The sequence below is a fragment of the Urocitellus parryii genome, chromosome X, assembly GCF_045843805.1.
Source record: "Urocitellus parryii isolate mUroPar1 chromosome X, mUroPar1.hap1, whole genome shotgun sequence".
Taxonomy (NCBI): domain Eukaryota; kingdom Metazoa; phylum Chordata; class Mammalia; order Rodentia; family Sciuridae; genus Urocitellus; species Urocitellus parryii.
The window spans coordinates 101,808,204-101,880,292 of NC_135547.1; the positions used below are offsets into that span (position 1 = coordinate 101,808,204).

Here is a 72,089-nt window from a genome sequence, read left to right on the forward strand (position 1 = left end):
GAGAGAAGAGAGGTCAGAATGAATATTTGAAGAAATAATGGACAAAAACTTTGCAAATTTGATGGAACACATGAATTTATACATCCAAGAAACAACTAAGTGAGATAAAGATAAAGAATTTCATACTAAAGCAATATAAACAAACTGGAAAAGTCAAAGGCAAAGAGAGAAACATTGAAAATGGCCAAGAAGCAACTAATTATGCATAAGTGATCCTCAACAAGATTAACAACCAGTTTTTCAGCAGAAAACATGGAGGCCAGACAGCAAAGGAACAACATATTTAAAATGCTGAAAAACAAAAATTAACTCCAAAACCCATCAACTAAGAATTCTATATCTGGCAAAATTATCCTTCAGAAATGAAGAGGAAATCAAGACATTCCCAGGTCATGGTTCTTTGGATATTCTTTTTTTGGAGGGGGAGGGGAGGGTATCAGGAATTGAACTCACTGAGCCACATCCCCAGCACTATTTTGTATTTCATTTAGAGACAGAGTCTCACTAAGTTGCTTATCACCTCACTTTTTCCTGAGGCTGACTTTGAACTAAAGATTCTCCTGCCTCTGCCTCCAGAGCCGCTCGGATTATAGGCATGCACCACTGCACTGGGCTTCTTTGAACTATCTTGATGCTTGATGGTGTGTGATATTGTCTGTACATTGAAGGATTAGGTATTTATTGTAATTTGGCTTTGTTTGTGCCTGTCTTTACAGAAAAATCTAAGCAGGCTGCTTATTTTTTTCTGAGTTTGTGGTCACTTTTGCTATTTCAGCACTAGATGACATTCTATTTCCAGGTTTGCTGTGAGTCTTCTATTTTTTTTTAGTGTGTTCTCAGTGTTTCAACACCAGAGTACAATGCAAGCCCATGTTTGTTCCCAGTCTGTATTTGAATTGTTCAACATGAACCAATAAAATACCTAACAAAGTGTAGTACATTCCCCCAAACCTCTCCCTTGGGTCAGGACATGTTGATAAATAAAAACACTTGTAGGATTGTTATGAGGTTCTCATTGCAGGACTTTTCTGTTTCTATAGATGGGACATGAACAGTTTTCTCTTATTTCTTTTCAACCCCCTGAAACTTTTGCTTTCAACCATGATTCCTAGGAAAGGAGACTAACTTGGTGTTGTCTGATTGTAAGATATTTGCTAGGAAAGCATGCATAGAAGATAAAGAGGGAGTTCCCTGCTGTGGAGCTACAATCATTAGAAATCAAATTTCCCGAGGTTTATTTGTTGTTAGTGAATTGCATTATAATTTACAGTGCCCTAGGCACTCTGCTGTACCCTAGATATCACAACATTTGAAAATTTCATCTTCTAGGGTAATTTTACATGATTTTAGAGAACTGAGTTAATTCAGATGAATTGAATATTATTAAATAATGCAAATAGTATCACAAACAAAAACAGTTGTCTATCATCAGTTGTCTACCAGGCATTGTGCTAAGCACTCAACATGCATTAGATAATTTAAACTTCACACAGTGTTGTGAAACTTAAATTATGACCACTCACTCCAAAATGACAGATGTACAACCAAAGGTCAAAGATGTTATAGAACTTGTCCAAGGTAACTCAGCTGGTGAGTTTGCAAACAACACACACCCAAGGGACATGACTTCAGAGACTATGCATGAGCATTCAGTCTCCAGTGCACAATGACCACATGTGTTCATCTGACAAACTGTCATAGAACCTATCATAGGTTTCTACAATAAGATGAACTGAAGAATTTGGTGAATGAAGCGATTCTTTCTTTCAGTAGATATTTATTCTGATCACTCTGTGCCATTCACTGCTCTGGGTACAGGAGAGAGAGGCACAAACAAAACAGAAAAAGAAACTGCATCCATGGAGAGTATATTCCTGCAGATAGATGAGAAAATAATGGTGAGTGTCCTAGTTCACCTGGTGCATTCACTGGCACAGTAGTGAATATTTTTCATGACTCCAAGAGTGATCTGAACACTGCAAAGTCAGTATAAAAGAATCAGTGCTTTAATCATTAATTGTCATCATTGTGACAACAGCCATGTATTATTCATTTGAGTGTACTTAGCTCTGAACACAGTGCCTTGAATTCCAGCCACTGGTCACTACTCAAAAATTGTTTGTTGAATTGTAAATTTATTGTAATGGACTTAAAAAATTATATGATGGCTTCTGATTTTAAAGAGAAGAGGGTAAATGTTCTTGTGAGTAATTTATACTGAGTCTCATTTTTAATAATAAACCAATGGGGTTTTGAATAATTTTATTGCCAGCCTTGATTAGGAATGCAATGCAATGTATAAACAAATGTTGCATTAATAGAGATATTCTAATACTCTTTGTTTAGTAAAAACACATTAGTTTTAATTTTTCAGTGAAAAAATAACAGCAAACCTTCATGCTCTGCTTTGTGCTTTTTGGTTTTACTACTTGTAAGTAGAGATTTGTTGTCCAGAATTCCATTCTAAATTTCTCTGAAACACTTATTTATTGGAAGATATCATTCTTTATTGAGTAAACAACACTCCTTCCCCAAGGGGGAAATAATTTTCCTTTGTTTATTTCCATTTTGTATTTTAGATGCTAAGAAAGGCAATATTGTACTGTTACCTGTTCTCATTGAATAAACAAGACTGTAGGCAAACGTTTGACAAATTGCATGCCCGCCAATGTCAGCAGGAGACAGGATGTCAGAACTAAGTTGTCAAGGCAGGCTGATAGGAAAACACAGGCCTGGGAAAGGTGGGCTTGTGCCATGTTTTCATAGCAGGTGTCAGCAGGCGGGCAGGAAAGTGGACCTGAGAACACAGTCTCAGTTCTCAGGGATGGAGACATTTAGGGCTAAGGAAATGGAGACGTGCATTCCTCTAACTCTACAGAGCGATTATCATGGGGACCAGCACTAAGGATGTAGGACACTTTTTCCTATCTTCTTACAAATGTGGAGATCACACCTAAGGCAGGACTAGAATCCAGAGAGCCTGCAGCTAGCTGGGTATTATTTGAGTGAATTAGTTCATTCTTATTTCATTCAATGCACTAACCCGGGTGCATATGCATGGGCAGTCCCACTCCTTGTTCTGAGCAGCAGACCATCCAGATAAGATGGCTCATGTATGCCGGGGTAAGGAAACCTTGGTGCAAATATTGCAGAGTGCAATGAAGTGCGGAGGATGCAGCAACTAGCTACCTGTGCAGGGAGGAGGAGGGAGGCCTGGAAAGGTTGTCACATAGGCACCGAAGAAAAAAAGATCCTAACCAGATCCAGCAAGCGTGCGCGCGAGCACACACACACACACACACACACACACACACACACACACACACTCACCCACGGCAAAATATTGTACTTAGAACTAAATGAACATTGTAATTTGAATTACCAAGAATTACTATAATTTGGAATATGTAGAGGAAAAGCAAAAACAGAAACAAGTGTGCCCTCATAGAATCAAATCTGCAGGGTCCCTTGGATCCCTAGGGATGTACTGTCTGGAAAGGCAAAAATATTTTTTAGTAATGAAACAGGGAAATTCAACAAAACGTTTCCCACTTCCTGGAAATCTCGCACCATCAGAGCTCTGAACCTGACATGATAATGATATGAGGCTCAGGTACAAGGGTTTAAAACCTATAAAAGCAGATCAGAAGCTAACACTGTCTTCTCCCAGGACTGACTCTCTGTAATATCAGCTCAGTTTATCCCTCCAAAAGCAATGCAGTACCAGGAAAAGTAACCAGAAGGATTTGAGTAAAACTAGGAAGGCTATCAGAATTCTCAGACAATGTGTTAGCTAAGACCTTAGCTCAATTTTCTTCTCCCTCCTCATTTAAGCTTATAGTAGAAGGTATTTCAAGTGCCAGTGATTGACTATTTAAAGCTATGTCATTATTTGCTGACCATCTTATCACCTTCTAGGCCCAAGGTTTTCTAAGTCTCTTCTAAAATTTAACATAAATCAAAATGTATAAACTGTTGCAAGTAGCTAATTAAATACATTTTAAACTATTTATTTTTGTTCTCCTGACCATTGCAAATTTTCATTTTAAATGATAATTGGTTAATATGAATACATTTTTGTTTAATAACATAAGCCCTGTAGTAATTTAAGACTTTTCTTTCCTTATGCTGAAGCCATTAATAGAGAAAGGAAATCTGATAGAAAAATACACAGTGATGCACTGATGTCAGGAATCAGGCACTGGTAAGCAGATCTTTTGGACTACTCAACACAAAGGCTAATGAAGGAGAATCAGTAAAAGGGATGGGAGGAGGTTCTCGGATGAGCATAGAGAAATTGATCCTCACCTCTAAGCTTGGTCTTTTGTCTATACCTATGCAAGTTTCCTTTATACCAAGATCTTCCTAAAATTCAGTGTCTCTTTTTATTTGATTACAAATTGGAGTATCGTGTTCCTTAGAAATACAAATGAACTATTGTTGTGTTAAGTCATTCAGATGTGGGGATTGTTTCTTTCTGAAGCACAAATTTTCCAGACTCATTCAATCACCTTCCATGGGCAAGAAATTTATTAATAATAATAAAACTACCATTCAAGATAAGAGAGTTTGTATGGAGACCTCATAGAGGCTATGAATTTCTTGAGCTGATTTCTTCCAATAATGATTATTGTTTCTTTACCTGTCTTAAAGTACAGTAAAGTCAAAAATCACACACATTTATTTGGCCAATCCATAATAGGATGTAGGCAGATTCTAATCTCCCTTCTTCAGATAGTTGCCTTGGTTATTGGACCCCAAGTGTGGGCGAGGACTCCAAGAGTGTTGTTTCTCCCATAGCTTCTCAGTAGTCCGCGAGAATGTGACCACTGCACTCATCCTAGGCATTCATGTCACAACATTTCCTGGCAAATCTGACACTGACTGGCAGGCTTGTTTGCAGCTGGAAACGGGTCAGCACTAGAAGCACCTGAGCTCAATGATTTTGCTACTGCTTTACCCTGTGAGTGGAAAGGTGTGACAGATGCACTCACCCGCTGGAGAGAGACAGATTTCGGCTCCACTCCTTTCCCACGTGAATTTTTTTTTCCTGAAACTTGAAAGGAGTAGAAAGGTTCTTCCTTTGAGGAAATGTTAGAGTCCTTGTTCCAGCGACTTTCTGGAAGTCAGCAGAGCAAGATGCAAGGCTTTTTTTAGTGAGGATCGTCTCAGTCCAAAATCCTAATGTAGATTCACTCTGAGCAGTCGCATAGATATTTGTTTGTCAATGTCTGGTCTAAATTGCTTTCTGGTCCTGTGTGAATAATGTTAGCTATGCACACTGTCCTCTCCATGGTTACTTTATGTCTTTTTCTCCACCTAAATATATCCTCCTGGTATCCCCAAATGAAGGCGAGGCGGCCTGCCTACCAGCTTAATTTTAGTAATTTCTTATGCTGAAGAATGGGGCAATTGTAGGAAATAAGTTGGGAGAGTCACAAGACATAATTTATTCAATAATTTTGTGCTGTTATTTCTGCCTGGGGTCCCAAAGAAGCGATCGTCTTAATATGTTTAAACCATCATATTTCCTCCTAAACCAATCCCTCCTTTTGCATTTTCTGATTTGGTTAGTGGACCTTTATCTCCTCCAGATAAATGGCAGACTCTAACCATAGCTAACTTCAAAAGTTCTTTTTTGTGTACTCAAAACCCCCTTTATTGGACCTCTTTAATGTCTTTCAGGATCATTATTGTTATAGTTTTGACATTAGGTGTCCCCAAAAAGCTCATGTGTGAGACAATGCAAGGTTTAAAGGTAAAATGATTGGGTTATAAGGACCTTAACCCAATCAGTGAATTAATCCTCTGATAGGATTTAACTTGGTGCTAACTGTAGGCAGGTAGAGAGTGTGGTTGGATAAGGTGGGTCCCTGGAGGCATGCCTTTGAGGTATATATTTTGTCCTTGATAAGCAGAGCTTGCTTGCTTTCTCTCTCTCTCTCTCTCTCTCTCTCTCTCTCTCTCTCTCTCTCTCTCTCTCTGCTTCCGTGTGCCATGTTCCCAGCTGCTTTCTTCCACCATACTCTTCCACTAGAATATTCTGCCTCACCTCAAGCCCCAAAGAATGGAGTTAGCTATCTATGGACTGAGTCCTTTGAAACCGTGAGCCCTAAAATAAACCCTTCCTCCTCTAATAGTTCTGGCCAGGTCTTTTGGTCACAGCAGAAAAAAAAAAAAAAAAAAGCCTAAAGCATCCTCTTATTCCATTCCCATTGTTACTTCCCTCAACTTCAAGTCTTTATTTATGGCATCTAATGGATCTCTTCTCTATGCTTATGTTGTCCTTGGAACACATTTTCCCATAACCACTGATGACATTATACTGTAGCTATTTCTTTAAATGTCAGTCTGCCCAGCTGGACTGAGAGATTTTAAAGACAGAGCCATAGCTTAGGATCAGTGCCTCCAGATCCTAGGGCAAGACCTGTTAACTAATAAGTTCTCAATAAATGACTATTCAATGAAGAATTTCTTAATCCATCTGCATCCTCTAGTTCCCCTTCCTACACATCTTTAGCCAAACCACGATGTTCAAATTCTTAAAGTAGAGCTTTGTTCCCAAACTATAATTGTCAAACAATATAGTGTTCATTGGTACTGCATTGCATAACAATAAAGTGCAGGCTCCTTAAGCATGATATTCAAAAGCCTTCTCAATCTGCATGACTCTCCAAATTGTCCTCAAATCACTGCTCCAGAAAACCTACAACAAAGTTCAACTGTACTTAAACTTGCTTTCCTCCTTTTATCAGTGTCTCACCTGTGCTTTCCTTACATTTTCCCCATCTCAAGGGTTTTTTTATGTTTTTTCATCTTTGAGTTCCTCTTTATCTATGTCACAGTAAAGTTGTAATACTCTTCCAATACTCAGCCATTCATGTTCTTCGTGACATATCCCAGACATTGTGGTAACAGAGGAAAAAATAAATGTACTTTGCATTTTTTCCATAAAAAAGCAGAAGATGTCATTGTGTCCTAAAGTAACCTAACTCTGGTGGAGAGACAACTGAGGCAAGTGCATATAATTCCTACAATAATTTGTCTGCCTTGGAACTCCATATAATCACATCTGAACCTCTCATGGACATATTATTTGTTGCCCTAGATTATAAACATTAACATACTTATTTTCATTATTAGAAAAGAAAAATATTATTATGCTTTATTCATCATTTTTTCAATCCTTAGAAGATCATAAATATGTATTCCATGTACATAATATGCAATTTATATGTGTTTGTTGAATGCATAATTTTATATTGAATTATCTTGTCAGGAATACTGAGAGATCTCACTCTTAGTATTTGGTTCATTACTTTGAATAAGGGCTTCCCAGTGTACTATCTTACTTTTAGCATATGCACTAGAGAAAAGCTAGGAAGCTAATTAAATCTCAAGTGAATTAATCAAGGTTCCGATAACTATGATGACATATTCTTCTGGCATTATCATACCATATTTAATATATTATTGGCATATGTTAGCAAAGCAAATATGAATTATATATCTAAAAATACCATTTTTGGGGCCACATATAACATTTGTGGAGTTAGTAATAAGAAAATGAAATAAAGTTCCACATGCCATTCTATCACCCAGAGGGGCAGGTTTAAATTATGAAGTCAGACTCTTTGCACCTCGAAGTTAAAAGAAAGCAACACAGAAAAAGCATAGGCTTAGTCAGGTGCTAGAGGTCCTCTCTCTTTTTTCTCCTACCTTTGTATCCTCCTAAACTGGAGGGCCTTGAACTTATGTAAACACTGCCATATACAGGGCAAAATTTTATTCACACTCCCCACTGACAACTGTTGCTTCGTTACCCCTGGGGCCTAGGGGTGTATACACCTGAGGCATACCTGCATTCTGCATGATGATTCTAGATGGAAGCCCCACTACCCTGGAAGTGGATTAAGGACAATTCAAAAAGAGAATCCTTGGGACACGAGAGCCCAGGATGTGGGCTAGAGGCAGGGTGTTAATTTTCCTACTGGGAGCCCTGTCAGAGAATTTAGGCCAAGGGCCTGTGTTTTCTGGGCCTAAAGGCTTCCTGAGCATTCCTTTCTCAACAAACTCTCTGAGCCTCTTGACAATATAATTGCCATAGTGTATATTTAGTAGTGCCATGTACATTTTTAGGGAAATTAACATTTCCTCCTCCGAGGAAGCTATAGTTGATGAAATACATGTAATGAACACATGGAATGGATTATGCATATTTAAAATATGTATCAGAATGTTTTTTGAGTAGTTCAAAATCAAAATAAAGACTGCAATCTTATGTGAAACTGGCTCACTTAGGACATAATAAAACAGAGGACCCCATGTGAATCGTTAGGAAACTATGAGTATATGGAAAATTACAACAAAAATGGCTGTAGAAAGGTTACAAGACAGCTGACAAGTAGAATCAGTCTGTCGAGAACATCTCCAGTTTCCTGATTCATTAAAGAACCACGGTGTCTCCATTTGATAAGGTAAAATTCTTTGGCAGAAAGACATACTAAACCTTTTAAAATTTGATTCAGAATGTCATAAAATGCAGTTTGGGAGACCTCACTGAAATTGCCAATGAGGTAGAATTTTGTTATAAACCATTATTAATTTATAATGCCAGAAAACTGGTCATCCTAATGACTATGAAACCATGATTTAGGGTTTTGAAATACAAATTACTTTAATGAGTTCATTTTAGGGATAATATAATTTTGGAAAAGTTATGATTTAATATCTATGGATAGCAAAAGAGGAACAGTGGGAAAACCACTGAATTCAGATCTTAGCTTGAGTATATATGATTTTGGGTAAGTCTTTTAAGCTGAATTACTTGAGAAACAATTTATCAGCATAGAATAAGGATAACAATATTAAATCAGTAAGGAAAAATAATACTTCACGTGCAAGTACTTTGTAAATATCATTGTGTAGAACTGATATATAGTAATAGTAACGTTATTTGTCTTGACTATCTCCCACTGTGAGTTCTGGCATAAATCATATATAAAGGGTATTTATCACTTAATAGCTGATTTACTTCTTTTCAACTCAGTAGCAGTTCATTATTCCAATTTGAAACCTACAGAAGTCTGCTTCAGTCATTAAAATGACTGATCTGAATCAAGGTGTCATCTTGTTAGTTGATGCTTTCATCTTAACAAGCAATTAGGATCAATTATGTTATCATCTTTTTGATTGTTTGACAACTGAGAATTTCTGTAACTAAAATACCTATGTCAACTGTGTTTTTAGTCAATTCTGGCATACCATATAAACCTCAACATCATTTAATATTTTTTTATTCTGAAGAGAGTTAAAGTGTACATGCCAGGTGGGTGCTGCACACCTGTAATCCCAGCGGTTTGGGAGGCTGAGTCAGGAAGATCAAGAGTTCAAAGCTAGCCTCAGCAACTTTGTGAGGAACTAAGCAACTCAATGAGACCTGCCTCTAAATAAAATACAAAAAAGGGCTGAGGATGTGGCTCAGTGGTCGAGTGTCCCTGGGTTCAATTCCTGGTACTAAAAAAAAAAAAAAAAAAAAAAAAGTACATGACTAAGTTAATGACAAAAGTAAAAGGATTTTACTATATTCTATCATGTTTGTATCTTGAAGGGTGAAAAGAGATATTTTGTATTGTCATCATGTCTTAGGGGCATAAATAAAATCATCAAAAAGTTGTTCAAATCAGGAAAAAAATACCGTTGAATAGTCAACAATCAAGATCAAGCAAATCCATAAACTTATGAGTAATTATGAATATGAACTAGAACAAGAATTTGAATAAATTAAGTCAGAATCTAAAATGAGATCTGTGCAATTGGCATTAAAAACAACTAATTTTGTTTCCTTGTGTGACATTCATGATAATTACTGTGTGTGTAAAAGCCTGGCTCCAGCAATAACTTTGATATAAATAAAGTCTTTTGGGCATCTTCTGCATTCCTTAAGTTTTGTTATGTTGTGTTTTTGTTTGCATTTAACTTGAGATTTTGTGTGTGTGTGTGTGTGTGTGTTGCTGGGGATTGAACCCAGGGTCTTGTGCATGTGTGGTAAGCACTCTACCAACTGAGCTATATCCTCAGCCCCTAACTTGAGGTGTTTTTAAAATTCCTTTTTGAGTTCCTCTTTGACTCTAGGGTTGTTCAAGTGTGTTGTTCAGTTTTCACATATTTGTGAATTTTTACCTTTCTCTATTGCTATTGATTTCTGGTCTCATTGCACTTGTGGTTGGAAAAGATAGGCAGAATGGTTTTAATTTTCTCAAGTGTGTTAAGACTTGTTTTATGACTGTTCTAGTCAGGGTTCTCAAGAGAGACAGAACTGATAAGATATATAGAGAGATAAATGAAAAGGGATTTATTGGGGGAGATATTTCACTTGATTATGGAGGCAAAGAAGTCCCATAATAGCCTGTCTGCAAGTTGAAGAACCAGAGAAGTTCAGTTCAAGTTGGAGGTCTTAACTGCAGCAAGCAGAACTGGGAGTGTACTTCCTATTTTTATTACTGCCATGTGGGAGTGGAAATCCAGATCCTCTACTTGTAATCCATTGACTCCCAAAGGGTTAGAGGCTTCTCCATACTTCTGGGTGGTTGTGGGATTCAAGCTCCTTCCTGAGCCTCTGCTAATAGCACTCTGACTAGGAGAGTGACAGGGGTACTTCTTCACTGTTCCCTTCATGGCCTCCACTATGGGACACAGCCTATGGACAACAGACCTAGGCCTCCACTAGGCCAAATTTAACGTCACTTCAGTAAAGATGGGGAGGATTACCTCATGAACTCTGTGTCAGCATGGAAATCCAAGCTTTTCACAAGGTCTCCATTGACCCTCTGGTCTGTCTTCTCTTTACCTTTCTGAATCTTCTTATATGTTATATATAATATCTGGGGTTTTTAGTAGTGCTTGGGATCAATAGGGAAAAGTAAAACTAATTTATCTCACCAGAAGTGGAAGTCTCCATTACTGAATATTTATTTATCTAATTTTATCTAAAAAAATGAAATAATATAATGAACACAATTGTTCTTTTGATTTGTTTACAATTGATAGTGTTTCAATCAATTGGGTTTTAAAGTTTGTTCAGAATGATGAATGACAAACAAACCTAGCCAAATTCTACTGATGGGTTGGAGGATGAGAACTATTTAAAAATTAGCAAAAATAGATGCACAGAAAGCCCTTTATTGGAAAAGGATTCTATGCAAATCTGGAGACTGTCACCTGGTTGCCTGCCTGTGTGTTGCCAGGAGAAGTAAAAAATTTTCCCTCTTGTCTGAAAAATTGGGTTGGTTAGAGAAAAGAAATCAGGATGTATCAAAGTTAGTTGTGGGGATGCCGAGAAGGTCTTCTGAGTTAAGCTAGAATTGAAGATTAAAGTGCAAGAAAGCAAAAGAGCTTCTTTTTGATAAATTCCAGGTAGACAGTTAAATATTTTTGATGCCAAGCCTCATAAGAAAAGAGCCCATGGGGGGGAAAAAGGATGACTTGTCTTTTTAAAAAATTTTTGCAACAGAAGTGATAAGGAAATTATAGCAATATACTGTGGTAAACTAACAATTCTAATACTGGGGTAAACTGAAGAGTGATTGATAACAGATGGACTGTAGTGAGGAATTATTTAATTTATACCAAGTTATGCAAGAAACATTTTTGTATGCATTTATACTTTCCAAAGATGTCAATTGAGGGTTTTGTTTTCTAAATGCCAACACAGAATGTTTGCTGTTAATGAAATTATAAATATAAAAATGTGGTCCTTATCCTCATGAAATTTAGCATCTAGTAGGGAAGATATATATTTATCAAGGAATCATGCAAATGTAAATTAAGTTGATTTAGTTTTGGAGTCCTGAATTCAAAGTATTCCAAAGGACTAAATGGCATTAAATAACAGAGGGAAGACTGTTCAAATTAGAAGAAACAATATATACATATGCCCTTCAGTCAGAGGCAGTGAGTGATCTTAGGACAATCTGGAAGAAGGACAGAGGAGCTGGAGGAAAATCAATGAGGGAAAACATGAGGTGAGGCTGAAGAGGTAGGAAAGGTAAACTTATTTCTCATTTCTTCATCTCTGTGTAAGATTTGGGCCTTCATTGTAATGTAAGTCAGAAACCACTGAATAGATTTAGACAGTGGAATAACATGATTCAATATGAACTACAAAAATTTCATCCTAAAAAATAACTAGAAAAAGAGAAGAATTGATTAAAACAGGCCAATGTAGCCCAGGAAAGATTAATAATATACATTCAAAAAGATTAAAAAATACATTTGATATTTAATAAATAGATTAGAGAAAAGCATAATAGGATTGATTATGGTCTTATTGATGTTTTTGTTACAGACATCTAGGGACATCAGCTCCTTGAACTTGCAGACACTGTGTCTGGAAGCAAATAAACCATTTCTGAAATATAAACTTCACACACCCAGTGATGACAAATACCAGAGAGCTTTAATCAAGGTAGAAAAGATCCAAATCAAATATCATTCAGATAAGACAAAGAGAAACATGCTATATTCTATCAGGCTTAAAGAAGGAAGGTCTCTTGAAAAAAACAATCCCTTTAGTTTATTTTCCAGAGGATCTTAGACTAAGGTAGCAAACAAAGAAAGCAGAAAATTACAGCCTTAGAAACTGCCAGACTAAATAGCTCTCTCTGAAAAGACTGGTGGTTTCCATTGGATACAGTTAAGTGCCAAAGCTATAATTTCCCACTTACTTTGCTTTGTTATTGCATATGTAGAGTATTTATCCAAATTTGATGCCATTGCTCTTTGTCAGAGGAAGTCTTCCCACAGACTCATATTAACCACAGTTCTTCTCCTAAAACATGTTATAGAAACTGTCCTCATCACTCATTTTTTGACATTGGCCATTTCCTCATACAGAATTCAGTTGTCAAATGACTGAATGCCTGTGCAGTTCAGCTCTAATGGATCATATAAGGCAAGTGTGTTTTAGACTGCTCAAGTTCAAAATACTTTTCCTCCAAACATCCCACATGTCTGCAAGTGCACATACTTCCAATAGGAAAGGTCAAGTTCTCTTGTCATTGCTTTTGGAATAGCTATTGTGACACCCAGGGGTGCTTAACCACTGAGCCACATCCCCACCCCTTTTAATATTTTATTTAGAGACAAGAGTCTCCCTGACTTACTTTAGGACTTTGCTGAATTGCTGAGGCTATCTTTGAAATTTCAATCTTTCTGCCTCAGCCTCTTGAGCTGCTGGGATTATAGGCATGCACCACAATTCCCGGCTATCATGACAACTTTTGACGTATAGTTTCTTTTCTTTCTTTCTTTTTTTTTGATACAAGATGTTTAATTTGACAAAGATACATAAATCATAGGTTTGCTGAAGGTCCTGGATGCAAGCCATTGGATGCTGGGTAGTTTTAAAGGCAATTTAGGCTGCCCATATTTTTCTTAAAGCAGCTCAGTTTTGATGTACTCAATATTGGTTTCCTTTGGTACAACTTAAAAAGTAAAAAAATTTTTTTAAACATTGCACCATACCTTTTCTAAAGGAAGTAGATTAGTTTAATGCATAGTTTATTGGGAGTTTTTCTTCCCAAAGTGCCTGAATATTTTATCACAATAGATAAGTAAAATCCCCTCTACTGCTACTTTGGTTTATGTCCAAAATGATAAATAGTTAGGGAGCATAGTATATTCCTCAGTGCTTTCCCATTGTCATGTAATTCTGTGTTAGTCTGATGGTTCTTGCTTATTAGGGATAAATTGGCAATGCTGTGGGCCACTGGATCCCTTTCTGAGATTCTCAACATTGGGAATTATGCCCACACCTGCTGGGCTAAATTAACTCTCTTAACAGTTGTGAATGGTTATACCTTTCTCCAGCACTAATCAGTACTTAGAACCTACACCAAGCTGCATATAGCAGACAAAATCCAGTAAGAAAGAATACATGAAGTTTGGCTTGTGAACAGCATGGGATAAACATACTCAATATGAAGTCAAGTTTACTTCATTTTCTGGAGTATTCAACATGTGGCTGAGTTCACTTCATCTTCTTTAGATATCTCAGTTTCAGGGAAAACTTGATCAAATGTCAGACACGTTTGTTTTAATTATTTCCCAGGTTCAGTTAGAATTCCTTCTTTAAATTTAAGGAAGTCTCACTGGGTGGGGTGGCACACACCTGTAATCCCAGCAGTTTGGGAGGCTGAGACAGGAGGATTGTGAGTTCAAAGCTAAGCAACTCAATGAGACCCTATCTCTAAATAAAATACAAAATAGGGCTGGGGATATGGCTCAATGGTTGAATGCCCCTGAGTTGAATCCCTGGTACCAAAAAAAAAAAAAAAATTAAAAAAAAATTAAGAAAGTCTCTTGGACTTATGAATACATATAAAAAGGAAAGCATTACATGAAGTTAGAAAAAATTGGGATGCTTTCTCTTTCGGTATATTATTCATTATGAAAATATTTACTGAATGTTCCCAGCTAAGATGAAATAAGTCAGAGAGTTCTTTCTATTCCTGCCCATACCTTGACCTTAGCCCAGAGAGACCATTTCATACTTTTGACTTCTAGCACTGAAAGAAATAAATTTTCACTGTTTTAAGTCACTAAATTTGTTGCAATTTGTTACAGCAGCAATAGGAAACTAATACCCTCAGGGTGTTTTTGTAGTCATATTCACTCTGGAATTGTTTGACTAATGATCATTTTTTTAAAATATTGAGTATTCTCATTGACATTATGAATGCTCAGTTATAGTTTGTTAAAATATGCCTTGAAAGACACCTCTGAATCAGCCCATAAATGTTTAAAACGAATTTTCTAAGGAAATGGTGTTTTTAAGAAAAATTATGAAAAAAAGGGATGGGATATAGCTCAGTTGGTAGAGTGCTTTCCTCACATGCACAAGGCCCTGGGTTTGATCCCCAGTATCTCACACACACACACACACACACACACACACACACACACACACACAATTATGAAAATGTATTTGATGCTCACACATCTCCAAGATTTTTGTTCATTGTTAAGTTGCCTGCCTAATCTGCAACTTCTAAAACAAACCAGCATCCATAGTAGTTCTGAATTTATATGAGGAATGATGTGTAGTAACTGTCTATAAAGTTCACATTTTTAATTTAAGATGAATACTACTCAGAGCTGTCATTTTTAATAAAAAGTACAGACTATGGAGAAACAATTCTTTTACTTCAATGATTAGTCATCTGTAGCTCTTGCTAAACCTTTATCTAATCTTATAGAGTTTAATTTCTTCTTTACTCTAATTTCTATAACAAATAGTAGTTTGTGTAATCACTAGAGATTTCTCACAAAAATTAACATTGAACTCTGTCTTCTCTTTTGTGAATGTAGACTTCAACTTCTACAATGATGACAACTCTAAACATAAAATAATTTGTACAAAATTTCTTATTTGTCGCAGAATTTGATGAAAACTAAGAACGATAGTAGAGGGCTATTAAGGATGTACTTTCCCTAGAAAATGAGGCTTTCCTAAGGAGGAAGGAGTTATCTGGAGAAGAAAACTCTAAACCTAAATCAGAAGACTTAATCAGAAGATCAAATCCCATCCCAGTACCTTATTACTTTTATGGACTCTGGCAAGCCAGGCAACCTCCTTGTGTTCCAGTAGTCTCATCTGTAAAAATGGAAACAATAAAACACAATATGGGAAGCTCAGATGATTGGTTTGAGGACAAAATACATAGAATAAACCTACTTCATTAACTCTAAGGACAGTGGAAGAACTGAGCAATATTTTTCAAATGTATTCTGTAGTGCAAGCACAAAGTCCTTTGTTCATATTTAAGGAGACAGAGATGAGGTATTTCTCCATTCAGAGATACCCTGGTGTATCATTCAATATCATTCCTTATTCCAAAGCACAATACATATGGTCTGTGGGCACACACAACACTCTCTGCTCATCTTTTCACTATTACAGCATGTTTTCCAGGACCCATGACCACAGATGCTTTTACACTAATTAAATCAAAGCAGTGAGTGTAGGACATGGCAGGAAAAGGATGGTGCACACTCTCTTCAGGTATGGTTGAGTCTCTCTCTCATCCAGGGCTTGAATTATATAATTGAGGATCACTCTGTGGGCTGGGGTTGTGGCTCAGTAGTAGAGTGCTTGTCTAGCATGTGTGAGGCACTGGATTCGAATCTTGGCACCACATTAAATAATAAATAAAAATAAAGGTTCATCCACAACTTAAAAAAAACAAAAACACACTCTTCTGTTTTCCATATCTCAGCTTCACTTTTCTCTTTGTTGTGGTAGATCAGCCTTTTTCATGTGGAATAAAAGATGTTACTCTAAACACTGTATTCTTAGAGCTAGCATTTCTGGACAGGAAAGAGTGTCTCTTTCTCAGTCGTAACATCAAGACTCTTGGAGAAGAATCTGGTTGGCTAAGCTGGGTAACTTGTCCAATTCTAGCCCAATCACTGTGTGTGTGTGCATACACACACACATACACACAAATGCACCTGCGAATAACATTAAAGAAATAGCAACTATCAATGGGAAAAAAAAATACAAGTATTAGGTGTGTAGGTGCTGAGAACTCAGATTGTGGAGTCAGGCTACCTAGGTTCAAATCCCCAATTCAGTTAACAGGCTGGGTAATCTCAAACCAATTATTTCAACACTCTTAAGCCCTATTTCCTAGCAATTAATGTGGAGATAATAAGAGCACCTACTTCAGAATATTTTTTGTATCAACTAAATTAATTCACTTGAAGAAAGAAGGACAATGCTTGGCATACAGAAAGCAGCAGTCATTGCTATAATTCTAGCATCTACTCTTGTAATGATTAGAAAACAAATACAGTCACATATAATGATGGCATGATCCTGATAATTAACTGAAAAAATTGCTTTTTTCTCTGAGTTTCTTCATTGTGCAAAAATAATTATTAGTATAAGTACTTGGTGATGATTCTCTAATAAGCAGAAATGGCACGGCCAAGTTAAAATAGACCAAAAGCAAGAGGAAGAGAGAGAGAAGCTTTCTCCCTAAATTCTGAATCTGTGTATAAATCCTCAGGGAAGAGAAGAGCTAGAAACTACAGACAAGAAGTCTATACCAATCACTGTGGCTATAGCTGCCTTTCCCTGTGATATTCTGACTCTGCATATTTACATTCCTTGGGCTTCATGCTCTGATTTGCTTCATGAAGCAAAACAACTGTATCTCATCAATTAAAGCAGGCTCCCAAATCTACAGCTGTGAGTTTCTGATGACTCCTGGTTTCGATGTGATGCATTTTAATTATATAGTAAACATCAGTTTTCATCAACTCAAATGTCCTCATGACATAACTTGAAGATATGCAAATACCTTCTTAACAGATATTCTTAATTAAATGAAGGTCTTGGGTTTGGAGGTTCTTTCTAATTAGTTCTGAGGTAATTAGGAGAAATCACACCTGATTGTATGCTATAAATTTGATTCAGGAAGCCCAGGGCCAACATTTATTGCTGCAGGACTTCAGAGATGCAAACCCCTCAGCTTTCCTTTTTCCGGAAGATACTTCATCTCTCTCCTCTCAGCTTCTTCAAATCTTCTCCATCCCTTTTATATTCACACTTTGTAGAAATCCAGGGACATTGCCTTGCATTATAAGTGGACCACCAACCAGGATGACAGCAAATGCCTCACAGTTCTAAAGATACACTAGTCAACTGGCAGAGCAAACACACAGATGTCAGGCAGCTTTAATCAGAAATCACTGGAAAATGTCACAAGTACAGGCATTACCATTAAAGAGAACTTGTCAACTAGTGAAGAAGTGACAATGATGGTGTCTAGCTTTTTTGTAACCAAGCAAGGGCTTTAACTGAATTGATGGAAAATCCCTCAAGAACTTCTGTAGTCCTAAATCCATTTTATGTACTCTCATCTGCCAGTCTTTTGGGGGCCCCTTAATGTTAATGACTTTTAGTTTGATTCACGATTGTTAAAACTTCATGTACTTATATCTTACAGGATTTGACTGAAGCCACAATTCTAGACTGATAATAAACAACAGTTAAATTATGAAATGCATGGAACATTTTGAATGAGGTTCAGCCTGCTTGAATATTTTTGCCTCTGAGTGTGGATTTCCGGAATCTTTTCCACTGCCATGACCCTGGTATTCAAGAAGGTAGGCTCCCCTGAGTGACTGATTGAAACTATCTACCTCTAGCTTGCAGGTGTCAATGGGTTTTCTGCTTAAATAGGGGAAAAGCCATGTTTTTTGCAGTGCATGGGGGAGTATTGTCTGGGGGAGTGTTTTGGGGAGAGAAGAGTGTCAAATGTGTCTTTGGTGTTGATGCCTATTAAAATAGAATCAATGTAAGTGTCTCCTCTTCCAGGTCAGTTTATTTCTCAATAATATGCATCTCATACCCCAACTTTATTGACTTGAGGTTTTAGAGAATAGTATTGGGAAGGGATATTCAAACAAATTAGAATGGAGAATTTTACCTGCTCTTGGTGCTGACAGGGTAACAGGAAGAAAAGACTAGAGGAGTTGTATTAGTCGACAGGGTAGATGAGCTATGTTGCTGGTGAAGGATTCTAAACATGGCTAGGTAGTGTACAAACACCATAATAGGAAGAGTGAATTACAGTCATTTGTATTGGTTTGCATTACACCGCAGCCTGTAGGGGTATATGATACAAATTGTCATCAGTTGCTCAAACCAAATAAATCACAAAATTGGTAAAATAATTAAAAGAATATTGTAGCAAACCAGTTATGCCAAGAAGGCAGGAAAAAAGCAGAATAGAGAATACCCCTTTATGTAAAAGTAGAGTTTAAATACCCCATTCCATATCTTAGGCATCTGGTGGCTATAATTATGAAAAGAAGAAAGAAAGGATTTTCTGTGTTTTTTAATAGCTGCAGCATAGGGAGTCACACTTGTTGGATCATAAAATGATGCAAAATCAAATGATCATTGGCTCAAAACACTCCCCATTGCATTCTGTAGTTTGTCTTTCAACTCTAAATATTATTGTTTGATGCACAAAAGTGGTAAGTAGCAGGCAGACATGAGTGGTAGGAACATAAGATTAAGAGACTAATTCTGTAGACTGGGCTTAATTTGCTGACTTCCACATACTTTCTTTTAAAAAGTAATTTAAGCCACACTGGCCCTTTCCTGGCTTAAGTCAATAGGATGTTACATTCTTCAACAAACAAAGTGTGAAGAAATCATTCCCAATTTCAAATGGGAAGCCCCCAAATTCAAATTCAGTCTAATTCAGTCTGTTTTATCCCCTCCCATTGAGTTCTTATTCTCAATTTTATCATGGCTTCCATGTCATCTGGCTGGCCATCATTGTTGGATCAGTGTGCAGAATTCAAACACAAGAAGTAAAACACTTATTCCTGAAAGAGGCGAAGTTTGAAACATTTAATAGCTCTGCCTAGGGGAAGGACTTGATTATTAGTTTGCATAGGAATGCTCTTTCCATAGTCTCCCAGCTGTTTATCTTTTTGGTGGGGTTTGACAAGTGACTGTATGTAATTTCCCCTGTCTCTGAATGATTTTCTTTGAATGCTCTGTTGATCATTTGCCAAGCTTCTTGGCTTAAACTTTGTGGGAACTTTTGTCCCTGTTCTTTCATCAGAGTCATCCCCATGTTAAAGGGAATATGGCAGGACAGTTTGAGTCAGTGTCAGAAGACCCCTTTTTAGCCAATTTTATGCAATGGAGGTTTTTGAAAAGATTAGCTTTTAGGACAGAAAAATACAAAATACCAATAAGAGCAAAGCAATATAGTCTAGATTTAAACTAATAAACATAATTTCTTTAGATTATCATCTTTACCCAAAGAAAAGCAACTTGCTATAAAGGTCAATCCTGTCAGATCTATACTAGAAAGTCATGTAACTAGAGTCTTTCTTCTGTAAATCAAGGAAAATCACCAAATGGGTGGAAAGAATTTTTAGAATTTAGGTACATTTTATAGAACTGTAAAAACTGAACACAGATCACAAGAATTAAACTCATTCAATCAATTAAGAATATACATATACACTGAAATGTACTTTGTAAAGTAAGTGTTCAACCCCAGAGCTACTAGTGTTATAGACATACTATTTACTGATTCCAAAGTAAAAACCTGAAGGACTCAATGGAAAGGTTTTGTACATTAATCTTGTGCTCCTTGGCAGTGGCAAGCCAGATACAATGGCAAGTCTCTCAGCTTCTACAAGCAGTGGAAATATATAGGAGAGGTTGCATGCCCACTGTGCAGATGGATTTCTTCAGGTATTTTATGAGTACATTCTTTAACTTTACAACCAAGTTCACTCTACTTTGATTCTCACCTAAAGATTGGAGAAAAGAGAAGTGGCCAGCTCTCCTGCTTGGTTGCCTTTGTTATCACATTCTTTAGAGTCTTTCTTATCTCACTGCAGGCTTCCTTAGATACTGGTGAGTGTTTACTAGACACCCCACCTCTTCAGTGCCTTGCAAGCCCCTTCATGTCCAGCAAATCTTATACCACCCTATGTTTTCTGAAAAGCCCTTGGGACAGGGCTCTGAAGTCGCATTGCATCCATATTTTGCAACAGCAGTATGAAGAGCAAGAACCTACCAGCAAGCATGCTAAGGTAATTAAGATAGCATTAATTTGTTTAGATACTTGGATTAAATCATCAGAAATACTGTGTTTTAGTCTAGCCCTGTTTTATCCAAGTCCACTGTATCTCCTTTGCAGGTTGGACTACCCAGGGAAGTCCTTGTACTGCAGTCATAGGGAGTTCTGAGCAGATCCAATAGTCAGTTGGGTTGGCATGACATGTAACTTCTGTTGCCCAGTTCAAGAATAGGTTACCTGTTGCTAACCTATGCAGAATATGACTGTATAGAAACTAATGTTTCTTAATTCTGATGTGATGTCTTGAGGAGCCAGCAACAATAAATTCTTACTTGTGTCCCAGGACATTTTAAGAATGTTTAATTGGCACCAATAATGGTAAATTGGTTCCATGAGGCATACAATCCACTGTGCAATCCTATGTTAGTAAAGTAGCCTACACAGTAAGCTTACCCAGGTAAGTGTACCAGACCAATCTATCTGTTCACACTTCAGTGGTATAGAAAGAATAAGGCACCCCAAAATATATAACTGCCATAAACTTATATATAGTGTTCTTTGGGTGATAATATTGAGGGTAATATCACCCGTACTTATGAGGACCAGTTTCCCAACTGCTTTGGGTAGCTTTTTTTTTTTTTTTTTTTTTTTGCTATGACCGAAGGACCTGACAAGAACAATTAAAAGAGGAAAAGTGCATTTCGAGGCTCACATTTTCAGATGTCTCAGTCCACAGATCTCCTACTACTCCATTGCTCTGGACCCAAAGTGAGACAGAACAGCATGGCAGAGGAGTGTGGCAGAGGAAAGTGGCCTAAGAAACAGAGAGTGCTCTACTCAACAAGGACAAAATATAAACCCCAAAGATGCCCCCAATGACCCACCTCCTCTAGCCATACGCTACCTTCTTACAGTTACCGCCCAGTTAATCCATATTAAGGGATTAATGTACTGATTGGGTTAAGGGTCTCATAACCCCATCATTTCACCTCTTAAGTTTTCTTGCATTATCTCACACTATCTCACACATGAGCTTTTGGGGAACACCTCATATCTAAACAATAACACCAACAGAAGTAGGCTTTACTTGCAAATTTAGACATTTCCCTCCCCACAAGGGGTCAGTTAGGCAAATTACCAGAGTCTTAGTTTTATAGGCCATGGTCAACTAATGTTGCTTATCTCTGATGTGATGTTTTGAGGCGCCTGTTACTTGTGTCCCAGGACAGTTTAAGAAGCTGTTTAGTGGAAGTGTCCTTTATCTGTAACCTTAACCTTGGTGGCCATGGGCAAGATAACATTGAAACAGCTATGAGCTGCTGATTTTTTTAAATTTATTTTTTAATTGTAGATGGACATAATACCTTTATTTTGTTTATTATTTATTTTTATGTGGTGCTGAGAATTGAACTCAGTGACTCACACATGCTAGGAGAGTGCTCTACCACTGAGCCACAATCCCAGCCCCTGGGTTTTTGATTTAGTTTCCTCAGTGCTTCAGGCAGATGAGTAGCCCACCTTTACATAGAATTAGTCTCAGTTCCTTAAGTCTTGTTTTAGCAAGACATTTATTCTCTCAATCTGGGTCCTGTTGGATTATATGGCTCCTGATATGGAAAACACTGTTTTATGTTGTGACCTGTGAAATGGGTTCCTTGGTCACAATAAATTATCTGTGTTGTGCTATACATGGCACCCAGCCAGATTGGTCTCTTAATAGTTGTTTTCTCTTAATGGCTGTTTTGCTGGGAAAAGTTTGCAACAAGCCTGTAACTGTGTCCACACAAATCAATGCATATTTGACCCCTTCTGATAGTGGGAGTAGGCCAATGTAGTCTATCTTCCATCATTTAAAAGGAATGTCACCTTGTTTTATATGCCCCTCAATGTTATCCAATCATTGCAGGTAACACTGATAGGAGGAAAGATAGTTCTGGCTTGCAGTAACAACATCAGGCATCTTTATAAGCAACATCAGATGTCTTTATAGACATCTTTATAGCATGTCACAGCTGCCCACATAGTCAATTGTTGTTTATGCTTTAATCTGCAATGTAGCCAAATGGCAACTTCTTCTGCAAGGACTTTCTCCAGCCATTTTATCTTTGCCAATTGAACAACTTTACTAGTTCTTCTCTGGTGATAGGCTTCATGATAAGAAGAGCAGCATAAGTAGCACACAATTGTTTCTCCCACAAGCTATACCACTCCACTGCCCCTTTCCATAATGGAACAAATGCCAATGAGGGTCTCATGCCCCTTAATTTGCCCCTGTAAGCCCCATCCAAAGTTGTATGGAGTAATATGGAAGGTAAACTATGTGTCTAGTGTCCCGAGGTTTTGTGCCCGTTTTTCTGTTTATTTCACCTGATTAAAAACTTCAATATTCCAATCAGTCCAGTTCTATACTGTACCCCTCCTGCACAAGTTATATAAGGGTTGTAATAAATGAGCCAGATGAGAGATGAAAGCCCTCCAATGACCCAGAGCTCCACAAATTCTTGAAAGTTCTTTACTGTGTTGGGGAAGTGGAAATATCTCAACTTTATAAACTTTGTCTTACTCACCAGACTGATACACAAGAATTTCCATGATAAACCAAGGGCCTTGCACTTTGTCAGGGTTCATGGCCCTTCCTCTCCCTGGCAAAAGGCTCAGAAGCATGTAGGCAGCCTTGGTGAGCAAGAAAGAGAATCAGCTGTGATCATTATGTAAACATTTTTACCAGCAGAGTTTGGCATCAGGTCTGTTACCATGCTATGACCCAAACTGGATGATGGAGCTATCTTTGAGGTAACACAATAAACACTTGTTATTGACCTTCCCATATGAAGGCAAATGGATCTTGACCCTCAGGGACTTTATCTATGATGAAGAAGGCATTAGCAAGGTCCAGCACACAGCGATATGTTTCCAGTTGAGTACTGAGCTCTTCTAGAATAGTGGCCATGTTCGGAACAGCCACAGAAAGTGGAGGGATCACTCATGCACCAAGTTCCATCATGCCTTTTTATCTGGCATGAAGTGGAGTTGAATGGGGGAGGGGGACAAATTATATTTACTTTATCCAATTCATACACAGTCTCTGTTATCTCTTGATGACCACTGGGGAGCCAGTAGTATTGGTGACAATTCAGTGGGGAGTAGATAAAACAACAGAGGGGTATTTTGCTTGCCCCCTAAATGTTGGCTTGACAATGGATATGTGCTCAATTTTCCATCAATACAAACAGAACTCCCTTAGTTATTTATAGGCCTTTGCTCCATAAGATATCAACACTGATAATATATGTAGGAATAGGAACTGTGAACACTGGGTAAGGAATGGACAGTAGGTGTCCAAGCCCAGCATCAACATTATGACTCTCTTTACCTGCTGTCACTCTTTACCTGCTGTATCCATCAGTAGCAGTTAACCTACCTGAGGATTTAGTAAAATTACTATGTATCAATGTATACTCATCTACAATATCCACCAACTTTTTACTCTCTGAGTTTTTTTTTTTTTTGTAGAAACCAATGTTTTGCAAATTCTATATATAGACTCTAGTCAAGAGACATGGCTTGGACCCCTGAACCTTGACCCCTAGTTGTCCCACAACCCAGGGCTCAAAAACTTCTTAGAGGAGCCATGAGCTCTGCTTTCATTATATTTCATCCTCCACTTCAAATTCTGAATTTCTAGAAATAGTGGACTTCCTGAGTGAGCCACACAGCTGAGGGTTCCAGTATTCATTAGTTATCAATGCCCTAATATAGGCTCTGGGCTCACTATATCCCTTCAGTTTAGCATAATGGCATGCCATGACCTGCAGGGATTTGTCTGTAAGTTCTAAGCAACATGACAGCACACCCTGGCTATCAATCTATACTTAATGGAGTTCTCTTTCTAGTTTTAACTCTTTCTGTACTGTACAGAGCTAACTCCTATTCTGTGGCTAATTTTTTTGTGTGGGGGGGTACCAGGGATTGAACTCAGGGGCACTCACCCACTGAGCCACATCCCCAGCCCTATTTTGTATTTTATTTAGAGACAGGTTCTCACTGAGTTGCTTAGGGCCTGGCTTTTGCTGAGGCTGGCTTTGAACTTGCCATCCTCCTGCCTCAGCCTCAGGAGCCACTGAGATTAAAGGCATGCACCACTGTGCACTGACTTATTCTGTGGATAACTTTAATGCACACAGCAAAGGCCTTGCTATCACCACAATGACATTCTGTGTTTCCTTTTGCTCTCCAGTGACTACTTTGAATGCTGTTTACAATACCCTCCCCTCAGTAATCCCTCTGATATTTCCAGGGTGTCCTCATATTCATATGATGGTGCCCACGCATTTAAGAGGGAGGCCGCCTCAAACCACACGGAGGTTTGTGGCCTCCAAGTCCTTTTCCAACTCAGGAGTCAACTCAATGTATTCTTCTTTGGGGTCCTGCCAACTATTCCAACTGCCACAGTCTGGCTGGGCACAAATCACGAGCCACTGAAGCAGGAACAAACTTTATTTCTGAACTCCACCAGCACACTCCACACACGCTCCCCGGGAATTCTTCCAAATGCCACGCGGCTCGGCTTGTCTAGCCACCAGCAACTGGAAATATCTCCTCCAGAAATCCCTCCTCCTGCACTTCCCCAACCAATGGGAACTCTCCGGGAATCCCCACGAGAACTCCAAAGTAGCACCAGAACTACAAAGTAGCTGCCGAGGTGGATAGTAATGCCTCGCCTGTCAACCAATATTGTTGGTAAAATGTCAGGGGCCATTCCGACTTGGCTATGGCTCTCAGCATTCAACAGTTAAACCCTAGAGCTGCAAACACCCCAACCACACTGTTTACTGATCCCAAAGAAATATGGGGGACTCAGTAGGGAGGTTTTGGACATTTTATTATGCATGCACTCCTTGGTGATGGCAGGCCAAGATACAATGGAGGGCTGTACCACTTCTCCAAGCAGGTGAAATATGTAAGATAGGTTGCATGTTCACTGCACAGGAGGATTACTTCATATATTTTAAGAGAACATTCCTTTAACTTTACAACCATCATCACTCTGCTTTGATTCTCACCTAAATATTAGAGATAAGGAAAGTAACTAGCTTCCCCTCTCCATTTCTTGTTTTCACATTGAGTCATTATCTTCCTACAAGCTTTTCTAAGCACTGATTAATGTTTTCCCCAATAGTAAGACACAATATAAACAGTTTCCTGAAAGAAAAAAATTTCTTTAAATAGACAGTTTTACATATATTCTATAATAAAATAGCAGGATTGATCCTTCTTAACTACAAAGCTTACATTATGCAAAAATGATTACAAACAAAATAGAAAGCATTATGATTACTTGGGGAACTTAGCAACTTACCAAAACAGTTTAGTTACCTGTATAATATGTTAAGACAACAATCATGATTTATAGCATTATACTCAGGTTATCAGATTTTTAAAGCTTTAGAGTAACAAACCAAAAGAAACTTTAGAACAAATGAAAATTTGAATAAACCTTAACTCTTGTATGACTTAACTTTCTTTTCAACAATAAAAGCAAAACAAAATGAGCAGAAAATATAAGAAATTATCTTGATAAAACAAAAATCTTTGTTCTTTAAGCCAGTTAGTTCTTTGTAGATTTTATTAAGAGCAGTTTAGCCATTGCCAAATTGTTGGATCCTTCCTTATAAGTGCATTTAAAATGTTACTTTAAGTTCCTTTAGAATTTAAGCATTACTAGAGTTTTGATAGCAGACACAGCACAAAAATCCATTTAACATTTCAATAAGGCAGTGAAGCACCTTGCTGATTAGAATAATAAAACCCAGGCAGTGTGTGCAGAAATCTAAAACCATAAATGGAAATTACTTGAGTTGTTCTATAAGCAGTGCTATATCCTGTATATCAACATGAACCTTTTCAGGTGTGAAAATAAATTTAAAAGAGATAAACTAGTTTTATAACATTTGTTGGGGAGAAATTGACTTGGGCAATGCCATTTTGAAACATATCTTCCACCTTAGAACACTGTCACCCCATGGTCACTCTGACCCACAACAATGGTCATTCTGACCTAAACCCATGATTAGAATATCCCATACCAAGAATTGTTACCAAGGGCTGAATTCTTGAGAAACATCCTGTTCAACATGGAACAGTGACCATCACAAAGAATGAAGATGAGGATCACAAGAACCCTTCCCTGACAATCCCCTAGCAACAGCCAAACTGCAAAAATTCCCCCACCTCTTCACTCCCCTACAATTTCCCTAGGCTATAAGTAGAAGATGGGTTCCAGCCTTTGCTGGAACAACTGCCCCCAACCCCTGCAGGTTTATCCCAAATAAACCTGTGTTACTGTTGATCCACCTCTTCTATCTCTCCATTTATTTCCTTCTTTGGGTTCTTTCCTTACAACATTCAGGTTACTAAATAAAGGAACAGAGGGTTAATTTCTGAAAGTACTGCCAGGATTTATGATCAATTAAAAACAAAAGCAATAACTGGGGATGTAACTCAGTTTTAGAGCACTTGCTTAGCCTGCATGAGGCCCTGGGTTCAATCTCCAGTACCACCAAAACAATAACAATTTCAGCACATTATAAAATGAAGTCATTATAGAAATCAGAAACATAAACTACACATAGATCATTAGCATTTAATATCATCTATTATTTCCTTTTGTTAGGTAGGAGTTCAGGGACACCAAGATGTCCGAGACAGGGTATTAAAAAGAAGCTGTGGAGGACAAGACAAAGAGATAAGTCCTGTTTACCATAAATCCCATTACCATGGCAACTCCTGTCACTGAGGACTTATCACCATGACAACTCCTGCCACTAAGGACATCACTATGACAACTCCCACCACAGGTTCAAATTTTAAAATGACCAATCAAAGTAAAGTAATGAATGGATTATCATGGATTAAAAAAAAAAGAGGAACTTATTGTATTGGGAAAATAAAACTTTGGGGACAATCCCAGAACACCCCTTCCAACTTCTCACACGAGCCATACTGGCGGGAACCCTAGCCACATAGGAATCTGAAAATAATCAAATAGCTCATATGTTTTCTATCAAACGTAGCTTCAGTGTGGAAATACCAGGAATCATCTTCTTGTGTGGAACAAATTCTTACTTGTGTCTACCAGCCAACTGGATGGGTACATGTACACTAGTATGTCTGGCCCCAAATATAGATAAAGCGCTTAACAATCAATCTCTAATCACACCTTTAATGACACTCACCAGAGTCAAAAAAGCTACAAAACTGATTTCCCTCCTAGTAGGATTGGGAATAGCTGCAGGAATTGGCACAGGGGTAGGGGGGCTAATAACTTCCCTTTCCTGTTTTCAGAGTTTAAATATCTCTCTGATAGCCTAGAGGAAATAGCAAAAAGTATAATTACCATCCAAAGTCAGATAGATTCATTAGCAGCAGTCACTCTCCAAAACAGGAGAGGACTAGATTTGTTAACTGCTGAAAAAGGGGGAAATGTTAGGTAGGGATTCAAGGACAATGGGATGGCAGAGTCAGGGTGTTAAAAAGAAGCCACTGGAGGATAAGACAAGGAGATGAATCCTGTTTACAATAAATCCCATTACCATGACAACTCCCACCATTGAGGACTTATCACCATAACAACTCCTGCTACTGAGAACAACACCTTGACAACTCCCACCACAGGTTTAAATTTTAAAATGACCAATGGAAGCAAAGTGGGCAGTATTCTAATTAGGTTTTCTAAAGAAACCAATGGGGGAAAATTGGAAAATACTCTAATCAGGTATCATAAGATATCCAATGGAAGAAAATGGGGTAAGGTCTTCAATCAGGTCCATATAGAGAAGATAACACCCCACAGTTCAGGATATAAGACCCTAATTTTCAGACATTGGGTCCTTGAGCCTGCTTCCCCCCAACCCCCCTCCAGTCTACCTAACAGAGTGCTATCTTCTCCTTCAATAAATCTGTACTCTGTTACTTCTGTGTGTTTCATTAAATTCTTTGTTCATGGCTCCAAGAACCTAGATTTCAACTGGACATCCCAACAGTAACACTATGACTTATCTCTGCCCTGAAACAAGGAATTTATAGGCTTACTTGTGAATTTCCAAATCTATTGAATGATCAATGTTTTAGAAAAACCATGAATGTCATATGTGAAGGGAAGACACGAGAGATGGGTAAGAGAGAAATGAAAGACAGAGACCAGGCAGAGGTACACACGAGAGTTTATTTGTCAGAGCTGACAAATAAGAGACATCTTTCTATATGAGAGAAGAGGCAACACAGGCTTGAGTTCTGGGACCTTTGTAGGGGAGGCTCAGGAATCAGAGCCTGCTGGGTCCTAATGCAGCGGGGGAGGTGGGGGGTGTGGGGTTTGGGGGGGTGGGAGGGGTTTAGGGGTTGGGTTGGTATGAGGGAGTGGTGACCCTTTCTCTGAAAGGCTCTTGGGTGGTAAAGCAAAACTTTTTCCTTAAAATGGCGGCTGTCACTTAAGATGGCTGTCCAGATGCTAAGCAAGGACCTTATAATATGTAAATATAAACATCAAACAATTATTAAAATAAAACAGAACATTTCTGAGATGTAAAAACTAAGATTTTAATCTCTGAATTGGCTTCTTTATAAAATAAACAAAACAATTCAAAAGGCTACATTTTTAAGAATTAAAATGCCTGTCCTACATATTTATTTATTAATTTTAATAGCTATCTTTAGATTACTCATGGAAATCAAGTAAAGTCAACATTTTAAGTTATTTCTTTGCCAAAGTGGTCCTAAGAGGTTGCAGTACATAGGAAACAGTGAATGCTATATCTCAAATATCTAGAGACAAATATCTCAATTGGTTAGCAGGACAGAAAAATGAGTTACTAAATTTTCTTTTCTATTTATTTATTTGTTTGTTTGTTTGTTTATTTATTTATTTATTTATTTAGTACTGGGGATTTAACCCAGGGGTGCTTTATCACTGAGCTACAGCCCCAATCTTATTTCTTTTTTATTTTGAGTCAGGGTCTTCTTAAGTAGCTGAGTCTGGCCTTGAACTTGTAATCCTCCTGCCTTGGCCTCCCTAGTCGCTTGGATTATAAGCATGCACCATGGAAACACATTGCTAACAAATTCAAATTATGTATTACAAATTTACTAAAAATATATGAGTCAAAAAGTATTTGGGATAATTTTCGATAAGTCAATTTAATACCAAGTCAACTGTCAATACACAAGCATTTAAACATATAGGCAGATACAAGAAACATTTTAAAAGTTAGATTTAACTTTGCTAATTTTAAAAAGCCAGACTTTTGACCAGATATTGAAAGTAGACTGTTAAGTCTTAAATTTGCATTTCCAAAGTTGAGACCAATTAAAAATTTACATCTTAAAGACTGAGGCTAGCAAAACATGAAGAAAGTTTCCTTTTCAGAGAAACAGAAAAGCTTCAGATAGAGAAAATTAAAAGTCTTAATCAAATGAAACAAAAAATATAGAATTTAAGTGTGCAGAATAGAAAAAGAAGTGAATTTACTAGATAAAAAATAACAACTCAAAGCAATTGCAGATAAATTTAGTCCATTTCTTTTTGATTGAGATCCATCTGATCACTGAAGCAAGAACCATGTTCAGGAAATGTTTTGGGTTAGTAAAATATGCTGCTTTTAGGAATTCCTACTCACTATTTCACCAGTGGGCTTGAAAATCTATTTTACATGTTTTAGAAGAAGCCCCACATTCCAAGGGATGAATAGGTTTTGTTCAGGAGCGGATTCACTGTGGGAAATAAAAACTCTGGAGGTCTATTTGCAGAATACAGTATTTAGTTTTATCTGTAAAAATCACTGAGGATGTAAGAAAATCAGTGGAAGAGGAAATAGAACAAATGGTTACCAGCAGTTAACACCTGAGTATGACAGTGTCACAGCCCCTTGACAAACAGGAGGTGAGGTGGAAGGGACCAGTCTGATCAACAAAGATAAATTTTATACATGCCAAAATGCACTCAATCCCAGAAAGGCCTTCCAGCCACCAGAGAACAAAGGGAGGTGGTAACAACTAAAGGTATATATTTAAAAATAACTCAACAGGAGACCGTGAAACCTAGGTGAGTATGTTTGGGAAGATTGTGTACCACATAGTACTCAGCCAATGAGGAACCTAGGGAGGGACCTTGTGCACTAGGGAATAAAACGCTGGTTTTAACAGTCCTTAAGTGTACCTACTACCCCCAGATACCCAATCTTGCAAGACCATCATTAAACTAAAGCCTTGCTTTTATTATGCTTGAATTCGGGACCCCCAAAAGACCACCAGAGACCAAGATCAATGTAAGTAGCAAGGAGGTGTTTATTGCAAGCTAGCTTGGTCCTCCGCGCGCACCTCTCGCACATAGCAACTGGTGACGCTGAGAGGCCCAGGGTTTACAGCAGTTTTATACATTCTTTGGGGAAGGCAGGGACTTCACATACATCATAGCATCTCTTAACAAATCATCACACACCGCGGGAAAATCATAAAGCAACTCTAAAACATGATTAGCACATTCACTGGAGGGAACAAGTTGGCTAAGGGTGATTGGTTAGTACAAGAGGGGGATTCCTTTGAACTGATTGATTTAAGGCAAGAGGGGTCTTCATGCTGAACTACATGGTTTCCCAACACCATAAACTACTGGGAGGGTCATCTGGCATCCCAGGTATTTTCCCTGTCTCATGCTGATTGGTGGCTGCTAGGGGTTGCTATGGGTCCCCACCTAGCCTGAGTCAGGGACACCTGGCGCAGCAGATCTCTCCTGTTATTTGTAGATAAACAACTCAGCAGGGTGGGTATGTACCTAGGAGTGCTCTGTGGGTCTTTCCAAGGACAAAGGTCACACCCCCTTCCTTGGACAGGCTTTGTTTTGAGGTAGAGGCTGTTTTTTCACTTTCTGTGTACCTTTGTCTCTCAGTCCATTCTTTGGGTTTGGACAGGTGAGTGAGTTTTTCACATCCACCATACTTTTATTGTGCACCTTCTGGATGAGCTCCCCAAAGTTCCTTCCAACCCAGAAATGGAGGTGTATTCTTCTGAAATGGAATTCCTTATTCTAATAGATAAATCTATTGCCACAGAATACAGCCTATTGAAAGCCAATTTCCAAGTTAACAAACATGTAAAACAGTTGTACTAAATCAGAATGTACTTTTAGATATGTAGGCCATAATGTCAACTTCCAATACCAAACAAACACATAACAAAAGAACACTGACAAAATCAGTAAAATTGTTGGAGAATTTAATCTTCCTGACCAGTACCCAAAAAAGCAATGGCTTGGAACAGCTCATTTAAGCTCCAGGGATACTCAAGCACAGGTGGTGGATAGCCAGTACCAAAAAATGACCTGTGCATAGTCCAAAGCCTCAATAGGCAAAGATAAAATCCTCAGTGTGCACCCTGATGGGATTACCAATATATCCCACTGTCTCTTTTCAATAACCTTATTTTCCTTGCCAATTAAGCAATTTTTAAGTAGTCAAAGTTGCAACAAGAAGGAAAAGGACACATCTCTGGTATTTAAAATATCTGGGCAGCTGGGGAGTCTTCCCTATTATTCCAGTCACAGGTTTGGCCATTCAACACATCATCTTAGCCTTGAACCATCTCCTTCAAGAGATCTCTGCCAGCTGGAACTATCTTGCTCAAGGGAAGGATTTTTCTCCTGGAATGGCTCCCCAAACTGTTACTGAGTGGCACAAGACCCAATCCAGTGAGGAAAGAGGCTAGGTCACAATGCTCTAGGCTCCAGAAATATTCAGTCAAAATGATAGGAAAAGAGGTTTTATTCAAAGCCAGCTTTGAAGGAAGATGAAAGAAGCTTAATTATTTCAAAAGTTTCATCTCCTCTTTGCAGATTCTTTCTGATTTTCTATAAATAAGATCTCACCATTTATGAAGAGAGTGTTTTATTTTTTTTCCTTTTACATTTTGTTGTCTTTTATTTGTTTGTCTTACCTAATTACTCTGTCTAGAACTTTCAGAAACACTTTGAATAACAACGGTGAAAGCAAGAATCCTTTTCTTGTTCCTGGCCTTAAGGGCAAAGTTTTAGTTGTTTGCTATTAATGATGATGTTAGCTATGGGTTTTCATGATGCTCTTTGTCAATTTATCCCTAGTCTGTTGAGTTTATTTTTTTTCATAAAAGTACACTGGATTTTGTCAAATCTTTTGTTACACATCAATTGAGATGCTCTCATCTGTTTTTTAATCTTATTTGTTTACATATTTATTCTTGGTATTGGGGATTGAACCCAGGGGTGCTTAACCACTGAGCTACATCCCCAGCCCTTTTATTTATTTATTTATTTTTTTAGTTGGGGTTTCATTAAGTTGCCTAGGGCCTCACTAAATTTCTGAGGCTGGCTCAAACTTGTAGTCCTCCTGCCTCAGCCTCCAAAGACCCTGGGACTATAGGTGTGTGCCATAGCACTGGCTTTTTTATCCTATTAATGTGGTGCATTATATTGCCTGATTTTTTATGTTGAACTACCCTTGCATTACTGGGATACATCTCACTTATGGTGTATATTCCTTTTAGTATTTTGCTGGATTCAGTTGGCTTCTGTTTTGTTAAGGATATTTTTATCTATATTGATAAGAAATATTGGCATGTAGTTTTAATTCCTTGAGGTTTTCGTTTCTGGCTTTGGAATCAGGATAATGCTGAACTCACACAATGTATTAGTATGTTTCCCTACCTCTTGTATATTTTGGAATACTTTGAGAAAAATTTGTTATTAATTCTTCCTTAAGTGTTTGGGAGAATTCACCAGTGAAGCCATTTGGTCCTGGGCTATTTCTTGTTAAGGGATATTGTATTTCTGATTCTATTGTTTTACTAGTTATACATCTGCTATGAACTGAATAGTGTCTCCCTACTCCCTCAAAATTCATATCTGAAGTCATTACTCTCAATATGACAGTATTTGCAGATAGACTGTTTTAGAAGGAAATTAAGATTAAATGAGGTCATAATGTTAAGGCACCAATCTAATAGTATTTATCCTTATAAGATAACCAGAGCTCTCCCTCTCTCCTTCCCTCCATACCTTTCTCTCTCAATATGCAACTCCAGCTCCCTCTAGCCTTCCTATGTCACATAAAAGGGGAACAACTAAAAAAACACTTGTGAAGATTCACATACGGCAGAGACATTGGAATTATCAGAATGGGAACTTAAAAATAACTATGATGATTATGTAAAAGGCTCTAATGGAAAAAGTAGATAACATGCAAGAACATATAGAAAATGTAAACATAGAGATAGAAATTCCAAGAAACAATTAAATGTTAGAAATAACCACTATTGTGGAGAAAAACAATGTTTTTGATGGGCTCATCAGTAGACTGGACACTGCCAAGGAAAGAATCAGTGAGCTTGAAAAAATGTCACAAAAACTTCAAAAACTGAAATGCAAAGAAAATAATAAAAAGGACAAAATAAATGATACCAAAATTGTGGATCTATTACAAAAAATTGAAATGCATCTGCAATAAAAATATCAAAAGTAGAAGAAAGAGAGAAAGAAGAAATATTTGAAGCAATAATGATGGAGAACTTTCTCCAAATTTGAAATTTAAAAAAAATTCAATTTACAGCACCACAATAGGAAAAATGCTTAGGTATATGTCTAACAAATGTGTGTAAGATTTATATGAGGTGAACTGGTAAATCTCTGGTGAAAGACATCAAAGAAGATATAATGGAGAGAAATTCTTGTGCATGAATAGCAAGATTCAATACTGTCAAAATGTTAATTCTTCCCAATTTGATCTATAGATTCAATGCAACCCTAACCAGAATTTGTATTGCACCAAAAGTCTGAAATTGCCATCTTAATTATTTTCAAGTGTAGAGATCAGTAGTGTTATGTATATTCACATTATTGTGAAATGGATCTTCAGAACCTTTTCATTTTGCTGAAACACTACACCCATTAAACAATGGCCCCATGCACCCACCATCCTCTAATAACCACAGTTCCACTTTCTATATCTATGTATGGATTTTACTTCTTTAGATACCTCATAGAAGTGGAATAAGTGGTAAAGTGTCCCTGGGTTCAGTCCCCAGTACAGAAGAAGGAGAGAAAGAAGGAGGAGAAGAAGAAAAGAGAAGAGGAGAAGAAGGAGGAGGAAGAGAAGGAGAAGGAGAGTTGGAGGAGGACTCATACAGCACTTACAGTACTTGTCCTTTTGCGACTGGCTCATTTTACTTAGCATAGTATCATCAAGGCTTACCCGTGTTGTAGCATGTGACAGATTTTCCTTTCTTTTTAAAGCTATATAGTATTCTATTATGTATATACCATATTTTATTTTTTCATTCACCCGTTGATGGATACTTGAATTGCTTCCACCTTTTGTGAATTCCAGCAAGTTATTTTGTGGCTATCAAGAACATTGTTTTTTTTTCTTTTTTTAATTGACAAATACAAATTATACATATTTAGGGGTTATCATGTGATTTTTTATTTGTTTGTTTTTTGGTACTGGGGATTGAACCTAGGAGTGCTTTGTCACTGAGCCACATCTCCAGCCCTTTTTATTTTTTATTTTGAGACAGGGTCTCACTAAAGTTTCTGAGGCTGGCTTTGAACTTGCCATCCTCCTGCCTTAGCCTCCTGAACTACTGGGATCATAGTCTTGTGCCACCACACCTGGCTCATATGATGTTTTGATATATGTATACATTGTATAACGTTAAAAACAGGGTAATCATATCAATCTCCTCAAGTATTTTTCATTATTGTGGCAAAAACATTCAAAATTTTTTCTTTGACATGTACAGCACATTATTGTTATCTACAGTCACACTAGTGTGCAATACCATACCAGAACTTATTTCTCCAACTATAACTTAGTACTCTTGACCACTTTTTCCTCATTCTTCTCTTATTATTTTCCACAGCCTTTGGTAGCTACTGTTCTATTCTCAACTTCTATGAGATCAACTTTTTTAGATTTCATATTTGAGTGAGATAATATAGTACTTGTCTATCCATGGCTGGCTTCTTTCACTTCAAACAATGACCTTCAGTTCTACTCATGTTATAAATGACAGGATTTCGTCTTTTATTTAAGGCTGAATAGTATTCCCTTATGTATACGTACCACATTCTTTATCCATTAATCAGTTGATACTTAGGTTGTTTCCATTTCTTAGTTTTGTGAACAGTGCTGTGATTAATATAGGAGTGGAAATGTATCCTTAATATACTGATTTTATTTCATTTGAATATATATATATATATATATATATATATATATATATATATATATATTCAGTAGTGAGATTGCTGGATCATCTGGTAGTTCCATTTTTTTTCAAGAACCTCATTCTAAAGTTTATATGAAAAAGACACAAGATTCAGAATAGCCAAAACAATGTTGAAGGAGAATATAATCAGAAAATTAGCATTACCAACATGAAAACTCAACCTGAAAACTTGAATATTACAGTAATCAAGACATTATAGTATAGTACTGGAGAAAGAATAGACAAATAGATCAGTTAATGGAATAGAGAGCTCAAAAAGTACAACTCTAGTTAATTGATCCTTGATATGATGCAAAACAATTCAATAGAGAATTCATAGTGTTTTCAACTAATGTTATTGGAACAACCAAACATACACATGAAGGAAAAAAATAAATCCAGATAAAGACATTACACCTTTGACAAAAATTAAAACAGGTGTACCAAAGAACTAAATGGAAAACTATAAAACTTCTAGAAGATAACGTAGGAGAAAGACTAGTTGGCCTTGAGTTTGGCAATTAATTTTCAAATATAAAACCAAAAACATGATCTTTGAAAGAAAAATTTGACAATTTGGACTTCTCTAAACATGAAATATTTTGTGGTGGCATAACAATGAGAATGTGTGTAATGTCACTGAACTGTTCACTTGAAATGTTGAAAATGTACATTTTACTATGTATATTTCACCACAAAGGAGAACCATTCCTTTCCTATATTCAAAAAATAAATCTTTGTTACATTTTATGGGTTAATCTGATAATCTTCAAAAAAGGATAAAAATCAAGTCAGAAATATAATTTTAATTAAAGTATTTCTTCTTCCTTTTCTAGTTTCTACATGAATGTTGCTTTTTAACATTTTAGTCATATTTTATTTCTCATTGACTATATTTTGAAAATAAAGAGTTTAAGAGCAAGGCAAATTTTAAAATTTTTGCTTTGCCAAACACAGTACTAAGAGAATGGAAATACAAGCCACAAACTGAAGGAAAATCTACAACAGAGTGCAGAGTCAAGTTCATTCAAAAAGTGGTTAACTAGGGATAGAGATGTAGCTCAGTGGTAGAACACTTATCTTTTTTTATTTTTTTTATTGGATGTTCAAAACATTACAAAGCTCATGACATATCATCTTTCATACATTTGATTCAAGTGAGTTATGAACTCCCATTTTTACCCCAAATACAAATTGCAGAATCACATCAGTTACACATTCACAATTTTTACATAATGCCATATTAGTGACTGTTGTATTCTGCTGTCTTTCCTATCCCCTACTATCCCCCCTCCCCTCCCCTCCCCTCCCATTTTCCCTCTCTACCTCATCTGCTGTTGTTCAATTCTCTCCCTTGTCCCCCCCCCTTTCCCATCACAACCTCTTATATGTAATTTTGTGTTACATTGAGGGTCTCCTACCATTTCCATATGCTTTCCCTTCTCTCTCTCTTTCTCTAACCCCATTCGTCTTTGTTTACAGTTAGTCTTTTCCTCATGCTCTTCCTTCCTGTTTTGTTCTTAGTTGCTCTCTTTATATCAAAGGAGACATTTGGCATTTGTTTTTTAGGGATTGGCTACCTTCACTTAGCATAATCTGTTCTAATGCCATCCATTTCCCTGCAAATTCTATGATTTTATCATTTTTTAGTGCTGCGTAATACTCCATTGTGTATAGATGCCACATTTTTTTATCCATTCATCTATTGAAAGGCATTTAGGTTGGTTCCACAGTCTAGCTATTGTGAATTGTGCTGCTATGATCATTGATGTGGCAGTATCCCTATAGTACGCTCTTTTAAGATCCTCAGGGAATAGTCCGAGAAGGGCAATAGCTGGGTCAAATGGTGGTTCCATTCCCAGCTTTCCCAGGAATCTCCATACTGCTTTCCAAATTGGCCGAACCAATTTGCAGTCCCGCCAGCAATGTACAAGAGTACCCTTTTCCCCACATCCTCGCCAGCACTTGTTGTTGTTTGACTTCCTAATGGCTGCCAATCTTACTGGAGTGAGATGGTATCTTAGGGTGGTTTTGATTTGCATTTCTATGACTGCTAGCGATGGTGAGCATTTTTTCATGTACTTGTTGATTGATTGTATGTCCTCCTCTGAGAAGTGTCTGTTCAGGTCCTTGGCCCATTTGTTGATTGGGTTATTTGTTATCTTACTGTCTAATTTTTTGAGTTCTTTGTATACTCTGGATATTAGGGCTCTATCTGAAGTGTGAGGAGTAAAGATTTGTTCTCATGATGTAGGCTCCCTATTTACCTCTCTTATTGTTTCTTTTGCTGAGAAAAAAACTTTTTAGTTTGAGTAAGTCCCATTTGTTGATTCTAGATATTAACTCTTGTGCTATGGGTGTCCTATTAAGGAATTTGGAGCCCAACCCCACAATATGTAGATCGTAGCCAACTTTTTCTTCTATCAGATGTAGAGTCTCTGATTTGATATCAAGTTCCTTGATCCATTTTGAGTTAACTTTTGTGCATGGCGAGAGGAGGGGATTCAGTTTCATTTTGTTGCATATGGATTTCCAGTTTTCCCAACACCATTTGTTGAAGATGCTACTTCTTTGATATAATGAGAGCAACTAAGAACAGAGCAGGGAGGAAGAGCAGGAAGAAAAGATTAACATTAAACAGAGACATGAGGTGGAAGGGAAAGGGAGAGAAAAGGGAAATTGCATGGAAATGGAAGGAGACCCTCATTATTATACAAAATTACATATAAGAGGTTGAGAGGGGAACGGGAAAATAAACAAGCAGAGAAATGAATTACAGTAGATGGGGTAGAGAGAGAAGATGTGAGGGAAGGGGAGGGGGGATAGTAGGGGATAGGAAAGGTAGCAGAATACAACAGTTACTAATAGGGCATTATGTAAAATTGTGGATGTGTAACCTACGTGATTCTGCAATCTGTATTTGGGGTAAAAATGGGAGTTCATAACCCACTTCAATCTAATGTATGAAATATGATATGTCAAGAGCTTTGTAATGTTTTGAACAACCAATAAAAAAATAAAAATTAAAAAAAATAAAATTAAGGAGTCAATTTTAAAAAAAAGGAATGTAAGGAGAGACGGGTGCGGGGCGGGGGTGGGGGGGTGTAGAATATGAATGAGTAAGCAGTTGTTGACATTCCAAATGTTCATGGATTCTGAACTAAACTATGGTTAAACAGGTAATAAAATATCGTAGGAGATGGGAATGGGGCCTCATGGGTTTGGGAACTGAAGCCTGTCATCGAGGATGTTATTAGAAATATGTCTCAATACGTATGGTACTGACCAACCAGTAAAGCTGGAGAGGGCATGTTAGGGCCTGTGCTGTGTGAGGTGCTAACTCTGTAGTGGCTGGCTCCTGAGGAAGGAGCAGGGTGGCAGGGCCAGCAGAGGGCACCTCCAGAGTGTGTAGGAAGCCTGGAACAGCCTGTGACCAGTCTGTACCTGCAGAGTGAACTAGAGTCAGCATCAGGAATTCCCCTCAGGACCACCAACATAGACCACCAGCAACTCACACAGCATCTTGTGTGGACGCGGGGAAGCATTCTGTGCCGGCAGGCTGCCTTCTCACTGTGAGAAGGAAAGGCTCTCAGCAGGAAGGGCTTTACAAGATGAAAGGTTCCCCTCTGGGGAGATGAAGATGTGCTATCCTTAGGAGAATGAACTAGAAAAGCTTCTACTCTCCTCCAAGAAAAATGTTTCCCCTTTGTGGTCAGACCAGGACTGAAAGAAGGGCTGTCCACCCACCACCCCATCCCCCGCCCCACAGATGCAGTGTGGGGATTGCAGATTGGAGATGGGAATATGGGCAAGACTTAGCACCCTGCACCCCCCACGATGGGGCATTTTGTGTGGTACACAAACCCCACAACTCCTCAGGGTGGCCCTGCTAAATCCTGACTGTACTTCTCAAGGTTATGTCACTTTGTCCCCTAAGCTTACTTCTTTCTTTACGAGCATTATACCCCCAACCCAGTTAAATATTAAAAAGTTTAGGCTTTACACCCATGAAAATTGATTGGGCTTTCCTTTTGCAATTCATTTTCCCTTTGGTAAATTTAACACAGGACAGCAATGTAGTGAGAGAGACAGCTGGCTAAGAAGATGGCTCTCTGGCAAACAGGGTGCTTCTTTCCATGTCAGCTCCACTACCTTGAACTCAACGTGGCCCCTCCATTCCCAGAGCAGAAGGAGAAGCAGCCAGGAATGGCGTGTGGTCCTGTAGTCATTCTGCTAGCATCCTGCTAGGCGGCCTGTGGGGACCACTTGCGGAGGTAAGAAGATGACTCTGTGTCCACAGCCCATTGATCTCTTGGCCATGGTACCAGAAACTGTCAAAAGGTGCTAGTTGTGGCAAGGGCTGTTTTGTGGCCCATTCTTTTTCCTGCTGAACCTCAATTTGTCAAGGCTCCAGACAGTCTGTGATGACATTTAGTCGCTATGATCTGGACTGGGTTCGGGTTGTTGACTTGATTTCCATGTTAGTACATTAATATTCAGTGTAACCATTGTGCATATTTATACCAGACTATATATCTTGAGCAATTCCAATATCTGAAGATTTAAGACCTCTGCTTTCAGAGATTTTAGTGATATATATTACAAGACAAGGCTATGACAGGCTCAGAGCAAGGTGGCAAGAGAATTGGTTTCCTACTAACTACCCTCGGCAGTGTCCAGCAGGTCACCTCACCCTCTGGAAATCGGTTCGGTCTCTTGCAGGTGAAATGTTTTATGGTACTGTGAGTGTAAATCACACTATCTTGAAGGCATTGTACAGCAGCACTATAATTCTTATGGGAGGGGATTGTATTACTAGCATCAAAGTCACCCCGGGCTTCCCCCAAGTATAGAGTCAACTATATAGTACAGATTCAAGATTGCTGAACCAGTCACAGCAGTGCCTAGGTACATGTCATCTCACCCACTGCACACTTGGAAGTGGTGGAACTCCTACTGATTATTTTGCTTGCATCCCCCGCCCCATCACTCTACTGCACTGGACAAGGCAGGGCTCCACCTGTTTGTTCCATTCAGACCCTGCCCACCAATACCAATGCACCAATGGTGTTGGAATACTCCTAATTGACCTGTTCACATTATCTGTCAAGGCACAATAGTAAGATGATAAGGGCTCTTCCTCTTTACTGTTTACTCCCCAAGCTCAATTGCACTACAACTCTGAACATTCTGCAATTGTTTCTTTTTCTGTGTTCAAATGGTAGCCACTGTATGATGATGTGATGTCTTTCCTCTCTTCCCCATTCACACAACCCTGATGAAATATGTGGCTGAAATGATGGTTTGGTATTTCTTCCCCTAGCCCTATTCATGTGCCCTGTCCTCAGTAATAATGGTGTGAGGATTTTCATGTTGATTTATTTTTTTTCCTGTTCATATATTTTATGGAGTTATTCTACTGGACTCTTGAGGTAGGACTATTCTTTGTCCTTCTCACATCCTGCACCCAATTCCATCTGTGCACTGATACAGCAGGGATCACTCTCTTTCCCCTGTTTGAATTTTAGTGTGGTTATACCAGGGTACTAACTGCATAGGGCTCTTTCTACTCTATTTGCCATGTTCACATTCTAGCCCAGCTATATCTCTGTACTCATGTTCTCCTATCCTCTTTATCCTGTTCACATCCTCTGAGCAGCTACACTATTACAATTATGGTTCAGGCCTGCCATTTTTTGCATGAATAACATCCACTGGCCAGTTATGGTAGTGACACTGGTGCATGGATGGGGCAGGGATCCTTCTCCTTGCCCCAGCTCAAATATTGCTCAGTGACCCCTCTGAGCTAATGCTGTAGAAATCCTCTTATTTGACCTTTAACCTTCCCGGTGAACTTACACCTCCACAGTTATGGTATGGGGCTGTTCTTCCGTGCCCTGTTAATATCCCTGTGCACATTAAAACACTGAAACTATTGATCAAGATGTTTCTCTATTCTATTCTCTGTTCACATCTCTGTGTCCTCGGCCCTGTTCCCATTCTCCTCTGATGAGAGATGATACTGCATCCTCCTCTTTACCTGTACAGTTGCACCACTATACTGAAGGCTGATAGTTGCAGGTGTTAATCTGTTTATCTCAATAATGTACCCTGTTGCATAACAGGAATGGGGCATCAGAGCTTTTTTATCTTAGCCTTGTTAACGTGCCTTTCACTGTACCCTGTACTTATGGGAAAGAATGTCATTCTCTTCTATCACTCACAGACCTTGCCAATTATACTACCACACTGATAGTGCTGGGCCCCCTTTCTTTGCTGTGATCACATTCCCTGTCCAGAGTTCCCATTATATTGATGATGTTCCTACTTCCTGTACTGATCTTCCATCCTGGAACTGGTGGTGCAGATTTCCTTCTTTCTGCACCCATAAGGTTTGGAGATTCTAATTGCTGACCTTCAGAAAGCTTCTCAAGCTATACCATTGGTCATGTGTGGGGTCCTTCTTCTTGGCCCTATTCATATCCCTTGTCTGTGGGCCCCCTACCCTGATGGTATGACTTCTCCTGGCCTTGTTCCCACCCACTTCTTAGTTATACCATTGAATCGATGGATCAGGAACTATCTATTCAGATCACTATTGCTGTCCAATTATTCCACTGCTGTGATGCTACTGCATTCTTCCTTTTTGTCTGTCTGCAACCCTGTGTAGTTCCTCCACTACACTGATGGTGAGAAGTTTCTCCCAATTTCCCTGATCACTTCTCTTCCTGCCTAGATTTACTAATTTTTGAAAGATTCGGGGAACCACCTCTTTGCATTTTCACATAGTTACACCACTGTACTTGGTATAGGGCTTTTCCTCTTTTCCTTTTCCACATTCCCTGGCTAGATATACCACTGTATTTATGGGGAAATTCTACTGTTTGCCACATTCACATCCTCTGTCCAATTGCTATAATGAACTGATGATATAGTGTTGTGGGATTCGTATATACAGACATGGTACTATCATTTAACAGGAAGCAGTATTTATTTCCTGTTGGCATGGAACTTGTAGGACTAACATCCAAAGGCTGAGCCCCCTAATGCAGCTGGGACTTTGCCTTATATAGCCCCTGCTAGCCTCTCTCTCCACCCTCCCCACTACATACTGGCACTGGGGGTGAGGGGTCAGCAGAGTTGTGCATCTGCCTTGAGTATCTGCAGAGTTGTACAGGTGCCCAGAGTGTGCCAGGTCGCTTTCTCTTTGGCTAGGGAACTCAAGGGCACATGGTTACTGGAGTTGTGCATGCATACTGCTGTTCTGGCCACATCAAGTTGAATGTAGTTGCACCTGCGCATGTAGGTGCTAGCCGTGCCACCTCCTCTTTGAAGAGGGCTTCTGCCACAGTACAACCCATTTCCTTTGCCTTTTTGCCATCTCCTGAATGAGTTCAGCACTACAATGATAGGGTGGTCCTTGTCCTTATTACATCATTGTACTCTCTTTGCATTGTTCACATTCTATCATTACTTCATTGAGGATTTGGGGGACCTCCTCTTTATCCTGGTCATGTATCCTTCCCAGTTACTTCACTGGACTGAAGGAGGGGGGTTCATCTTTCTCCTTGACATCTTCTGTGCTGACACTCCTAAGGCAAAGTTCCTCTTCTTTTCCTAATGAACAAGACTACATATTGTTCAATTCCTTTTAAATGAAATTTCCAGAAAAGATGAATCTATAGAAAGGTCAGTGGTGCCTGGGCTACAGGATAAGGAGTGAGAATGATTGCAAGTGGACTTGAAGGGAATTTTGGAGGTGATGGAAAAGTTCTAAAACTGGATTGTGATGATTATAAGATTGTATAAATCTACCAAATATCATTGAATTGATGCTTATGATGTGTGAATTTTATGGTAAGCCAATTATACTTTAGGAAAGAAAAGGAGAGAGGAAGGGAGGAAAGGAAGGGCAGTAACAAGCAAGCAAGTGTGCCCATGGCCATTGTCTCTTGGATTTTTCTTCAACAGGAAAAAAAAGATTACTAATACTATTCAATGCACTTGTCTGATACCTTGTTTTTAAAAAAGACATGTAAATTACATCTAAATGTATATGAAATTAATCATGGATGTGTTTGTTAGAGACATCTAATTATTTTACAAAGTTAAGAGGCTAACTGTTAAATATAATATCAAGTACTCTTAACTCCTTAAATTCCATAAGGTAAAATACTTAAATTGGTAAACTAAAAAGAAATTTGGTAAACTAAAAAGAAATTTGAAATTATTTTGTGTTATCATAAAAACAAGGTTACTATAAATTAAAAGTCCCAACAGGTATAATTCTACATACAAGGAGTCAAGAGGTTTCAACTGCATTTCAATTAAAGTACTGTAAATAACAAAATATTTCATCTTATTAAAATGGGTTAATTTATCTAAATTCAGAAATGTATAAGAGTTATTTCAAGGTGCAAATAGATAGAAGGATCAATGGATTAAAAATTATTAAAAGTTTCTAAATATAAAAATATATTTAGGGCCGCCCAAACCAAAGGACCTGGGGTCCACGCAGGTGCAGGGTGTAAGGGTGCAGGCCGGAGAGGGGTTCACTGTCGATGAAGAGCAGCTCCCATTCTGGTCTTAGAGGAATCTGAAAGGGAAACAAGTAGCAGGAATCTCTATTTTTTACAATAAACTGTGTTTCCACTGATGTGGAAGAGGTTGGAAGGCTTCAGACTTCCCAAATAAGAAGCGGAAACGGAGCAGATGGAATCAAGATACAATGGAACAGAAGACAGTGATTCCAGGAATGCCTACTGTTATTCCCCCTGGACTTACTCGGGAACAAGAGAGAGCTTACATAGGTCCCCTTCCCCTGAGCCCATCTACAATAGTGAGGGGAAGCGACTTAACACCAGAGAGTTCCGTACCCGCAAAAAGCTGGAAGAGGAGCGGCACAACCTCATCACAGAGATGGTTGCCCTCAACCCTGATTTCAAGCCACCTGCAGATTATAAACCTCCAGCAACACGTGTGAGTGATAAAGTAATGATCCCTCAAGATGAGTATCCAGAAATCAACTTTGTTGGGCTACTAATTGGGCCCAGAGGGAACACCCTGAAGAATATTGAGAAGGAGTGCAACGCCAAGATCATGATCCGGGGGAAAGGGTCTGTGAAAGAAGGGAAGGTTGGGCGCAAAGATGGCCAGATGTTGCCAGGGCAAGATGAACCACTTCATGCCCTAGTCACTGCCAATACAATGGAGAATGTTAAAAAGGCAGTAGAGCAGATCAGAAACATCCTGAAGCAAGGTATTGAGACCCCAGAGGACCAGAATGATCTACGGAAGATGCAGCTTTGAGAATTGGCCCGCTTGAATGGTACCCTTCGGGAAGATGATAACAGAATCTTAAGACCCTGGCAGAGCTCAGAGACCCGCAGCATTACCAATACTACAGTGTGCACCAAGTGTGGAGGAGCTGGCCACATTGCTTCAGATTGCAAGTTTCAAAGGCCTGGTGACCCCCAGTCAGCTCAGGATAAAGCACGGATGGATAAAGAATATTTGTCCTTGATGGCTGAACTTGGGGAAGCCCCTGTCCCAGCATCTGTGGGCTCCACCTCTGGGCCTGCGACCACACTCTTGGCTAGTGCACCTCGGCCTGCTGCTCCTGCCAACAACCTGCCTCCACCGTCTCTCATGTCCACCACCCAGAGCCGCCCACCCTGGATGAATTCTGGCCTTCAGAGAGTCGGCCTTATCATGACATGCATGGAGGTGGTCCTGGCGGGCCTGGAGGTGGCCCCCACAGCTTCCCACACCCAGCCTGACAGGTGGGCATGGTGGACATCCCATGCAGCACAACCCAAATGGACCCCCACCCCCTTGGATGCAGCCACCGCCACCACTGATGAACCAGGGCCCCCACCCACCTGGGCACCATGGCCCTCCTCCGATGGATCAGTACCTGGGAAGTATGCCTGTGGGCTCTGGGGTCTATCGCCTGCATCAAGGAAAAGGTATGATGCCGCCTCCGCCTATGGGCATGATGCCGCCACCGCCGCCGCCTCCCAGTGGGCAGCCCCCGCCCCCTCCCTCTGGTCCTCTTCCCCCATGGCAGCAGCAGCAGCAGCAGCCTCCGCCACCCCCTCCGCCCAGCAGCAGTATGGCTTCCAGTACCCCCTTGCCATGGCAGCAAAGATCCCTCCCCGCAGCGGCGATGGCCCGAGCCATGAGAGTGAGGACTTTCCGCGCCCATTGGTGACCCTTCCAGGCAGACAGCCTCAGCAGCGCCCCTGGTGGACAGGATGGTTCGGCAAAGCAGCCTGAGTTATTTTTGTGGACGGAATCGGAACACGCTGGCTCCATATCGTGAAATTTTTATTTTTTTCTTTTTCCTTTGTTATTTCCTTATCTCTTCCTTTCTTCAGACTCCGTCCAAGGAGATGCTCTCCCCGGTCTTCTGCTGCAATTAGAATCCTTCCCTTCTCTCCATTCCTCCTTCTCCCCCTGCCAAGGAGAGGAGAGCAAATGGTCTTAGGCACAGGCTTTGACTATTAATGTTAGGCTGAGGGGGGTCCTTTGGTTCTAAGTGTTTCAAGGGTCCATAGCCACCCCTAAAAACGTTTGTCTTAAATTTTTGAGTAGCAGTTTATCTCTGCCATCTTGTCAAAGAGACTTGTAAAGTTGCCAAGGGTGGCTTTTCATAACCATCCTGCACTCCTGCCAGCAGTAGGGACACAGCTGAAGCCACCTTGGACTGGCCTGCCAGCCCAGAGTCCTTTCCACGCTCCCCGACCACCTAAGCTGCCACAGAATCCATTTGTTCCTCTCCTTCCTGGAAGCCTTCCTCTTTTATTTTAGTCCCGAATGTCTGAATGTTTTGCAGTGTCTAGGGGTTTGAGCCCCTCGTTCTTTGTTCTGCTTCTCTCCCCGCCCCTTCCCTCTTCATGGAGTGATTATGTTGACAATAATGTGTAACGTGCGTTCTCTTCACTGGTTTATCTACAGAAATTTCTCTGGGCTTTTTTTCGGTGTTTGATTCAACACTGCACTAAAGGGGGTGTTTCCTTGAATAAAAGAGCAGTGTGGTTTAAAATAAATAAATAAATAAATAATAGAAATATATTTAATGAAAAACGTTTCCAGGTAAAAAGTCTTTATGTGGTAAAGTATAATTATAATACATCTAAATAAATAAAAAAGGGCCTCATTAATATAAAGGTCTACAAATAAAAGATAAATATTAAAATGTTTATATGTAACTAAGTTGGTTACATATGAAACACAAATAGTTGAAACTGTTCAAGGTTGTTCCCTAAGGACAAATATTAATGTATTGACATATTTATATGTTAAAATGACAAAAACTTCTAAAAATATTAATTACATTGTGTCTGTTAAGTTTTATCCCCTAGAACAAGTAATCTTGGAAAAATTAAGGTTTGTACATCTGTGGTTAACCAGCAACTGTTATTTTTCTTTAAAAGATTTTTCTTTAAAAGCTAACCTTGGTTAATATAAAATCATCAATAAAAGTGTGGTACATTACTCTTCTTTACATATTAAATGTGTTCATATCTTTCAGGTATACAAGTCTTTAAGGTAAAAGGTTTAAAGGAACATTTTATCAAGCTGGTATTCTCCAAACTAAAATTGTCTGTAATGATAATTTAAACTTATAAGGATAATAGAATTTATTAGGGATTTATTTATTTGATGTTTTGTAACCAAATCTTATTTTACCTTTTACACTAAGATATAGAAATTTAAAGATATTTTAAAAGATAATGAAAGCCTGATCTGCTTAAAGGTTAATATTATAAAACATTTTTGCCACTTTTCCACATAAAAGAGCGCTCAGCCTTTCCTTAATTAATGTTTCGGATGTATGTCATATTGTGCTAGCTAACATTCATACAGAGTCAGGAAACAATATATGTAAACTTTATAAAATGATATCTAAAAAGAGAGACAAAGATCAGCTTCAGAACTAAAACACTTTACCTAAGATTTGTAAAGAGCCCTGCCTTACCTGAGATAGGGCTCTGCCTCCCACCTTACAGCATGTCAAAATGACTTCAAAGTAGGCCAGATTTCAGTTGATTTAAAGTTATATCCAAAGATTAATTTTATTGAAAAGATTACTATGATCTCAAATAGAAAATATAAAATATAACTCAGCCAAGTTTCAAAATTATATACAAGCTAAATATGTTTTTACTGTTGTTAATTTCATTTGTATTTTCATTATAACTGAAAGAAAAGTGACCATGACACTTGGAGCAACCAAGAGATCTTTATTGTGGCAGTGTCTGATTAACAGAAAACAACGAGAGAGAGAGAGAGAGAGAGAGAGAGAGAGAGAGAGAGAGAGAGAGAGGGAGAGGGAGAGGAGAAAGCAAGAGAGGGGTAACTGGCAGGAGAGAGTTTTTATAACCAAAATCTAATGGGCTCTCTGGGTCTGTAAGCTGCCTTGTTGGGAGTACAGTGATTGTATCACACAGTAGTTGCTAAGGGTATCATCTTCTGCCTTCAGGCAGACCTGGCAGGGGTCAGATGTGGGTTTTGTTGAACCAGATAGGTAGGGGTCAAGTGTTCAACCTTGAGTGTGGTTGAGTGTTCAGCATAGAGTGGAGTTGAGTGTTCAGACTTCAGGCAAACAAGCAAAGCTAACATTTGTTCAGCCTGCTCCACAATTAACAATAACTGATGCCTGTTAATATTTTACAGAGGTAATACTTCATGAACATACAACCTAAATTAATTTGAGATATTAAGCCATCATCTGTAGACAGATAATAATTAAAAGGGATTAAATTAACTGTAAAGGGGCTAAGGTTATGGCTCAGCAGTAGAATGCTTGCCTTGCATGTGTGAGGCACTGGGTTCAATCCTCAACATCACATAAGTAAATAGATAAGATAAAGGTATTGTGTTATGTATAGATTAAAAACAAAAAAAATGTTAACTGTAAAGTTATAAACATTAAAGTGAAAGCCCAGTATTCTTATTTTAAAACTGGTAAAACTGACTTGCTAGATGTTTAAGGCCAAACTTAAAAATTAAGGTTAAATAAAGGGGCGAAGAAAACCAATATTTGGCTCTTGCCCTCTGAGTCAGCCTGAACTCAGGACAGGGGGAAGAGCTTTACAACTCTGGGCCACATAACCTCCTGATAAGGGAGATTAATGAGACCATTAGAGAACAGAAAGCCAATCAGACTGCAAAAGAGGAGGGTCATTAAAAAAGGGGAGATATGCCTGATTTTTCCTAGGGAAGCCACATGGTCAGCAAGAACTTGACCCATCCTAATGCAGATGACACTAAAAGAGCTGAAATGTTGCTCACAAGTTCCCCAAGAGTGTCCTCCAAGGAAACTCAGCTGACTCTTACCAATAGATAAAAACAAGGTCAGTTTGACCAGCTTGGTCTTCAACACCTAGCAAAAACAGTTAAGACCAAAGCACAGCCATTCCTGGGTATTTAAAAAGAAATAATAGTTATTTTAATGTAACTTAAGATGTACACTTGTGTTAGCACCCTCCAAAAAATAAGTAAGACTGGAGGCAACAAAAGAGAGATTCTTAGGCAAAAATGCCTGATAATAAAAATTGCCAGAGCCAGAAGTTTTTAGTCAGTTTAAGGACTACAGATCTTCCTAATCTCCTAACAGGTAGATGCAATCAATGTTTATTAATATAATTATCTAACCCTAAATAGCAAAGGGATCTTTACTGAACACAGAGGTCATGCCAAAAAGGTATTTTTATAAAAATCAGATGACGTTAACAATTTAATTTAACTAAATGTTGTGTCTACATTCCTGATAATTCTGAAACTGTTAAAGATTTATGTTTTCTAAAAAAGGGCCTTATTAGGCTTTGTTAGGCCTTGTTATGGGGACAATTTCTCAGGTCTTCTGCCTCCTGGTAAACAATTATTAATTTCTATTATTTTCATGATATTCGTGGACAGGTTTTCAGATGCTACAACTGCTATTTTGTATTAATCTTGTTTCAGTACTCATGTGTTGAGAGCCACAGCCGAAGAGGCCCCAGCAAACTTCCAGCTGCCAGCAAACTTTCAGACTGCCAGCTGATGATTGGATCACAGTGGCCCCAGCAAACTTCTAGATGCCAACTGATTGGCTCCTCTATGGTGATGCTCATTGGGCTGTTTCCCTGCCCTTTCAGACCACGGAGCTGCTCATTGGGGGACTTTTTTGGCTCCGCCCATGCGACCCAGCCAATCAGGCTCAAGAGCAGGAGAATTGTGGGAGGTGGAGAGGTGTGTGTTGGGGTAAGAGGCTTGTGGGAAGCCAGTGGTGGCAGTTGGACTCTGAGGGTTTTTCCTGAGGAGCTGTTTTGTTTGGCGTGTGTGGTTCTAAAAATAAAGTTAGTTTCTTTTGACAAGTGGCTCCTGAATTGTGCCCAGCCAGACTGCGGCACTCATGTCTTTTTGTTTCTCTCATAGAAGTGCCCACCCCCAGGTGAATTTACATCCTGTTCTTCCTGAACCAGATTTTTACCATGGACTCCTTGACCCACTCAGTTTCTAAAAATGGACTCCAAACTGCTTGCCCACTTCACATCACCCCCTCTCAGGTCAAAGCAGCAAGAACAGTCATCGCCCTTTTCCCTTACAGCAGTAGGAGGTCCCTAACATTAGAGAAAAAAATTATGGTCAGTATAGATATTTGCCAATATGTCTAGCTCAGGAAGATGTACCTGGGGAACTACTCCCAAGATCACACTGGGTGATCTCCCAGAAAGAGACACTTGCTTCCACAACCCAACTTATAAGTGAGATAACTTCCTCTTCACCAAAAATTGTGCTTCCCGGGTCTCACTTTGAACTCCTTGCCTGAATCTCCAAACTGTCAATAACTCTGAACTATGTAACCTACTATTTTGATGGAGTAAAAGGAAAAGAACACCTGGACTTATTAAAAGGCCAAGGCCCACTGATTTATCAACATAGACGGGCTATCCCCATTTTAGTTCCCCTCTGACTGGTTTGGGAATAGCTAGATCTACTGCGTTTAGGAACTGCAGTTCTTATCGCAGGCTCTAAAAAAAAAATTTCAAGTCCCTCAGCCATCAAATAGATATAGATTTAGGAGAACTAGAAAGGTCAATCTCCAAACTAGAGGTTTCACTAGAGTCTCTGACAGAAATAGTCTTACAAAACAGATGAGGTCTAGATCATCTCTTTCTAAAACAAGGAGGACTTTGTATGGCTCCAGGAGAAACTTGCTGTTTCTATGCAACTGGGATAATAAAGGACAGTTTCGCGCTAGTGAGAAACAAGTTAAAGGAAAGAGAGAAAGCACAAGAAACTTCAGGCAATTGGTTCCAAAACCTATTCTCATGGTCCCCTTGGTTGACTACCATCATTTCAGCCGTAGTTGGGCCCCTAGTCCTTCTCCTGATTGGGATTACTGTAGGACCCTGCCTCTTAAAAACCCTCTTAAATCATACACACAATAATGTAGGTGAGGTCTGACTTATGGTCTTGCGAGCCCAGTATGGTCCCTTAGACAGAGAAGGATGAAAAAGAAACTGAGGCCTAATGATGTGCAAGATTGACATCAAACCTACTAAAACCAATGGGGAATGTAATAGTAAAAGCAAATGTGACTCCATTTTGGTTTTATAAGTGGGAGAACTCTGTAAAACAACCATGCCATTCTGTAAAACAACCATGCCAAGTACAAGGATCATGACTGGGGCAAGATGTTCTTTTCCTTTTGCTATAGAAACCTTTAAGAACACAGAACTACCTAATGGGACATTGTTTCTGTAACTAGGGTAACGGGGCTCTGTTTCTGTAACTGGAGTGATTGGGCTAACTGTGATTGGTTAGGCTTCCCTCTGCTTGACTGCACTCTCCTGCTTCTGTAACGTGGCTTGCTTGCATTGGCTAGACCCTCGAACATCCCTTTTGAGGTTTTCAGGCTTATAAGGAGTGCCCTTGCAATTGTTTGAAGCTGATCAGGGAAACAGCTTTATGTTCTAGTCAGCTGCCACCAGTGTGCTTCATTAAAGGCTTGATTTGATTATAGGTGAGTGGTCTGGAAGTCAATTTATAAAACCCTGGGATGAAGCTTTAACTATAACAATTACTGTAGGCCCCAGGTGAGAGAGCACATCATCAGGAAGGACATGGCAGAAGGAAACTGCTCGCCTCATGGTGGCTAGGAAGCAGAGTGATGGGGAGGGGGCCATAGGAAGGATGAACCCTTCCACCACACTCCCCCAGTGACCAACCTCCTCCAGCCATGCCCCACCTGTCCACAGGTACCACCCAGTCGATTCAAACTAGGATGGACTGATTAGGTTACAGCTCTCACAATCCAATCATTTCACTTTCAACCACTCCTACATTAACATAAGAGCTTATATCCAAACTATAACATAAGTCAGTTGTTCCTTCTACCCCTATACTGCCTGCTGAGTTTTCAGCTAAGCTGGATGCTTTCTATACCCATGCATTTCTTCCAATGTTCTTCCCTAGGCCAGATGCTCATTTGAACCATACATTTCTCATTAAGTGTCCCCATAAGCTGACTCCTCCTTCTACCAGTGCATCTCCTGCTGAATTTTCCCTGAGGCTGTATGGTATTTCCACCAGGCACTCCTTGCAATATCTTTCCCTAGGCTACATGATACTTCCAACCATGTGCTTCCTGCAGTGTTCCCTTTAGACTGCCTTTAATTTCAAACCATGCTCTAATTACCCAGACCTCCTTTAGGCCAGCTCCAATATCTATCCATAGACTTCCCATCTAATTCACACACTTACTTGGTGTTCTCTCCACCCATGCACCTCCTATCGACTTCTTCCTGTCCGAAAAACACAAATCTCCAGGCAGCCTTTGATTTTTGCATTCCCAAATTGAACCCTCAGTGAAAAATGGACTAAAAATAAAAAACTTCACAATATCTTTGGCATGTAAAACTCTCTTTGAAATTTCTCTTGGGATTCCTGGAAAGTCACAGAGATTTGTTCTTTCACTTTGTGGACACAGTGTGCTAAAATAATTAGATTTATTTGTTGCTGCTACTGACAAGTTGTCAAAACAAAACCTCTGACATCTCCAGATAGTTTTTGAGTTTGCTCTGATGCCTTCCAGAAGGTACTGTACCCAGCTAAAGGCCACAGTTCTTATCTTCAACAAAAAAGGACAGTCTCACAGCTCCATAGAAAAAGACAGGACCGCCAATACCAGTACTTCAAAGAGCAGGCTTGGATACAGGTTTCTGGTATCGAAGATTCTAATGACACAATCACCTTTAAGACCATGCCAGTGGGAAGAGTCAGATTTCAAAAATACCTCTGTTGAGAAGCAGACAATTTTATGAAATCCCCAGTCTTTTGAATCCTAACTTGTCTGACTTTCACCAAATAAAATGGAAGTAAAAGTCATTAAGAATCAGTTATTGAGAACGTTTTCCTAAAAATTCAAGAGACACTAATATGTTGGTATTGAAGACTTGACCTTCATTTTCCCAGGGAAATTTCTACCTCAAGGCACTTTTGTCAGGACAGAGCCTCAACAATATGTAGAAGGGCAGGGCTTTTATCTCTGCTGTGTTGTGCACTTGCCATGTAACCTTGAGTGAGCTAAATGCCATCTCTGGGCCTTGTTGACCTCAGCTGTAAGTATGGAGACCCTTTAAAATTCCTGTTCCCTTACTCCATTTGCCAATTTTCAGAAGAAAATTTTTTCTTAGTAAAATATCATAGTCTGATGAATGTATATCACCATTACCTTTAAAATACTTTTTCTAACCCCCTAATTTTATAGCTGATGGGCCCCCAAGTAATCAACACCATGAGATCAGAATTCTATTATCCTCCCTCTCTTTTCACTGTTTTCAACCCTTTGTGTCAAGAAGAGCCTCCACAGTTGACTTGGTGAATTCCTTTCATTCTATGTTTCAGAATTTAAATATCTAATAACTGCAATGTCTGACCTTTCTTCCTAGTGCTAACTGGTTCCCTTTAGTCGATTTTGCTTTAACAGAAATTTAGAGATCTTTTCCACCAATGTTATTATAAAATCCATATTGTGCAAAGAAATTAATCTTTGTTTTTGTGAAGGTTTCTGAAGGTGAAACTCTTAAAATAATACCAAATGCAGGACCTATTCACAGCTTCTTCTTAGATTTAAACTGTAGCCCTGAAAGAACAAAAAATAAAACAAATTAAGTAAATACTGGCCCTAGCCTAAAGATAGTTTGAGAAGTACTCTACTATTTCATTAAATGAGAGGACTGATTATTTGAAAATTGTGGTTTTGGAATTAATTCATGGTGATAACATCAAACTCAAGTATTATAGAAATAGCCTGATGTTGACTGTAAATGAGTGAAGTACATCACACCTGAAACTCAAAAGACAGGGATGTGGACTGTGGCAAACCAGAGACTTTTATCCTAATAGGACAGCACTTTGTCATCTTCGGCTGGAGGTAACCATGTGCATGTCCAGATATTTTGATTTATCAATGGAAGAAAGAAATTCAGATATTCAAGTATAAAGTTCTTGATTTTTAAATGTGAGCAGCTAACTAATTTTCTTTTAAAACATCTGTTTAGGCCTAGCAAATTTATCTGCTGTTTGGATTAGGTATATAAGCTGCCACTTATTAATTTCTGCATTAGGTAATAATGTTTCTGAGTTTAGTACAATGATCTCTCTCTCTAGAATCTTATTTTGGGAGTAACAGAGCTCTCATTTTAAAGAGTTAGACCATTTCTTTTTTTGGCTACTTCCTTTCAGATCTGTCACATTCTAGGACAAGAGGATATGGGCCTTCACAACACCTAAGTTCCTAAAGGTTGTTTCCAGTGGAAATTCGGCCTAGAACTTAGGCCTTGAGTTCAAACTAATGCCAAGACATTGTCTACCTACAAGTTCTCACCAGGCTTGGCTCTGGGGCTCATCTATTCTTCCAGGTAGTATTATCTGTCATGTTGACCTGTGTCAGAGTCTGGTACTGATGTAACTAACCACAGACCTGATTGGCAGCCTTTCCTTGCTCACTTGCCTCTGCAATGCTGTCCTGTGAAGAATCCAGGGGATACTTTAATTTTGTTTAGTTCTTTAAAAAGTCATAGTCATCACTAGGCATAGTGGTGCATGCCTGTAATCCCAGCAATTTGAGAGGCTGAGACAGGAGAATCGTGAGTTCAAAGCCAGACTCAGCAACTGTGAGGCCCTAAGCAACTTAGTGAGACCCTGTATCTAAATAAAACACAAAATAGGGCTGGGGATGTGGCTCAGTGGTCGAAAACCCCTGAGTTCAATCCCCAGTACACCCTTCCCCCTCCAAAAAAGTCTTAGTCATAAGCCAAATAAATAGTTTTAAAACACTGGATAGCTATTTAACCACCATGTCAAGATCTGAGTATAATGACTTCCTCCCTGGCATTGCATGGAACTCTCCACAGAAGGATATGGGACTAGGAGAAATCCAGGCCCTGGACATTGAGATGTTTCACTGCAGGGAAGAGAGGGGCAATGGTGTCTCTACCATGTGATCAGCTGAAGGGGACCCTCCACCTGCAGTCTCTGGGGAGAGGCCTGCTTGCTACTTGCATGAGCAGTGCAGGAAGAGATGAACTTGGCCAAGGAATGCTTCAAGGCTCTATGTGGAATCACAGCTTTGTGGGGTGGATGTCCTGACCATGAGGTTTCTGTAAGTGTGAGGACCTGCGGGCATTATGTGGCAATAAAGGCTTCTTGGGTTTCTACATGCACAGCGTCCAAGGAGCCCTAAGCACAACCCTGACACTGTTTCCTTCATCTTCAGGCTGCTCCTGGGCATTAGCCAAAGGCCAAGCCAGGTGCTTCTGCTTCCACAGAGGCAGAGAGGGTGAGTCAGCACCAGGCACAGGGAGCACAGAGGAAACCAGAGCGTGGCCTGCCACTGCATAAGCCATCTTTTAAAATGAGGCAGAGTGTAAGAATATGAATGAAGAATAAATGAATTAGCATCCCCATCATTCCTGTTTCAGACATTTCCTTGTGGTTTCTCCATCCCTCCTCCATCTTTGTGTGAACACCCCATCCCATTAAGTTCATGCCAATGGTGTGCCACATTCTCCCCCCACTCCCACCACTGCCACCTTCTGACTTCAGACTTTCTCTACTGTGAAGAAAGCCTTCCCCACCTCAGTCATGGTCTTCAGCTCCCCCCCCCCCCAGTTACCAGCTTCCTGCTGGGAACCCCACGTGCCTGGGAAGGCCCCAGCCAACCCCCTGGCCTCCCAGGGTCCTCCTTGTTCAGGGCCTACGAGGACAGCTTCTCTGCCTCCTACCCCAGCCAGCTCCCCCCAACCAGGGACCGCACTGTCTCTATTAGAAACTGCTCCCCTGAAATCACTGATTCGAACACCCCATACTGACCCCTGCTGTCACCCCTCCAACCCTCTTTGGGATAACCCCTCCTGGGTGCCTCACAAACCCCTCCAACTCAACATGACAGAAACTGAGAGGAGTCACATCCACAAGCTTTGACTTAAACGCTTTAATAATGTGGTTGATGACAACAGCACAGGATCCCTCCTCTATGGGATTTGGGGGCTGGGTGAGACTTTTGTGGAAGTTCCACCAGGGCTGGAGACCCAGTCGTCATTACTTCTTACTCTTTTTTGGTTTCTTGACATCTGGAGGGTTGGCGTTATCCTCGAAGAGGCGATAGAGATGCCGATTCTTCTCCAGCACCTTCCCCACGTGCTCCGGGGTGATGCGCATCTTGCGGTTGCTGTGGGCCTCTTGACCTGCCAGATCCAGGATTTTAGCGGTCAGGTACTCAAGGACACCAGCCAGGAAAACAGGAGCGGAAGAGCTCAGTCGCTGGCCATAGTGACCCTGCCTCAGGAAGCGGTCCACACGGCTAACAGGGAACTGAAGCTGTGCTCTGGTGGATCTGGAGATGGTCTGCTTCTTAGACTTGTAGCTCCGACGGTATTTTTTCCCGGCCATGATGCTTGATGGATTCTGCTACCACAGGCTGGGCTTGATTTTTCCACTAGCCCGGCGCATCAAATTACCAGTGCTTAGTCCCACCCACTTGTTTCCCTGTGCTTCTCCTTGGTCAAAGCTGTCTTTGTGACAACTCAGACTTTATGATGTCACTGGTGTTCACCAGGCTCTGATTAGGCCTCACCCTGTAAATGCCTGTCAGGAATCTGATCAACCCAATGTCTTTTTAAAGAAGCTTGACTTGACTTGTTGACTTGAACACTCTACAAAAAAACTGTTTCAGTGAAAAACTTTTCCTTGTCTGTAGAATATAGCTCCAGGTTATGTGACTTTAGTCTTTCTTCTTTTTTTTTTTTTTTTTTTGGTACCAGGCATTGAACTCAGAGGCACTCGGCCACTGAGCCACATCCCCAGCCCTATTTTGTATTTTATTTAGACACAGGGTCTCACTGAGTTGCTTAGGACCTTGTTAAGTTGCTGAGACTAGCCTCCAACTTTCAGTCATCCTGCCTCAGCCTCAAGAACTACCAAGATTACAGGTGTGTGCCACTTTGCCCGGCTCTTTCATTGTATTTGAGCTCTTTTACATCCCTTTGTAAGTTGTAGGTTACTGATAGACATGTACAACCTCCAATAAATGTGCAAGTGTCCTCCTCTCACACAGTAATCAAACCAATTTCGCCTGCTTTTGCATATTCATATCAAAGCTCTAATCAATATCTGCTTCTGTTCTTTGATTCTCCTTTAAAGTAGTTATAATATCTGTCAATTTATTTAATATCTGCCAAATTATTATGTGATAAATATATATATATATATATATATATATATATATATGTCATGATTTTACTTTTTTTTTTTTTTTTGGTACTGGGAATTGAACTCAGAGGCACTCAGCCACTGAGTCACATCCCCAGCCCTATTTTGTATATTATTTAGAGACAGGGTCTCACTGAGTTGCTTAGTGCCTCACTTTTCCTGAGGCTGGCTTTGAACTCATGATTCTCCTGCCTTAGCCTCCTGAGCTGCTAGGATTACAGGTGCATGCCATCATGCCCAGAAATTTTACATTTTTATAAAATTTATATGTATATATCACATTCTGTTTAACTATTCATCAGTTGATGGATCTTTGGGCTGTTTCTCCCTTTTTGCTGTTATAAATAATACTGCTATGAGCATTTATCTATAAGTTTTTGTATGAACATATGTCTTCAATTCTCTTGTGTCTGTATCAAAAAGTGCAATTGCTTGGTCGTATAGTGAGAATTTGTTTTATGATCTGATTATTTGGATCTCTCTCTAAATAAACTGATAGTTTGTACCTTCTCTCTATTGGGTGAGAGAAAATACAGAATCTGGTTTGTCAGTTGTTTTGTTTATTTTTGCAGCTCAATACAAAGAAAAATTTCATGCTCTGTGGAAGGAGAACAGCTCTTTGATATCTGTACCAGGCAGTTTTATTGTTTCTGTGTTTACTCCTGACCCATGGCTGAAAATTGTAAAATTGAAGTGAAAAGCTCTGTGTGTCTGTGCTGAAGTATCTACATGTCTGTAATTCAGAATTGCCTTCACTTCAAATTGTGTAAGTAAAATTTTCTAAACTCTACATGGTACTAATTTATGACATGATAAATTCTCTAAAATTAAAGGAGTTGTGTTCTGATTGATATGTCCAGATAACTAATTGCTTACATAAATTGAATGCTTCTACAAATCCCTGAAAATAAAGAAATGGAATCTTTGATTCTTTATATGTACTAAATTAAAATATATGTATTCTCTCAGAGACCAATTAGTTTTAAGAATTCAAATTCATATAATTTATTTAAATATTTAACAAAATAAGTTTAATCTTTAATGCTTAATAAAAATAACTATACTTTCTATGATATATCAGTATTAGTAAAACAAACACATTCTTTTTTTCTAGTTGGGTATGCTTTTTCCTAAACTAGCCCAGTTTTATTAATCACATAAAGTAGTATTCTAGTTATTATTTAGCATTATGAAAATATTTTTATTTTATTGGGGTAAGAACATTTAACATGAGATCTGGCCTCTTAATTTTTGGGGGGTGGGTACTGAGTTTTGAACTCAGGGGCACTCGACAATTGAGCCAAATGCTTACCCCTATTTTGTATTTTATTTAGATTCAGGGTCTCACTGAGTTGCTTAGCACCTCACTAAATTGCTGAGGCTGGCTTTGAACTCAAGATCCTCCTGCCTCTGTCTCTCGAGCTGCTGGGATTACAGGCATGCACCACCGCACCCAGCCTGACCTCTTGAATTTTAAGTATACAGTACTACCTGTATTGTTGTAGGCAAATGTTATACAGCAGGTCTCTAGAATTCTTTATCTTGCAAAATTGAAACCAAATTCTGACCATCTTGTGCTTCCACCATAAAAAGGTTTTTTATCTTGCAGAAGGTTTAAGACAAGAGAATCTGAAAAGGAACACAAATCTGTGTTAAAACTTTGCCAAATCTGTCTCAGTTTTGATGGGCTCACCCAGAAGCTTATAGAAAAGAGGTTGTGGTTCCTTTAAAATCAATGATGGGATGCAAACCTAGAATTTGGTTTTCACCCTGTGAAAATAACAAAGACTCCTTGGTGCATGGCCCTGCTTTTAATAAGAAATTGTAAAAGTTTGCTCTTCACCTGAAACATTAATCTGTTCAAATAGCAGAGATTTCATATTTCACTAGAATGACATTCTATATTTTGCTTGTCAATTTATCTTGTCATTGATTATTCTCCTTAAAATAAATAGCAAATCTACATTTCTGTCAATGTTAAGGATTTGTATTTATTTAAATGTTGTGTTTATTAAACATTGTGTGGTCACTTTGATTACTAGGTAGATAGCCTTACTACAGTCATTCATGTTCACCCATGAGCCTACTGGTGAACCCTCAAAGCTGCTTCTCCCTTTGTCCATGGTCTTCCTTGTTTAATCTAGCCTTAATTAGGACATGCTCTCTGCCCTTGCACTTGCCAACAGATTATTTCCTAAGATAACTGATGTTACACTCATGCACCTCCTTCCATGCTCTTTGGCTAGAGACTATATTCTGGCTATATCCTGTGGGTCATGCATTTCCAGCAACATAACCCCAAAGTGGATGTTCAGTTCCCCATGCACCTCCTGCTGATCCCTACTCTGGATTAGCTGCAACCCTTACCAATATATCACAAAGTATCACCCTAGGTTGACTCTACCACCCACCAGCATACTGCTTGCCAAGTCCTAAATTGCACTTTATATTCCTTGTACATCCTGCTTGGTCCTTCCCTGGACAGGATGCTGCCTTCATATATTCTCTAGGCTATTCCTCCCTAGGTTGGCTGTATTTTTCCCTTTGCATCTCTTTAGAATTTTCCTAGGCTAGCCACTTTCAACTCCTGCACTTCCTGGTGGGTTCTCCCTTACCATGGCTGCTTTCTGCATTTCCTTCCTTCTTATTTCTCCCTCAGTCTAGATGCAACTTCTTCCCAGGCACATTTTGTTAGTTGATTCTCTAGGAGGATGCTCTATTACCTATACACTTCCTGATGAGTATTCTTTGAATGGATGATAGCTCCACCCATGTACCTCTTGCTATTTTTCTCTCCTGGGCTGACTGAACTCTATGAGCCACTTGCCAAGTGTTCGCTTAGATTGTCATGATCACTCACTCATGCACTTTCTATCAAGTCCCCCTCTAACCTGAATGCCCCCGTCTTCTCATGCATCTCCAGCTTAGTGTTTGATTCTCCCTTCCACCATGCATTTCCTGATGGGCTAATCCTTAAGCTGGCTCCACCCTGTACTATTCAACACCTTCAATATAGCCTCAATATGCACATCCTGCTATGCTTTCCTTTCAGCTGGATGCTCTTTCTACCCATACATCTCCAGCCAGTTTCTACCTTAGGATGGGTGCACCCTCATGCATTTATGTATCTCCTTCAATTACTCCCCTAGAACATAAATTCTCTAAAATCTTGTATCTCCTTCTGTGTCCTCTGCTAGGCTTGTGGCACCTTTTACTCATGAACTTGCTGAGTTTTCCCCTAGGATGAATGCTTCCTCCACCCATGCCTTACCTGCTAAATGTTACCCCAAACTGGGTGCTTTCTCCCTATGTGCATTTCTTGCAATATCCTCATCTCTGCTGTCTGGCCTCTTCACTTAAGCACTTCCTGCCTAGTATTTTCCCCCAAGATGAATGAACCCTCAATGATATAGCTCCTGCTAGGTCCTCCTGTAGACTGGTTATACTTGTACTTTCTGCCAGGTCTTTGTGAGGTTGGTACACCCAGGTGGGAGGGTTCTCCCACCTGGAGGGGCGAGTCCCCTCCACCCTGGCTTCGGGGGTATAAGAGCCCCCTCTAACACCCAGGAGGGAGGGGTCTCCCAACTGGAGGGGCGAGTCCCCTCTACCCTTCATGTGGAGGTATATGAGTTCCCCCAGACACCCAGGTAAAAGGGGTCTCCCGCCTGGAGGGGCGAGTCCCTGTTCCTGGCTGCAGCTGTGTAGGAGACCCCCCATATACATCTAGGTGGGTGGTGTTTCTTGCCTGGAGGGATGAGTCCCAGCTACCCTGGCTGCGCATGGATACAAGCTCTCCGTGACACCCAGGTAAAAGGAGTATCCCGCCAGGAGGGGTGAGTCCCTGCTACCCTGGCTGCAGGTGTACACGAGCCCTCCCACACACACAGAGCAACCAGATGGGAGGGATCTCATGCCTGGAGGGGTGAGTCCCCTCTACAGGGGATGAGGCAGAATACAAGCTAGCAAGGACACCAAGGTGGGAAGGGACTCTCGCCTGGAGGAGCCAGACTGCTCTACCCTGGCTGCGGCAATGTTAAGAGTTCCCCCAGACAACCACGTCCCTTTTCATTCACCCAGGCCCAGATGCTAGCACTAGGCTCTCCATTACTGGGCCCAGCTCCTTGCTTGAGCCCCTGGCCACCCTTCTCAGGGACTCTGTCCCTGTCCCTTGGTCTCAGGCCCCTTTTACCGGCACCCTCCTGTGACTCTCCTCTGTTCCCCTTATTCTGTGGTATCTTGGCACTGCCCGGACCCTCTACTCCTCCTGCTTCTTTCTAGCCTGGGCTCCTCAAATGGGTCCTGGCTGCCCACCGACCCCACCCCAAACTCTGTATCCCCTCACAGTGCCCGCTTTTGCCCCTCCTTTGGTCCAGGTCCCTCTCTAAGGATCTATTCACCTGGGGCACAGGAGCTGAATCCACTGGCCTCTGCACCCTGAATGCTCCCAGTGGGAAAAAGCCCTGCCACTTGCCTATGTCCCCTTGGCCGCCTGAACCTTGATGCCTGGAAGTTAACATGTGACTTGCTCCAACCCAGCCCTGAGAGATCCCCTCCCTTCTCGCCAGTGCCCTCTCACCCTCTCGCCTTGCATGCTGCCCCTACCCCAACCCAGGCTTCCCTAACCCTGGTCCTTTGTGCTCCAGTCCCAGGGCCTGGCTGCTTGCCTGAGCCCCTGATGGCATTCCTAATATCCTTTACCATAGCATGGAGTCTCTTTGTGTTGTGTCTGATCTGGGCCCACCAGCTGGCTTCCCTAGTTGCTGGTTGCGCTTTTCTCTGTCTTCTGGTCCTGGTGTAACCCCTTCCTCGCCTTCCTCTCGCGAATTCCCCTGGTGCTTGTGGGTCTCCTTCTCTTGGGGTCTGTTATCCCTGATCAGTTGGGTGGGTCCCTTTCCTGGGCTCCTGGCTTCAGTCCTGGGTCTCGCCCCTCTGAGCACCCACCACGACCCCCCGCGTGCCTTCCCGTCGCCCTCCTCCTGTCCCCCTTCCCTTGCCAGGCCTCCTTTGCCAGGTCCCTGTCTCTGGATTCTAACCTGGGCCAGAGCGCCTAATGGGAAACAGAGCCCTGCCCCTCACCAGGGCCCCTTGCTCTTTCTGGCTGCTTGGTTCTGCACCCGGAACCCTGACACCTGGCAGTGGCCTTGGGCCTGTACCTGCCTGCCCCTGTTGGATCCCCTGCCTTCGCACCAAAGTCTTGTCCACTGTCTTGAGCCCCCTGCCCCATCCCCAGCCCTTGGCTCTCCATTTCCTCTCCTGGATCCTTGCTTGAGCCTCTGGTGGCCCTTGTTGCCCAGAGTGTGCCTGGGCGTTGACTATGGACCCTTGCTTGGGCTGCTTCCCTGTACCTCTTGGTGTTCCTGCACTGCAGTCCACTAGTGCCACCCACCTGCCCAGCCCTGCCCTTCCCTGTTCTCCCCTGGCGTGGGCCCTCCTCTAGGTCCTAACCTGGGCTCCTTGCTGGGGTCCAGGCCCTACCCCACCAGCACCTGTCCTCCGGCCCTTCCAACTGTGCCCTTCTTTGGCCCTCCTTTTGTTCCTGTCCCTGCCAAGCCCCCTTTCCTGATCCTTTTCCCAGGATTCACACCCAGGCAAGGGGAGTGGACCTGGCCTATTGGCCCCCCTGGCTCCCTAAGGGAAAAAGTAGCCCTGCCCCTTGCCTGGGCCCTTTGGCTTCCTTCAGCCCGGGTCCTGCTCCCCAATCCTGACACCTATCCATGGACCTGGGCCTTGAGCCTTTCTCCCTGTGTGCCACCAGCTCCCCTCTCTCCTCTCCCTAACCTCTCCAGCCCTGCTCTGGTCCAGGTGCCTCCCTGAGGATCTACTTCCCTGGGGCAGAGGAGTGGAATTGGCTGGCCTCTGTGCCCTGAAGGTTCCTATGGGAAACAGAGACCAGCACCTCACCTGGGCCCCTTTGGCTGCCCAAACCCTGACACCTGGCAGTGGACGTGGCCCTTGTGTGGACCTTGCTCTGCTCTATCCCCTCCCTTCCCTCCCCTGTCTTCTCCCCTTGCATGCTGCTCCTACCCCAACCCAGACCTCCAAAACCCTGACCCTTTGTGCTCCAGTCTTTAGGCCTGGCTCCTCGCCTGGGCCCCTGAATGCATTGGTTCATCATGTGGCATAGTGTTGCGTGGCTTCACGTGGCGCCTCTTTATGTGGGGTCTTGTGCCCCCTACCTCACTCCCCTCGGTGCCCCTTGCACTGCCTGCCAGCCAGCTGTCTCCTCATCCTCGTGTCACCCCTTCCTCCCCTTCCCTGCTTTCCCCTTGTACTGTCCCATGATTCTTCGGTCTCTCATCATCTTGTGTCAGGTCAGTCCCTTGCCTCGACTCCTTGCTTGGTTCCTGGCTCTCACCCCTCTCCACACCCACTGTGATCTCATGTTGAGCCCTCTCCTCGCCTTCCTCCTGGCCCCCTTCCCTTGCCAGCCACCTTTGCCCAGTCCCTGGCCCTGGATTCTCATCTGTGCCAGTGCGCCTTATAGGAAACAGAGCCCTGCCCCTGGCCTGGGGCCTTTGCTCTCCCTGGACCCTTGGTCTTGCCCCCGGAACCCTGAAACCTGGCAGTGGCCCTGGGCTTGGAGCCTGCCTCCCCGCTGCTGGATCCCCCTGCCTTCCCTCCCCACCCTTGTCCACTTACCTGAGACCCCTGCCCCAGCCCTGGCCCTTGGTTCTCCATTCCCTGGCCTGGCTCCTCACTTGAGCCTCTGGTGGCCCTTCTTGCTCAGTGTATCCCTGGGCTTGGTGTGTGGGCCCCTCTCTAGGGCTGCTTCCCTGCTCACCTTGGATTCCCTGTACTGCAGTCCCCTAGTGCAGCCCCACCTTACCAGCCCTGCCCTTCCCTGCTCTCCCCTGACATGGGCCCTCCTCTAGGTCCCTAACCTGGGCTCCTTGTTTGTATTCTGGCCCACATTCCACCCACACCAGTCCTCTGGCCCTTAAGGCTGTGCCCTCTTTTAACCCTTCTGTCGTCCCTGTCGCTGCCAGGCCCCTTTTCCTGATCTCTTTCCCAGGATACTCACCCAGGCCAGGAGACTGAACCTGGCTTCTTGGCCCTGAGGGCTCCATTTTGTAAAATGTAGCCCTTCCCCTTGCATAGGCCATTTGGCCTCCTTCAGCCCGGGGCCCTGCTCCCTGACACCCTGCAGTGGGCCTGGGCCTTGAGTCTCCCTCCTTTGTGCCACCAGCTCCCTCCCTTGCCTCCCTCCCCTCACCAGTCCTGTCCGTTGTCATGTGCCCCTGGCCCTGGCCCTGGCCCTTGCACTTGGCTCTCCATTCCTAGGCCTGGCTCCTTGCTTGAGCCCCTGGCTGCCCTTCTCAAGGACCCTGCTCATGTCCCTTGATTTCAGGCCCCTTACTGGGGTGCTGATATGCCTCCCCTTTGTTTTCCTTGTGCTGTGGTATCCTGGCCTTGCCTGGACCCTCCCCTCCCAAACCTTCTCCCTAGACTGGGCTCCTTATGTCCTTGTTCCCCACCAACACCCCCACATCCAGAAGAAAGGTATTTCCTCAAGTCCCCTCCTTTGGTCCTCCTTTGCTTCTGGTCCCTCTCTGATGATCCACTCATCCAGGGCAGACTACTGGAATTGACTGGCCTCTACATCCTGAAATCTCCCTATGGAAACACAGCCCTGCCCCTCTCCTGGGCCCCTTGCTCTCCTTTGGCCCTTGGTCCTAACACAGAACTTGGACATCTGGCAGTGGCCCTGGGCCTTGAGCCTGCCTGTCGCCTCTCAGATCCCCTGCCTTCCCTCCCCGGCCCTGTCTACTGTCCTAAGACCCCTGCCCCAGCCTTGGCCCTTGGCTCTCCATTCCGTGGCCTGGCTCCTCCCTGGAGCCTCCGGTGCCCCTTCTTGCTCCCTGCATCCCTGGGCTTTGACTTTGTGCCCCTCGCTTGGGCCGATTCCCTGCTTCCCTTCCTTTCAGAATCCTAGTGCTGCCTGACTTCCTGGTTCTGTCCTTCCCTGCTCCGCCCTGGCATGGGACCACATCAAGGTCCCTAGCCTGGTCTCCTTGCTGAGGTCCTGGCCCCCACCCCAACAACACACATCCTCTGGCCTATTCTGCTGTGACCTCCTTTGGACCTACTATTGTCCCTGTCCCTGCCGTGCCTTTTTCTGATCCCTTTATTAGGATGCACACCAGGGCTGGGGACTTGACCTAGCCTTTTGGCTCTGTGGGTTCCCTTTGGGAAAATGTAGCCCTGCCCCTTGCCTGGGCCCTTTGGCCTCCCTCAGCCCGGGCCCTGTTCCCCAACCCTGACACCCAGCAGTAGACCTGGTCTTTGAGCCCTCCTCTCCCTGTGCCACCTGCTCCCATTTCTATTCTCCCTCCCCTCCCCAGCCCTGTCTGTTTTCATGAGACACCGGCCTAGGTCCTGCCACTTGGCTCTCTATTCCTTAACTTCGTCCCTTGCTTGAACCCCTGGCCACCCTTCTCAAGGATCCTGTCCCCGTCCCGTGATTTGAGGCCCATTTTGCCCGACCTCTCCTGTGCCTCCCCTCTGTTCCCCTTGTACTGTGGTATCCTGGCACTGCCCAGACCCTCCTCTCCCCCTGTTTCTCCCTAGCCTGGGCTCCTCAAAGGGGTCCTGGCTCCCCACTGACCCTGCCCCCAATTCCGGATGCAAGGTATACCCTCACAGTGCCCTCATTGGCCCTCCTTTGGTCCTGGTCTCTCTGTGAGGTTCTAATCACCTGGGGAAGAGGAGTGGAATTGTCTGAACTCTGGGCCCTGAAGGCTCCCTATGGGAAACCCAGCCCTGCCCCTCGCCTGGGCTCCCTTTGCCTTCCAAACCTTGACACCTGACAGTGGACTTGGGCCTTTCGCTGACCTTACCCTGAGCAATCATCTGCCTTCCCTCCCCTATCATCTAGCCTTGCATGATGCCCCATACCCCAACCCAGCCCTCTCTAACCCTGATGTTTTGCGCTCCAGTTTCTGGACCTGGCTGCTTGCCTGAGCCCCGGACCACATTCCTCTTGTTGCGTGGCATTGCGAGGTATCACTTTGCATTGGGTATTACCTGGGGTCCCTTGCTTGGGCCCCTTAGTGCACTCCACTGGGTGCCCTTTGTGCTGCCCTCTGTCTCCATATCCTAGCGCCAACCCTTCCTCTCCTTCCACTCATGCTTTCCCCTGGAGTGCTGGCCTCCTACTTCTTGGGTTTCTAATGCTCTGTTGGTGGGATCGGTTCCTTGCCTGGGATCCTGGTCCTGGCTCTTGCCCCTCTAGGCACCCACCATGACCCCCTGCTGTGCCCTCTCTTTATCCTCCTCATGGCCCCCATCCCTTGCCAGGCCCCCTTGGCCAGATCCATGGCCCTTGATTCTTGTCTGGGCAGGGTACCTCATGGGAAAGAGAGCCCTGTCCCTAGCCTGGGCCTCTTGCTCTCCCTGGGCCCTTGGTCCTACTCTTGGAAACCTGAGACCTGGCAATGGCCCTAGGCCTGGAGCCTGCCTCCCCACTGCTGTATCCCCTGCCTTCCCTCCTCTGCCATGTCCACTGTCCTGATACCCTGGCCCCAGCCCTGGCCCTTGTCTCTCCATTCCCTGGCCTGTCTCCTCACTTGAGCCTATGATGGTCCTTCTTGCTCCGTGTGTCCCTGGGCTTGGACTGCAGGCCCCTTGCTTGGGCTGCTTCCCTGCTCCCCTTGGCTTCCCTGCATCTTAGAACCCTAGTGCTGCCTGCCTGCCCAGCCTCGCCCTTCCCTGCTCTTTCAGGATGGGGCCCTCCTCTAGGTCCCTAGCCAGTATCCTTGCTGGTCCTGGCCCCCAACCCATCAACAGGCATTCTCCAGTACTTCCTGCTGTGCCCTCCTTGGGACCTCCTATTGTCACTATCCCTGTGGTGCCTTTTTCCTGATCTCTGTACCAGGATGCTCACCAGGGCCAGGGGACTGGACCTGGCCTTTGGCCCTGCAGGCTCTCTTTGGGAAAATGTAGCCCTTCGCCTTTTTCTGGACCCTTTGGCCTCCCTCAGCCCAGGCCCTGCTCCCCAACTCTCACACCCATGAGTGGACCTGGGCCTTGAGCCCTCCTCTCCCTGTGCCACCTGCTCCCCTTTCTCCCCTCCCTCCCCTTCCTAGCCCTGTCTGTTTTCATGCCCAGGCCAACACACGTGGATCTCCATTCCTGGGCCTGGCTCCTTGCTTGAGGCCACCCTTCTCCAGGACCCTGTCCCTTTCTTTTGATTTCAATCCCCTTTATCAAGCCCCCTCCTGTGCCTCCCCTCTGTTCTCCTTATATTGAAGTATCACCCCTTCCTCCACAGAAAAGTCTTAACTGGGCTTCTCCAGAATTCTTCATCATGCCTGTTCTTAGGACTGTCAGCAAGAGTCTCCGCAAAAGAGTTCAATGTTGATAAATTCCTCTTTTCCTGTTGCCCTGTTTTACTTGGCCACTGGCCGAGGAGAAGATATCAGCACTCCAGGTGCTGGACATCCCCTTACTAGTTTTTCACAATCATATCCAATATAGTAGTTTGTAGAAATGTGCAAACAAGGCTGCTGGCCTTGAGCTGGGCTTCACAGAGATGTCTACATTTTTAACATAAGTTACCAACTGGGCTCCATGGTAACAACTGGCAGGGAGAGGAAAAATGGGGAAAAGAAGCTCTCCCCCTTCTCAGGAGTTGTCCTTGAAGAGTTAACTTGCCCAAAACAGTGAAAGAAAAAGCTGCTTTTATGTGAATTTCTGAGGCCCTCCCCTTACATGCTGAGTATAAAATTCTGACTGTCTGAACTCAGGGTTCTTTGGATTGATTGATTACAGCAAAAGCTGTGCCCTCTGAGCCTGGCTGAAGCCAAATAAAACTGTTTCCTGCTATGTTCAGTGCCTTGCCTCATTTGACCCTACAACAGTATTGTGGTTTCCTGGCACTGCCCGGATTCTCCCCTCCCACTGCTTCTCCCCAGCCTGGGCTCCAAGAAATGGTCCTGGCTCCCCACTGACCCCCCCAGTTCTGGACATAAGGTATCCCCTCACAGTGCCCTCCCTTGGCCCTCCTTTGGTCCAGGTACCTCTCTGAGGACCTACACATCTAGGGCAGAGGAGTGGAATTGGCTGGCCTCTGCCCCCTGAAGTCCTAGTGCCAACCTTGCCCTGCCCAATCCCCTCCCTTCCATCCCATGCCCTCTAGCCCTGCATGCTGCCCCTACACCAACCCAGACCTCCTAACTCTGACTATTCGCTCTCCAATCCCCAAGCCTGGCAGCTCACCTGAGCCCCTGATCACCTTCTTTGGGTTGTGTGGCTTCCCATGGGGTGTCTTGGTGTCAGATATGACCTGGGGGAGATCCCCTCCTTGCCCTTTGCACTGCCCTCTGTCTCCTCATCCTAGCACCACCCCTTTCTCTCCTTCTCCTAGCGCTTTCCCCTAGAGAGCGGGCCTCCTGCTCCTTGGGTTCCTAATCCTCTTTTGGGTGGGTTGGTCCCTTGCCTGGAATCCTTGCTTGGGTCCTGGCTCTTGCCCCTCTCTGCACCCACCTCGACCCTATGCCATGCCTTCCCATCGCTGTCCTCCTGGAACTTGTCCCTTGTCAGGCCCCCTTGGCCTGATCCCTGGCCCTTGATTCTCATCTGTGCCATGGCACCTTGCGGGAAACAGAGCTCTGCCCCTCACGTGGGCCCCTTGCTCTCCCTGGGCTCTTGGTCCTGCACTGGAACCATGACACCTGGCAGTGGCGCTGGCACTCGAGTCTGGCTCCCCAGCCTTCCCTCCCCAGCCCTGTCCATTGTCTTGAGCCCCCTGCTCCAGCCTTGGCTCTTAGCTCTCCATTCCCTGGCCTGGCTCCTCACTTGACCGTCTGGTGGCCCTTCTTGCCCTATGCGTCCCTGGGCTTGGACTGCGGGCCCCTTGGTTGGGGTGCTTCCCTGCTCCCCTTGGCTTCCCAGCACTGCAGAACCCTAGTGCTGCCCTCCTACCTGGCCCCGCCCTTCCCTGCACTCCCCTGGCCTGGGCCCTGCTCTAGATCACTACTCTGGGCTTCTTTCTTGGATCCTGGCCACTTCCCCACCAACACTGGTCCTCCAGCCTTTCTTGCTGTGTCTTTCTTCAGCCCTCCTGTCATCCCTGTCCCTGCCAGGCCACTTTTCCTGATCATTTTTCCAGGATTCTCACCAGGACCAGGGAACTGGACCTGGTTTTTTGTTCCTGTGAGATCCCTTTTGGAAAATATAGCCCTGCTGCTGGTCTGGGCCCTTTGGCCTCCCTCAGCCCAGGCCCTGCACCCCAACTCTGACACCCAGCAAGTGGACCTGGGCCTTGAGCCCTCCAATCCCTGTGCCACCCTATCACCTTTCTCTCCTCCCTTCCTTTCCCAGCTCTGTCCATTTTCATGCAACCCTGGCCAGGGCCAAGGTACTTGGCTCTCTTTTCCTGGGCCTGGTTCCTTGCTGGAGCATCTGGCCAACCTTCTCGAGGACCCTGTCCCTGTCCCTTGATTTCAGGCTCCATTTTAGAGTCCCTGCTATGCCTCCCCTCAGTTCCCCTTGTACTGTAGTATCCTGGCAATTTACAGATCCTCCTCTAGCCCCCTGTTTCTCCCTAGTCTGGGCTCTCTAATGGGTCCTGACTCCCCTGACCACCCCCCAATTCCGGAAGCAAAACATCCATTCACAGTGCTCTCCTTCAGCCCCCCTTTGGTTCTGTCTCTCTCTGAGGATCTACTCACCTGGGGCAGAGGACTGGAATTGGCTGGCTTCGGCACCCTGAAGGCTCCCTATGGGAAACACAGCCCTGCCCCACTCCTGGGCCCCCTTGGCCGCTGGAACTCTGAAACCTGGCAGTGGACTCTGGCCTAGGGCTGACCTTACCCTGTGTGAGACCCTCCCTTCCATCCCCTCCCCTCTAGCCTTGCATGCTGCCCCTACCCCAACCCAGCCCTCCCTAACCCTGACCATTCATGCTCCTGTGCCCAGGCCTGGCCACTCACCTGAGACCCTGACCACATTCCTTCTGTTTCGTGGCTTCGCCAGGTGTCTCTTGGTGTTGGTCTGACCTTGGGGCCCCTTGATTGGGCCCCCTAGCAACTCCCCTCCTTGCCCTTTGCGCCGCCTCTGTCTCCTATCCTAGCGCCGCCCCTTCCTCTCCTTCCCCTCTTGCTTTCCGCTGGAGCACGGGCCTCCTCCTGCTTGGGTCCCTAATCCACTGTTGGTCAGGTCCATCCCTTTCCTGGGCTCTTGCCTTGGGTCCTGACTCTTGCCCATCTCCACATCCAACGCAACCCAGTGCCATGCCCTCCCATCACCATCCTCCTGGCCCTTGTCACTTGACAGGCCACCTTGGCCCCATCCCTGGCCCTTGAATCTCATCTGGGCCTTATGAGAAAGAGAGCCCAGGCCCTCATCTGGTCCCCTTGCTCTCCCTGGGCCCTAGGTCCTGCACTTGAACTCTGACACCTGGCAGTGGTGCTGGCACTGGCCCTCACTTGAGCTTCTGGTGGCCCTTGTTGCCCAGAACGTCCCGGGCGTTGTCTGCGGGCCCCTTGCTTGGGCAAATCTCCATCTCCCCTTGGTTTCCCTGCACTACTGTTCACTAGTGCTGCCCTCCAGCCCTACCTTGTCCTTCCCTGCTCTCCCCTGCCGAGGGACCTCCTCTAGAAACCTAGCCTGGGCTCCTTGCTGTGCTCCTGACCCCACCCCACCAGTGCCTGTCCTCCAGGTCTTTCCGCTGTGCCATTCTTTGGTCCTCCTGTGGTCCCTGTCCCTGCTAGGCCCTCTTTCCTGATCCATTTCCCAGGATGCTCACCCAGGCCAGGGGACTTGACCTGGCCTCTTGGCCCTGTGGACTCCCTTTGGGAAAACATAGCCCTGCCCCTTGCTTGTGCCCTTTTGCCTCCCTCAGCTTGGTTCCTGCTCCCCAACCCTGACACCTAGCCTTGGACCTGGGCCTCAAGGCTTCCTCCCCCTTTGCCACCTTCCTCCCTCTCTCCCCTCCCTATTCTCCCAAGCCCTGCCGGGGCTCTGGAACGTGGCTCTCCATTCCTGGGCCTGACTCCTTGCTTGAGCCCCTGACTGCCCTTCTTAAGGACCCTATTCCTGTCCCTGTCCATTGGTTTCAGGCCCCTTACTTGCATCCTCTCCTGTGCTACCCCTCTGTTCCCCTTATGCTGTGGTATCCTGCCACAGCCAGGACCCTCCACTCCCCCTGATTCTCCCTAGCCAGGGCTCCTCCAATGGGTCCTGGCTCCCAACCAACCAGCAACTCCCGTCCCCGCTTCTGGACCCTGAGGATCTACTTACCTGGGGCAGAGGAGTGGAATTGGCTGGCCAATTGGTGCCCTGCCCCTCGCCTGGGCACCCTTCGCTGCCGGAACCCTGACACCTGGTAGTGGTTGTGGGCCTTGTGCCAACCTTGGCCTGTGTGATCCCTTCTCTTCCCTCCCCTGCCCTGTCGCCTTGCATGCTGCCCAT

General features: G+C 42.2%; 1 protein-coding gene and 1 pseudogene across 1 annotated transcript; one reads left to right on the forward strand and one right to left on the reverse strand.

Moving 5' to 3' along the window:
* Window positions 1-44,598: 44,598 nt before the first annotated feature.
* On the forward strand, window positions 44,599-46,240 carry LOC144250760 (splicing factor 1 pseudogene; annotated as a pseudogene).
* Window positions 46,241-56,507: 10,267 nt separating this feature from the next.
* On the reverse strand, window positions 56,508-56,858 carry LOC113181899 (histone H2A-Bbd type 1-like). Its single transcript, XM_026387591.2, has one exon. It carries the CDS (start codon window positions 56,856-56,858, stop codon window positions 56,508-56,510), a length of 351 nt encoding a protein of 116 aa, XP_026243376.2.
* Window positions 56,859-72,089: the final 15,231 nt, after the last annotated feature.

Excerpts from the sequence above, each read along its gene's own strand:
- LOC113181899 (XM_026387591.2), bottom strand. The coding sequence starts at position 56,858 with ATGGCCGGGAAAAAATACCGTCGGAGCTACAAGTCTAAGAAGCAGACC.